General features: G+C 44.2%; 2 protein-coding genes across 3 annotated transcripts; one reads left to right on the top strand and one right to left on the bottom strand.

The window, feature by feature from the left end:
• Nucleotides 1-28,999: 28,999 nt before the first annotated feature.
• Nucleotides 29,000-42,154, top strand: LOC124038276 (zinc finger protein Pegasus-like). 2 transcript variants are annotated; one of them, XM_046353924.1, is made up of 4 exons: nucleotides 29,000-29,409; nucleotides 36,474-36,642; nucleotides 39,604-39,777; nucleotides 39,975-42,154. In XM_046353924.1, exons 2-4 carry the CDS (start codon nucleotides 36,510-36,512, stop codon nucleotides 40,940-40,942), a joined length of 1,275 nt encoding a protein of 424 aa, XP_046209880.1. In that variant the 5' UTR covers nucleotides 29,000-29,409; nucleotides 36,474-36,509; the 3' UTR covers nucleotides 40,943-42,154. The 2 variants fall into 2 exon arrangements, with proteins under 2 accessions (XP_046209880.1, XP_046209881.1); XM_046353925.1 differs by lacking the exon at nucleotides 29,000-29,409 and having other exon boundaries at nucleotides 34,614-36,642.
• A 122-nt stretch (nucleotides 42,155-42,276) lies between these two features.
• Nucleotides 42,277-50,592, bottom strand: LOC124038275 (CUB and zona pellucida-like domain-containing protein 1). Its single transcript, XM_046353923.1, has 19 exons — nucleotides 50,486-50,592; nucleotides 50,276-50,302; nucleotides 49,972-49,998; nucleotides 49,578-49,734; nucleotides 49,147-49,343; nucleotides 47,397-47,495; nucleotides 47,241-47,294; nucleotides 46,666-46,764; nucleotides 45,986-46,054; nucleotides 45,644-45,742; nucleotides 45,510-45,551; nucleotides 45,254-45,349; nucleotides 44,869-44,901; nucleotides 44,480-44,636; nucleotides 44,031-44,248; nucleotides 43,739-43,914; nucleotides 43,165-43,556; nucleotides 42,755-42,999; nucleotides 42,277-42,500 (listed from the first exon to the last, which is right to left on the bottom strand). The coding sequence occupies exons 1-19, from the start codon at nucleotides 50,544-50,546 to the stop codon at nucleotides 42,436-42,438; spliced, it is 2,313 nt and encodes a 770-aa protein (XP_046209879.1). The 5' UTR covers nucleotides 50,547-50,592; the 3' UTR covers nucleotides 42,277-42,435.
• Nucleotides 50,593-60,948: the final 10,356 nt, after the last annotated feature.

The following is a 60,948-nucleotide window of genomic DNA, read 5'->3' on the forward strand; positions in this document are numbered from 1 at the left end:
TACACAACATGCCTACCACTTTGAAGATGTAAAATATTTTGGGGGGGTGAAACAAACAAGAAATAAGACAAAAAACTGAACTTGAGCGTGCATAATTATTCACCCCCCAAAGTCAATACTTTGTAGAGCCACCTTTTGCAGCAATTAGAGCTGCAAGTCTCTTGGGGTACGTCTCTATAAGCTTGGCACATCTAGCCACTGGTATTTTTGCCCATTCTTCAAGGCAAGACTGCTCCAGCTCCTTCAAGTTGGATGGGTTTCCGCTAGTGTACAGCAAATGTTAAGTCATACCACAGATTCTCAACTGGATTGAGGTCTGGGCTTTGACTATGCCATTCCAAGATATTTAAATGTTTCCCTTTAAACCACTCGAGAGTTGCTTTAGCAGTATTCTTAGGGTCATTGTCATACTGGAAGGCGAACCTCCGTCCCAGTCTCAAATCTCTTGAAGACTGAAACAGGTTTCCCGCAAGAATTTCCCTGTATTTAGCGCCATCCATCATTCCTTCAATTCAGACCAGTTTCCCAGTCCCTGCCGATGAAAACATCCCCACAGCATAATGCTGCCACCACCATGCTTCACTGTGGGGATTGTTTCTCTAGGTGATGAGAGGTGTTGGGTTTGCGCCGGATATAACATTTTTATTGATGGCCAAAAAGCTACATTTTAGTCTCATCTGACCAGAGAACCTTCTTTCATGATTGGGGAGTCTCCCAGATTCCTTTTGGTGAGCACCAAACGTGTTTTCTTATTTTTTTCTTTAAGCAATGTTTTTTTTCTGGCCACTCTTCTGTAAAGCCCAGCTCTGTGGAGTGTATGGTTTAAAGTGGTCCTATGGACAGATACTCCCATCTCCACTGTGGAGCTTTGCAGCTCCTTCAGAGTTATCTTTGGTCTCTTTGTTGCCTCTCTGATTAATGCCCTCCTGGCCTGCTCCGTGAGATTTGGTGGGTGGCCCTCTCTTGGCGGGTTTGTTGTGGTGCCATAATATTACATTTTTTAATAATGGATTTAATGGTGCTCTGTGGGATGTTCAAAGTTCCAGATATTTTTTAGAACCCAACTCTGATCTGTACTTCTCCACAACTGTGTCAATGACCTGTTTGGAGAGCTCCTTGGTCGTCATGGTGCCACCTGCTTGGTGGTGCCCCTTTCTTAGTGGTGTTGCAGACTCTGGGGCCTTTCAGACCAGGTCTATATATACTGAGATCATGTGACAGATCATGTGACACTTAAATAAATTCCACCTGTGTGCAATCTAACTAATTATGTGACTTCTGAAGGTAAATTGGTTGCACCAGATCTTATTTAGGGGCTTCATACCAAAGGGGGTGAATACATATGCATGCACCACTTTTCCGTTTTAATTTTAATTATATTTTCTGAAACAAATACTTTTTAAAATTTCACTTCACCAATTGGGACTATTTTGTGTATGTCCATTACATGAAATAAAATTTAAAAAATCCATTAAAATTACAGGTTGTAATGCAACAAAATAGGAAAAACCCCAAGGGGGATGAACACTTTTTCAAGGCACGGTACAGAGATGACCAGTTTGCAGAGGAGTATAGAGTGCAGTGATGTGTCCTATAAGGTGCATTGGTGGCAAATCTGATGGCCGAATGGTAAAGAACATCTCACCGCTCGAGGGCACCCTTACCTGCAATCTATAAATTGGTTCCTGTAATCAAGCATGGGTAGGATGGTCATCTGAATCAGGGTTAATTTGACAGCTGGGGTGAAAGAGGAGCGATAACAATAGAGGAAACCAAGTCTAGATTTAACCTTTGCCTGCAGATTTGATATGTGCTGAGGGTAGGTCAGTGTACCATCTAGCCATACTCCCAAGTACTTGTATGATGTGACTACCTCAACCTCTAAACCCTCAGAGGTAGTAATCCCACCGGTGGGGAAAGGGGCATTCTTCTTACCAAACCACATTACCTTTGTTTTGGAAGTGTTCAGAACAAGGTTAAAGGCAGAGAAAGCTTGTTGGACACCAAGAAAGCTTTGTTTGACACAAAATCCATATAAGACTGTATCATCTGCACATAAATTAATGAGAGAGCTTCCTACTGCCTGAGCTATGTTGTTGATGTAAATTGAGAAGAGCGTGGGACCTAGGATCGAGAATTGGGGTACTCCCTTGGTGACAGGCGGTGGCTGAGACAGCAGATGTCCTGAATTTATACACTGCACTCTTTGAGAGAGGTAGTTAGCAAACCAGGCAAAAGACCCATCAGAGACACCAATACTCCTTATCTGGCCCACAGGAATGGAATGGTCTATCGTATCAAAAGCTTTGGCCAAGTCAATAAAAATAGCAGCACAAAATTGCTTAGAATCAAGGGCAATGGTGACATCATTTAGGACCTTTTAAGGTTGCAGTGACACATCCATAACCTGAGCGGAAACCAGATTGCATACCATAGAGCAGGGGTGTCAAAGTCAAATGGACGGAGGGCCAAATAAAAAATTTAGCTACAAGCCGAGGGCCGGACTGTTCGAATGTTCATTGAAAAATTTTTAAATGACGCATATAGTCTAGTGAACCTAATTGAACCTACTGAAAACCTAACAAATATATTCCAATATGATCAGATAAATAAAGCAATATTTTCTTATGGCTCTGTCAGTAATCTTTAATTTTCAACAGACACAAAAGACAAATTTCCTTTATATAAAAATCCCCATAACATGAACATTAAATGAAAGAAACCGGTATTCAAGGCACCATCAGTAGCCTATATTTTCTATTTTAGCAAAAGTGGGCTAAATTTACTTCAAAGAAAAAAACAATAATAGCAATTTTCTATCATCCACTCAACTGAAATATTTTTAAAATATAATTGGATTGAAATACAATAAAATAAAGTGCAAAAATCTAGTAATCAAAAACAACACTTTGTTTAAGGAGAAGTAACATGCAGTGAAAACAAATATTAAACTTGAACTTTTAAACTTGAACTGAGTAAAAACTCTAAATATGTGATTGCACAGTAATGTTCACTTGTTTGAGGTTGAGGGTGATACTTGGTGGTGTCCCATCTTTTCCACAAGTTCATCAATGTTCGGGGTAAGGCTCTGAGCTGAGGAAATCCTCAGAATTGAGTGGAGGTGTTCAGCAGTAAGTCGACTTCTGTGTGATGTTTTGTTCAAGTTCATCAAAGAAAACAGTTGTTCACACAGGTATGTGCTGCCAAACATAGACAACGTTTGAGCAGCCTGGATGCGCAGCTGGGGCATTGTGTCGGGAGGAAACGGGCGAACTCCGCAGCACCCACTGCCGCATATTTTGCCCTCAGTGCATCATTGCATTGGAGGTCAATCAACTCCATTTGGAGGTTTGGTGGTGAGCTTTCCACGTCAACAGCAAATGGGTTACCGAGCAGTTCCAACCTGCTTTTTTGTGCTTCAAAGTCAGCAAATCGGCGTCGAAAGTCAGCGGCAAGCATACCTATTTTATCAGCCAACTGTGCGCTCGGGAACGCACTGGTAGAGAGCTTCTCTTTCATGGTCTGGCAGCTGGGAAAGTGGCTCAAATTTTCTTTCCGCATCTGCGTCTCCCACAGAGTCAGTTTGGTTTTAAATGCCTTCACTGTACTGTACATATCAGAGATGACACGATCCCGACCCTGCAGCTGCAAGTTCATTGCATTCAGATGACTCGTAATGTCACACAGAAAAGCCATTTCACACAGAAACATTTCGTCTCGGAGTTGTGTTGTGTCTTTCCCTTTGCTGTCCAAGAACAGACAAATCTCCTCACGAAGCTCGAAACATCTTTGAAGCACCTTTCCCTGGCTTAGCCATCGCACCTCTGTGTGATAAGGCAAATCACCATGCTCCGTTTCTAACTCCGTCAGAAATGCCTTGAACTGGCGGTGATTCAAACCTTTGGCTCTGATAAAGTTAACTGTGCGCGTGATGATGCTCATTACATGCTCCATTTTCAAGGCTTTACCGCACAACGCTTCCTGGTGTATGATACAATGATAAGCTGTCAGCTCACCTGTCGCGTTTTCCTCTTGCATCTTTTCCCGTATCTTCGTCACCAGTCCGCTCCTGTGTCCACACATCGCAGGTGCTCCGTCGGTTGTCAAACCCACGAGTTTTTCCCAAGGCAGCTCCATCTCATTTACACATCTTGACACCTCTTCATACAAATCATGCCCCGTAGTTGTGCCATGCATAGGACGTAAAGCCAAAAACTCCTCTGTCACGCTTAGGCTGGAGTCCACTCCGCGGATGAAAATTGACAACTGGGCAATGTCAGAAATGTCGGTGCTCTCATCCACAGCCAAGGAATATGCAATGAAATCTTTTCCCTTTTTCACAAGCTGCTCTTTTAGATTGATGGACAACTGGTCTACTCTCTCGGCAATGGTGTTTCTGCTCAGACTCACATTTAAAAAGAGTTGCCTTTTTTCTGGGCAAACTTCGTCACAAACTTTAATCATGCAGTTTTTGATGAAATCCCCCTCCGTAAATGGCCGGGCTGATTTAGCGATCTCTTCTGCCAAAATAAAACTGGCCTTGACAGCAGCCTGGCCTTGTGATTTGGCTTTTTTGAACAGAGCCTGTCGAGATTTGAGGCCTCGTTTTAATTCCTCTGCCTTTTGTAGCCTTTGTTCCATGTCCATATTCTTGTTTTTGTCCGCGTGTTTCGTTTCAGGGAGGCGAGCAGGCCAGAGGTGGATGAACGCAGTGCCCTTGTTTGGGCCCTACACCCAAACAAGGGCACTGCGTTCATCCACCTCTGGCCTGCTCGCCTCCCTACCACTGAGGAAGTACAGCTCCCGCTCAGCCCAGTCAAAACTGTTCGCTGCCCTGGCCCCCCCAATGGTGGAACAAACTCCCTCACGACGCCAGGACAGCGGAGTCAATCACCACCTTCCGGAGACACCTGAAACCCCACCTCTTTAAGGAATACCTAGGATAGGTTAAGTAATCCCTCTCACCCCACCCCCCCTAAGTTTTAGATGCACTATTGTTAAGTGACTGTCCCACTGGATGTCATAAGGTGAATGCACCAATTTGTAAGTCGCTCTGGATAAGAGCGTCTGCTAAATGACTTAAATGTAATGTAAATGTAAATGTAAATGTCTCAGATTATACTCTTTCAGTACCGCCACACTTTCTCCACACAGAAGACACACAGGTTTTCCAGCTACCTCCGTGAACAAATACTCCGACTCCCACCTTGTTTGAAACCCCCGGTTCTCAGTGTCCACCTTCCGTTTTGCCATTTTTGATGGGTATCTGAAAGTTAATTTTACTGTGATGCTGACAACTGCTGTGCCAATAAATATTGAAATGAAGCAGCCTACTGCTCGGTGCGTCACCGTTGCATTGTGGGAAATGTAGTATTGGTGCGTGTAAAAGATCTGCGGGCTGCCGGCTTGCTGCGGTCTGCGGGCCGGTTCTAATAATAAATCAAGATCATCCCAGGGGCCGTAAAAAACCTTCTCGCGGGCCGGATGTGGCCCGCGGGCCTTGACTCTGACATATGTGCCATAGAGAATAGTATAGACATCACGAAAGCCAGTCAGTTGATTATTGACAAGTTCTTCCAACACATTTGATAAACAGGGCAAAATAGAACTTGTCGGATAAGTTAGGATCAGCTTGATCTCCCACTTAAAATACAGGACGCGGCGGCATGGCTGCCTTCCAAGCAATGGGAACCTCCCCTGAGAGGAAAGACAGGTTAATAAGGTCAGAGATAGTCTTGGCGATAATAGGGGCAGAAACCTTACAGAAGAAAGGGTCTAAAATCTGACCCAGATGGTTTTTTGGAGTCAAATTTAAGGAGCTCCTTTAGCACCTCAGACTCAGTAACTGCCTGCAGGGAGAAACTTTGTAGCGGTGCAGGGAAAAGGAGGGAGGAACATCAGGGACAGTCGCATTAGAGGTGGTGGGAGATGAGGAAATGATGGATGGGCAAGTAGGCATCGCTGAGTCAAATATGAATCCTGACTTAATGAAGTAGTGATTAAAGATCTCAGCCTTGTGCTCCTTGTCAGTAACAACCACATCATCAACATTAAGGGACATAGGCCACTGTGAGGAGGAGGGTTAATTCTCCAGGTCTTTATCCTTTTTCCAGAACTTCTTGGGGTTAGACCCACAGAGAGAGAACTGCTCCTTAAAGTAACTAACTTTGGCCTTCCGGGTAGCCTAAGTGCACTTGTTTCTAATTTGGGAGGCCAAACGTCTGTGTAACAAATAGAGAGTCAGAGTCCTGAGTGTGGGAACAAACATAGTATGTCCCATGGTTGGGTAAACAAGCAAGTTCATAGTCAACAAAGCAAGCAGGAGTCATTTTCTATTTATAAAAAAAAAAAACGTAACCAGGCAAATCAGTTAAGAACAAATTCTTATTAACAAAGATGGCCTACCGTCATGAGGCAAATAGCATAAAGCAACGGCTTGGGGCTAGCCATTGTATGTTCAGAGTTACTCGCCCCAACAGTGCGTGTGTGCTGGAGGCGAGCGAAAGCTCGGGAGAGAGGGGAAAGTGTGGTGGGCCTACCTGTACCGGACAGGGGGAGACAGGCCAGGGCAGACAGATTGCCAGGTGGAATTCAAGTGCAGCAGGAAACGGGAGTAGGTGTCACACCACCTTGGGAGAAGCTTTTTTTTCTGGAGTCAGAATCCATGTAGAAAATCCCAGCTAGCTAGTTAATGTAGCTAGCAAGTCTCTGCCCACCGTTTTTTTCCCACGTGGAAAAGGAAGTCATTAGCTAGATATCTCTTCCGTTTCAGTGAATGGTCTTTTACGACACCCAAACAAAGTTGTCATGTGGCTGTTGTATTTGGAGATTGCGAGGAGAATATCTTCTGATGTGATCAAAGCAACAATATTGTTTATTTTTGAGGTAATTTACAATTGAAGTGTCCTGGCTGCATATCAGTTCAAATTAGAGATGAATCCATGGGGTACTGTATTGTAATGACGTCTGCACAGATGGAGGGGGCTTAAAAGGCCTCTGCTTTTGGGTGGGGGAGGCTGTGAAACTCTCCTGCCATTGTTGGGCTCAAGGGCTTTGACACCTCTCACTTCACACATCAGTGCTAATTTATCTGATCTGTTCTGTCCTAGCAAGCTTGGTACCCTTAACTTAGCAGTCAGTCCTTATAAAGTAAAATATAACATAGTAATTAATTTTTCTTCTTGGCTTTAAAATTAGCTTCAGACTAGACATTACTCACTCACTTCCAGGTGGATAGTGTTTTCAGGTTTCTGCTTATTTTGCTGGTTGTTGGTTTGCCAGAGCATTTGCTATATAGACCTTGAAAAAGGGTAATATCTCTGACTAGTCCCGGCCCGAACAGCCCTTCCAAAATGATGGTGATGATGATATGTTCCTTGATTGGTTTCTAGACTGTTTTGCAAACCTTATGCCACATGGCTTTGTAACTACTACCTAGACTATGGATAACACACGCAAAGTACTTAAGTAAAAAATAATTTGAAGACCTACTTAAGTCATTTTTATTTGGGGGGGGGGGGTCTTTACTTTACTATTTTTTTTTTGCCAACTTTTACTTCACTACATTCCAAAAGACAATAATGTACTTTTTACTCCATACATTTCCCTTACACCCAAAAAGTACATGTTACATTTTGACAATGGTCCAATTCACACACTTATCAAGAGAACATCCCTGGTCATCCCCTGCCGCTGATCTGACAGACCCACTAAACACAAATGCTGTGTTTCGAAATTATTTCTGTATGTTGGTGTGCCCATGGCTATCTGTCAATAAAAAATAGATACAATTGTGCCATCTGGTTTGCTTAATATAAGGAATATGAAATAATTTGTACTGTTACTTTTGATACTTAAGTACATTTTAGCAATTCCATTTACTTTTGATACTTACGTAAATTATATTTAAAACCAAATACTTTTAGACTTACTCAAGTAGTATTTTACTGGGTGACTTTCACTTTTACTTGAGTCATTTTCTATTAAGATATCATTACTTTTACTCAAGTATGACAATCAAGTACTTTTTCACCACTGAAGACACGGCACAATGTCAGAGAAGAGTCAGGTCAAAGTAATAATGGGACACTGCTGTATCACATTCTCCATTTAGAGACTACGTTTCTGAGCACCTTCACCCCAGTTGTTCAATAAAGTTAAAGATATTCAGCAGCACATGATCTTGGTAGTAACGGTCAGTGTAACCTGACGATCACGTGTCCCTCTTTTTCTTTTAATGGCCTTGCCCGTTTGAACAAACCATTAAACTACTAAATGTCACTGAGATTGCCTGGATTTAAGCATTGCATTTAACTTGTTAAGCAATTGGTGGCCCCTCGATGAACCGGGAAGCCTTAATTGGGATTTTGCAGGTATTGATTGGTGAGTGATGGGGTGAGGCCTGAGTTAAAGCATGATTAGGAGAAAGGTGTCTGCACCAGGTTACAGCCAATGGACTGAGCTGGGATCTCAATGTCATTCAGAAGGTTGAGGAGGCTTTAAACATGCATTGGTACGATGGGGACCCTACTTAGTGAAGGAAAAACGTAGCACTTCCTATGTAAAAATGACATGTTGTCCAGTCCATGTTAAGTTAATCTATTGTACTCGACCTTAGCTTTGGCCTGCTTATGGATGCTGTGGTGTGGGTCTGAGGTGGATGTATTGTGGATTTGTATAGTTGTGGCCTTGTTCTCTACTGACAAGGCTTGTGGTGGATGTTGCAGTCCTGAGATCATCTGGGGCTCTCACTCAGACTCAAAGACATTTCAAGTATTTGTGGTAGTTCTATGAGGTTACTATGTGGCGTCATATTATAAATAATAAAAACACTTTTCAAAAACAGGACATTCCACCCCTTTATCTCTATGTTCTCTCCTTCTCTCCCTTTATCACCTCCTCTTTCCCTTTATCGTTTCTCCACAGAGATGATGACCTCTATTGGTTTCTGATGGACACAGTCAGAGTGATGTAGCTGTATTTCACCATTATGAGCAACTCTGACAGAATTGTGCAGGCTCCTATAGGCTTCCCGTCCTCCTCCTCCAAAACGGCCAGAATCACCACTGAGCCCTGGATTTTACACACCCTCACCCAACCTGCCTCAACGTGTCATTACAACCCAGTAATCTGATATGGGCAAAAGAAAGGTTCTTATCAGTGTCAGGCTGAGATATAGATATGGGCAGAGTAACAAATGGCCAAATGCACAGGCAGCAGAGCAGCCCATCAATAAAGCAATTTCTAGTGTCATAACAGCTGCGCTTTTCCTAAAGCCAACCTTTCAAAAACTTTTCCCTCTGCAAATTGCTGCAGCCCCACTATTAGAGTCCTGCCTTGTGAATTTAATGGATTCCGTACAAATAATATTCCACCATAATGGAAAAGGTTGAAGTCACTGAAGACAGATGAAGTCATAAACACGTATAATTGAGAATCAAAGACCGATAAATTTTAAACTGCTATCCATTTTCTCTTTTAAGATGATGATCTATGTCGTGGTTGTGGCTCGAAAATGGAAGAGATTATGGGGGGAAATTATAACAATAAATTTTCTAAACATACACCTTGATTATGCTTCGATTTTTTTGTTTGGGGGGGGGGTTGGAGGAAGCTGGGATTGCTGAAAGCTTGCTGGCTAAATGACACCATAAAATAGGTTCCCTGCTCTTTTGTCTCTCGAGCACAGGCATGCCTGAAGGTGTGATTTTCTCCCTCTAAATGGGGGAAATGAATTGTGTAATTTATTGCAAACTCTAGCACAGTGAGATTAGATCAGCATATCCCATCAAAGGAACAATAATCAATCAGCTTCTAGTTAACAGCTTGAAACACATAAACCACAGTACCTAATGGCTTTCCAATCTAACAGATTGATAGACTTATCCGCTCCTAAGGGATGAATTAAGAAAATCGGGTCATTTCACAAAGGCACTGGCACTTTTGACAGGACCTTTTTCCCCCCTGCTCCCAGGCTTACTCCCCATCTGTAGTTTTAAACATAGAGATATGGGTAAATGAAAGGTGCTAGGAGTACATTTTTGAGACAGCACTCCAGGCCTGATTTGTTATTCAGATGAGCCGCGACTGAAAGTGTGTCAGATGTGGGGAATGGTTTCAATTTAATGGGCTGATTATCGCGGGTGATTTGGAACTGTGAAATCGAGGGAGCTATTCAAAGCCACTTAACAATATCTAAATGTGACCCAAGCGACCTATTCAACCGAGTGTGTAGTAAAAAAAAATAGGCCCCATTTGGTTCAGTTCTCTTTAGTCACACCAAGGATTCGTGTATTGATCGAGTGAAAAATCTGCCAGAAGACTGAATACTTCAAAATAGCAAACATTGTATGGAGCACTTAGCAAGCATGTAATTAGCCTTTTAGTCATTGTGAAGAACTTCTTGAGTCTTAGTAACTAGCTCATTATGCACAGTCAATTTGGTAACACTAGTGCACACTTTCTCATCTTGCTACAATGTAAATGCACCACCCATTTCAAAATCTGACCAAAGTTAACTGACATAAAGACGTTCATAGTCATCTACTACAGTGATTGTCTATGCAGGCCTTGACATAGAAAACCAATGAGACATGTACTCAATGAAACTATGTACCGAGGGCTAGATTCACTGGGCTAGATTATCTCTCTGTGACACTGCATAATGAAAGAGTATTTAGGATGTGATCACTTGGAGGATGGAAAGTGTTATTTTAGACAGAGCTGAGTAGTAGGGCCAGGACCGGAGTAGGTACCCACTCGAGACACTGACTCAGCAAACTGGATGCAGTCTATCACAGTGCCATCCGTTTTGTCACCAAAGCCCCATATACCACCCGCCACTGCAACCTGTATGCTCTAATCGGCTGGCCCTCGCTACATATTCGCCGCCAGACCCACTGGCTCCAGGTCATCTATAAGTATTTGCTAGGTAAAGTTCCACCTTATCTCAGCTCACTGGTCACGATAACAACACTCAACCGTAGCACACGCTCCAGCAGGTATATCTCACTGGTCATCCCCAAAGCCAACACCCCCTTTGGCCGCCTTTCCTTCCAGTTCTCTGCTGCCAATGAGTGGAACGAATTGCAAAAATCGCTGAAGCTGGAGACTTATATTTCCCTCACTAACTTTAAACATCAGCTATCCGAGCAGCTAACCGATCGCTGAAGCTGTACATAGCCCATCTGTAAATAGTCCATCCAATCTACCTACCTCATCGCCATATTGTTTTTATTTACTTTTCTGCTCTTTTGCACACCAGTATTTCTACTTGCACATCATCATTTGCACATCTATCACTCCAGTGTTTATTTGCTAAATTGAAATTACTTGCTACTATGGCCTATGTATTGCCTTACCTCCTCACGCCATTTGCACACACTGTCTATAGACTTTCTTTTTTTTCGATTGTGTTATTGACTGTACGCTTGTTTATTCCATGTGTAACTCATTTAACATTACATTACATTTAAGTCATTTAGCAGACGCTCTTATCCAGAGCGACTTACAAATTGGTGCAATCACCTTATGACATCCAGTGGGACAGTCACTTAACAATAGTGCATCTAAAACTAGGGGGGGTGGGGTGAGAGGGATTACTTAACCTATCCTAGGTATTCCTTAAAGAGGTGGGGTTTCAGGTGTCTCCGGAAGGTGGTGATTGACTCCGCTGTCCTGGCGTCGTGAGGGAGTTTGTTCCACCATTGGGGGGCCAGGGCAGCGAACAGTTTTGACTGGGCTGAGCGGGAGCTGTACTTCCTCAGTGGTAGGGAGGCGAGCAGGCCAGAGGTGGATGAACGCAGTGCCCTTGTTTGGGTGTAGGGCCTGATCAGAGCCTGGAGGTACTGAGGTGCCGTTCCCCTCACAGCTCCGTAGGCAAGCACCATGGTCTTGTAGCGGATGCGAGCTTCAACTGGAAGCCAGTGGAGAGAACGGAGGAGCGGGGTGACGTGAGAGAACTTGGGAAGGTTGAACACCAGACGGGCTGCGGCGTTCTGGATGAGTTGAAGGGGTTTAATGGCACAGGCAGGGAGCCCAGCCAACAGCGAGTTGCAGTAATCCAGACGGGAGATGACAAGTGCCTGGATTAGGACCTGCGCCGCTTCCTGTGTGAGGCAGGGTCGTACTCTGCGGATGTTGTAGAGCATGAACCTACAGGAACGGGCCACCACCTTGATGTTAGTTGAGAACGACAGGGTGTTGTCCAGGATCACGCCAAGGTTCTTGGCGCTCTGGGAGGAGGACACAATGGAGTTGTCAACCGTGATGGCGAGATCATGGAACGGGCAGTCCTTCCCCGGGAGGAAGAGCAGCTCCGTCTTGCCGAGGTTCAGCTTGAGGTGGTGATCCGTCATCCACACTGATATGTCTGCCAGACATGCAGAGATGCGATTCGCCACCTGGTCATCAGAAGGGGGAAAGGAGAAGATCAATTGTGTGTCGTCTGCATAGCAATGATAAGAGAGACCATGTGAGGTTATGACAGAGCCAAGTGACTTGGTGTATAGCGAGAATAGGAGAGGGCCAAGAACAGAGCCCTGGGGGACACCAGTGGTGAGAGCGCGTGGTGAGGAGACAGATTCTCGCCACGCCACCTGGTAGGAGCGACCTGTCAGGTAGGACGCAATCCAAGCGTGGGCCGCGCCGGAGATGCCCAACTCGGAGAGGGTGGAGAGGAGGATCTGATGGTTCACAGTATCGAAGGCAGCCGATAGATCTAGAAGGATGAGAGCAGAGGAGAGAGAGTTAGCTTTAGCAGTGCGGAGCGCCTCCGTGATACAGAGGAGAGCAGTCTCAGTTGAATGACTAGTCTTGAAACCTGACTGATTTGGATCAAGAAGGTCATTCAGAGAGAGATAGCGGGAGAGCTGGCCAAGGACGGCACGTTCAAGAGTTTTGGAGAGAAAAGAAAGAAGGGATACTGGTCTGTAATTGTTGACATCGGAGGGATCGAGTGTAGGTTTTTTCAGAAGGGGTGCAACTCTCGCTCTCTTGAAGACGGAAGGGACGTAGCCAACGGTCAGGGATGAGTTGATGAGCGAGGTGAGGTAAGGGAGAAGGTCTCCGGAAATGGTCTGGAGAAGAGAGGAGGGGATAGGGTCAAGCGGGCAGGTTGTTGGGCGGCCGGCCGTCACAAGACGCGAGATTTCATCTGGAGAGAGAGGGGAGAAAGAGGTCAGAGCACAGGGTAGGGCAGTGTGAGCAGAACCAGCGGTGTCGTTTGACTTAGCAAACGAGGATCGGATGTCGTCGACCTTCTTTTCAAAGTGGTTGACGAAGTCATCTGCAGAGAGGGAGGAGGGGGGAGGGGGCGGAGGATTCAGGAGGGAGGAGAAGGTGGCAAAGAGCTTCCTAGGGTTGGAGGCAGAAGCTTGGAATTTAGCGTGGTAGAAAGTGGCTTTAGCAGCAGAGACAGAGGAGGAAAATGTAGAGAGGAGGGAGTGAAAGGATGCCAGGTCCGCAGGGAGGCGAGTTTTCCTCCATTTCCGCTCGGCTGCCCGGAGCCCTGTTCTGTGAGCTCGCAATGAGTCATCGAGCCACGGAGCGGGAGGGGAGGACCGAGCCGGCCTGGAGGATAGGGGACATAGAGAGTCAAGGGATGCAGAGAGGGAGGAGAGGAGGGTTGAGGAGGCAGAATCAGGAGATAGGTGGGAGAAGGTTTGAGCGGAGGGAAGAGATGATAGGATGGAAGAGGAGAGAGTAGCGGGGGAGAGAGAGCGAAGGTTGGGACGGCGCGATACCATCCGAGTAGGGGCAGTGTGGGAGGTGTTGGATGAGAGCGAGAGGGAAAAGGATACAAGGCAGTGGTCGGAGACTTGGAGGGGAGTTGCAATGAGGTTAGTGGAAGAACAGCATCTAGTAAAGATGAGGTCGAGCGTATTGCCTGCCTTGTGAGTAGGGGGGGAAGGTGAGAGGGTGAGGTCAAAAGAGGAGAGGAGTGGAAAGAAGGAGGCAGAGAGGAAAGAGTCAAAGGTAGACGTGGGGAGGTTAAAGTCTCTGTGTTGTTGTTTGTGTCGCACTGCTTTGCTTAATCTTGGCCAGGTCGCAGTTGTAAATGAGAACTTGTTCTCAACTAGCCTACCTGTTTAAATAAAGGTGAAATAAAAAAATAAAAATTCACTACAAAGAAAGGCTTAGGCCTTGCTGAGGCTGTGGCACATAACAGACACGCACTGCACTCCACGTTAAAATGGAACCAGGTTTTCTTATCTGCTCTAATTCGAGAAGTGTTGGGGTCAATTACATTTGATCACAACTCTATGACACTCATACTTACACTACATGACCAAAAGTATGTGGACACCTGTTCATCAAACATCTCATTCCAAAATCATGGGCATTAATATGGAGTTGGTCCCCCCTTTGCTGTTATAACAGGATCCACTCTTCTGGGAAACTTTCCACTAGATGTTGGAACATTGCTGCGGGGACTTGCTTCCATTCAGCCACAAGCATTAGCGAGGTCGGGCACTGATCTTGGGAGATTAGGCTCGCAGTCGGCGTTCGAATTCATCCCAAAGGTGTTCGATGGGTTTGAGGTCAGGGCTCTGTGCAGGTCAGTCAAGTTTTTCCAAAATGATCTCGACAAACATTTCTGTATAAACCTCACTTTGTGTACGGGGGCATTGTCATGCTGAAAGAGGAAAGGGCCTTCCCTAAACTGTTGCTACAAAGTTGGAAACACAGAACTGTCTAGAATGTCATTGCATGCTGTAGCATTAAGATTTCCCTTCACTGGAACTAAGGGGGGCCTAGCACGAATTATGAAAAACAGCCCCAGACCATCATTCCATCTCCACCAAACTTTACAGTGGGCACAATTTAAATTATTTTTAAATAATAAAAAATAAATAATTATTTAACCTTTATTTAACTAGGCAAGTCAGTTAAGAACAAATTCCTATTTACAATGACTGCCTACACTGGCCAAATCTGGACGACACTGGGCCAATTGTGCACAGCCTTATGGGACTCCCAATTACGGCCGGTTATGACAAAGCCTGAATTCCAACCTGGGTGTCTATAGTGAGGACTCAAGCATTGAGATGCAGTGCCTTAGATCACTGCGCCACTCGGGAGCCCTATGCATTCGGACAGGTAGTGTTCTCCTGGCATCCGCCAAACCCAGACTCGTTAGATGGTGGAGCGTGATTCATCACTCCAGAGAACATAGTTCCACTGCTCCAGAGTCCAATGGTGGCGAGCTTTACACCACTCCAGCCGACGCTTGGCATTGTTCATTGTGATCTTAGAATTGTGTGTGGCTGCTTGGCCATGGAAGCCCCGAAGAACAGTTCTTGTGCTGACGCTGCTTCCAGAGGCAGTTTGGTACTCGGTAGTGAGTGTTGCAACCGAGGACAGATGATTTTTACACGTTATGTGCTTCAGCACTCTGCAGGTCCCATTCTGTGAGCTTGACGGCCTACCATTTCTGAGCCATTGTTGCTCATAGATGTTTCTACTTCACAATAACTGCACTCACTGTTGACCGGAGCAGCTCTAGCAGGGCAGAAATTTGACGAACTGGCTTGATGGAAAGGTGGCATGCTATGACGGAGCTCTTCAGTAAGGCCATTTTACTGACAGTGTTTGTCTATGGAGATTGCATGGCCATCTGCTAAATTTTATAGCCGAATCCGCTAATTTGAAGGGGTATCCACTTACTTTTGTATAAATAGTGTTTATAGGGAGTACCAGTACCAATTCGATGTGTAGGTACTAGAGGTCGATCGATTAATCGGAATGGCCGATTACTTGAGGCCGATTTCTAGTTTTCATAACAATCAGTAATCGGCATTTTTAGACACCGATCATGGTGGATTACATTACATTGCACTCCACGAGGAGACTGTGTGGCAGGCTGACTACCTGTTATGAGAGTGCAGCAAGGAGCCAAGGTAAGGTGCTAGCTAGCATTAAACGTATCTTATAAAAAACAGTCAATCTTAACATAATCACTAGTTAACTACACGTGGTTGATGATATTACTAGTTTATCTAGCTTGTCCTGCATTGCATACAATCGATACGGTGCCTGTTAAAAAAACACCGTTGTTGCACCAATGTGTACCTAACCTTAAACATCAACGCCTTTCTTAAAATCAATTCACAAGTATATATTTTTAAACCTGCATATTTAGTTAATAACATTAATTTCTTTTAACTAGGGAAATTGTGTCACTTCTCTTGCGTTCGGTGCAACAGAGTCAGGGTATATACAGCAGTTTGGGCTGCCTGGCTCGTTGCGAGCTGTGTGAAGACTATTTCTTCCTAACAAAGACAGGCAACTTTGCCAAACGGTGGATGATTTAACAAATCACATTTGCGAAAAAAGCACAATCGTTGCACGAATGTACCTAACCATAAACATCAATGCCTTTCTTAAAAAATCAATACACAGAAGTATATTTTTTAAACCTGCATATTTATTTAAAATAAATCCAGGTTAGCAGGCAATATTCAACTAGAGAAATTGTGTCACTTCTCTTGCGTTCATTGCACGCAGAATCAGGGTATATGCAACAGTTTGGGCCGCCTGGCTCGTTGCGAACTAGTTTGCCAGACTTTTACGTAATTATGACATAACATTGAAGGTTGTGCAATGTAACAGGAATATTTAGACTTATGGATACCACCTGTTAGATAAAATACGGAACGGTTCCGTATTTCACTGAAAGAATAATAATTTGGTTTTTGAAATGATAGTTTCCGTATTTTACCATATTAATGACCTAAAGCTCGTATTTCTGTGTGTTATTATGTTATAATTAAGTCTATGATGTGATAGAGCAGTCTGACTGAGCGGTGGTAGGCAGCAGCAGGCTCGTAAGCATTCATTCAAACAGCACTTAGTGCGTTTGTCAGCAGCTCTTCGCTGTGCTTCAAGCATTGAGCTGTTTATGACTTCCAGCCTATCAACTCCCGAGATTAGGCTGGTGTAACAGATGTGAAATTCTAGCTAGTTAGTGGGGTGCGCGCTAATAGCGTTTCAATTGGTGACGTCACTTGCTCTGAGACCTTGAAGTAGTTGTTCCCCCTTGCTCTGCAAGGGCCGGATCTGTTCCTGGTTTGAGCCCAGGTAGAGGCGAGTAGAGGGACGGAAGCTATACAGTTACACTGGCAATACTAAAGTGCCTATAAGAACATCCAATAGTCAAAGGTATATGAAATACAAATGGTATAGAGATAAATAGTCCTATAATTCCTATAATAACTACAACTAAAACTTCTTACCTGGGAATATTGAAGACTCATGTTAAAAGGAACCACCAGCTTTCATATATTCTCATGTTCTGAGCAAGGAACTTAAACGTTAGCTTTTTTTACATGGCACATATTGCACTTTTACTTTCTTCTCCAACACTTTGCTTTTGCATTATTTAAACCAAATTGAACATGTTTCATTATTTATTTGAGGCTAAATTGATTCTATTGCTGTTTTATATAAAGTTAATAATTAACTTAATAAAAGTGTTCATTCAGTATTGTTGTAAGTGTCATAATTACCGATTAATCTGTATCATAATCAGTTGACCTCTAGTAGGTACGAGGTCATTTAGGTAACTATGTACTGTACACATAGGTAGGGGTAACGTGACTAGGCAACAGGATATGTGTGAGTGTGTGTGTGTTTGGCGTCATTATGCCTGTGTGTGCATGTTATGTATGTGTGGGTGTATGATGTGTGTGTGTGTTTTGTGTTGTCAGGGTAAGTATGTGGGAGTGACTGTGTAGAGTCCAGTGTGTGCGCATAGAGTCAGTGCAAGAAAAATGTCAATGCAGGTAGTCCGGGTAGCCATTTGATTAGCTATTTAGCGGCCTTGTTTAGAAGTCTTATGGCTCGGGGGTAGAAGCTGTTTAGGGTTCTGCTGGTTCCAGACTTGGTGCATTAGTACTGCTTGCCGTGCATTAGCAGAGAGAACAATCTATGGCTTGGCTCGCTCGAGTCTTTGACAAGATTTTGGACCTTCCTCTGACACTACCTGGTATAGAGATCCATCACAAAGTCCTCGTGGTAGCGGAGAAAATTAACCATTTAATTGTAAGAAATAACTATTCTGTCTCAGAAGTACCATAAATCGACCAAACACACACACACACACACACCCACGCGCACAGGTATACACACAGTAAGGACAATTGAACGCTCCATGTTGGCCCCAGCGTAACTGTCCCTCTCTCCCTCGCCCTCTCAGTTCATTAATATAAATTTAAAAAATATTTGGGAAAAGGCACTATAAAAACTGAATAACTTCATGAGAAGGAAAAAGATGTGGTCTGTTTTAGGCTCCAAGGAGTGTGGGGGCGAAAACCATACATCCTGGTGCTTATCAATTTTCTGTTGTTTGTGTGCCTTTCACTTCCTCTCTCATTTATTTTCTCTTTCTTCTCTCTGAGTAGGTGTGCTATTATTGGCCTGTCTATTAACCAGTCAAAATGGAGCATTGATTATTTGTAAAAACACAAGTTCAAATAAGCATTGCACAAGAAGAACAGATGACGCCCTGCCTACCTGCACACACTTAGGAAAATGGGGGCAGTTATTGATCAATTGATTTTGTACGTCTTTCCCCCCTGGAAAGACCTTGACTGTAACGTTAACTCCTCTCTCCCTCCCACCACCATCACCATCACTAGCACCTAACTGTGTCCTCAATCTCCCCATGCCAGAGAGGAATCCATTCCCAGGCCCTAGAACGCAACTTTTCTGCCAGCAGTGTTATATATTTGGCTTTCCATTTCACTTTAATAGCGAAAACATTTGTAACATTATTTTACAACCCCCCGACACCATTAGAGAAGCCTGTTGTCATTTGGATTATTAATGAAAAACTATTTTGTGCTTACTTACATTTCCCGCTTATTTTCCCCCAGTGCGACCTGCAGCAGATTCGGTTTACTTCGAAAGCCTTAAAGCCATTTCTTTATGTCTATGGGTCACTCCTCTCGATTTAGTTGGCATTGAAATGCTGCTGTGGGGGAGAGCTGTGGAGAGGAAGACAGATAGATGGAGGTTGCAGTAAGAAGAAGGTAAGGGAGGGATGAAAAGGACACTTGGGACCATGGGAGCAGGACAGGAGCCACAGGATAGATAGAGTGAGAAAGTAGTGAGAGAGGGGGATGAAGGAAGGGTAGGATGAAGGCAATAAGAAAAATAAAGTAAAGAGGGGGTATTTTGAGAAGGCACAAAGAAGACAGGAGGATGGTCAACAGAGACCAAAGAGGGAAAGGTTATGAAGAAAAAGAATGTGAAATGAAGAAACAACTGACCAGAAAAGGAAGAGAAACAGGAAAATGATACAGAGAAATACAGCTACTATGACAAAATAAGAGCAGGACAACAGAGAGGGGTTTATACAATGGGGCACTGGAAATAATATGTCACATTTAAGATACAAAGATTACATGCTGAGGAAACACTGGGGTATATTTAAGATGACTTTCATATTCCAGTGACCAAAATGTTAAACTTGTCACTTTGACAGGATATTTGGTGTTTTATGAATGTATCATTGAAAAACTTTGGGTTTCATTCGTGTCCATATGAGAAAAAAACTGACAGCACAAACATATAAAAAATACAGATCCTCAGTCATGGCTTAACAATAGGGTCAGACAAAGCAGTCTATACACCCCCCTATAGAGGATGCATCCATCCTCATTATCCTATACTGTACATGGTGAATCTGAATGCCCCCCTCACACACACACTTGCTCAGGGTTTGGCTGTATTTTATGTGTTTATACAGTGACCATAGTAAATTATGGTGTGGCGTAGCAGGTTTGTCACTGTCACAGGTAAATTACGTAATTAATGAGTGTGTAGGGGAGCGGATAGGGGCCGGAGAGTTAGCTTTTAAACATCTCTCCAGCTCACTGGCTTTAGGGAGGCCCAGCTGGACATAGCCAGGGGATCGATCAAAGGTCAGGGGTCAGTCAAGCCTCCTATTAGGCCGGGCCGCTCCCATCATTGCCTGACTAACGATGCCTGCAGCAGCCTGGACTGGGGATGAGGCTGGGACTAGGGCTGGGGCTTGGACAGGGCTGAGTCTGGGACTAGGGCAGGGGCTGGGGCTGAGTCTGGGACTAGGGCAGGGGCTGAGGCTGGGGCATAGCCTAGGTTAGGGTTGGGGCTTGGTCATAGCGTTAGAACTAGTTATTCCAGGTTATGTGGTTGGTATGTAAAAAACTGCAAGGCCTATATGAATGTTGATGGTTTTTATATGGAAAGGTTTGATGTTTCAAAAATCAGAGCATGACAGCGTCTATAGGATAAGGCCCTTGGGCAAACTTCATGAGTCATTGGATAGAATAGAACAGAAACCAGCAGGGGAGCATGGGAAATCATTTCCAGTCAAGATTGGCTTTAATCAATACACTCAAAGGGCAGAGCCCTCATTAATCTACAACTTCCCCCACATTAGGAACACTGTCTAATTCAGACTACTCTTTCTTTACCTAGCCGGACTCAATGACCACTCCACTCAAACCATTTAGTGATCCCCACAAAACTGTTAATTTAAAGTGTAGTTATCTTCTACCAGGAGGGTAAGTGAATAGGACATACATTGCAGGCTACACTAACCATAACGGTAACCTGTTTCATGTTACTTCCATATGGTTATTTCCCTGAAGTAACACAACAACATATCAAACTCTAGAAATCAAGGTACACCCATTTTTTACATCTTAATTTATCAGTGAAACACAGACTTTGCCCATTATATATGACCAAGAAACTAGGATTTGTGCGATGAATCCATTTAATCCAAAAGGGAGAACATCAGCCTCCTTCTGTTCTGAGCAGTGTAGCCGACATGTTGCAAGCTGCTGCTTCACATGTTACCAGAAACCAGCAGAGCACTAGTGTTTAAGGATGTGCCAGTGGATACACTATATTATCCTCCTATGGACAGGCTAATCCGTTACAACCCTTCTTGCGGGTGCGAGTGAAATGCTCGTATTAGGGCAACTGTGCATTCAGAGGCATCATTCAGGACAATGATCTATAGCCAAGGAGTGACAAGCTAGAAAAATGCCCCCACTTTTCAGGCTGTACAAATGACGTTTGGCCACGATAACTCACAACTGGACACTTCATTTAACGTCAGGAGCGAGCTGGCCAGTCAAAAGCTATTATACCATCTTCTTTATTTGTGGCCTGTGGTTTTGGTAGTCAGGCTCTCAAATAAATACTGCTAAAATGCCACTTCAGTCCAAAATATTGTCAAATTCTTTCTCTGACTTGTCTGGATCCGGATGGCAACCTGTTTCTGATGTTAGAAACCTTTAAGAGTCATGTGGTCTGGCACCAGAACATCAGTCAGTCCCAAACAACATCACAAGTAATAGGATATGCAAAAGAATAGATGTGGCCAGTAGTGGTTCCCCGAGGCTCCGTCCTCACCAAAGCCCAATAGTCAAATGAATTGATTACGAACTTATCATTGAATAATCACTTGCCTATAAAAAAGAAATGGCTTTGAATATATTTCAATAATGACAGTCTTTCAAGAGTAACTGTACAATGTGTCACTGGTGACAGTCTATTTGATTGTTTTCAATATTTCATATTTCAGTCCTGTGAAGAATCAGACAGAGCCGAACTGGGCTATCACGGGTGAAGTGTAAATTATTCTAGTGGGGCCTTAAATGCCGTAATAAGGCAGTCACAGGAACATTCCGACTTCAGACTTCTTAAGGTGACACCGGCTTTATTGCGCGTCGCCTCATAAAGTCACATCAATGCTGTTCACCACTATTATAAAATGTCTGTTTAACATGCGTCTGTGTCGCTGTGTCTGTGATGGGTGTTATAGGTTTAAAGGCCTCAACAATTCCTGCTGAAACACAAAAGGAGCAGAAATATGAAGTCTCAGGATTACATGATACATAATATTTTATAAAGGATAAATTGCTGTGTGTTAAGATGAGACAAAAAATAAGCCCTTTCACTGTCATAGAAGTGTCACATTTCTCTTTTTGCTCATTACCCCTCCCAAAGCCTTGGCAGCCTTGGTCAATACAATGTTTGTCTGTCCACTGACTTGCTACATCTATTAGAAGATGAAAGTTTGTCTTTGGAGAAAAGACAATTTAGTAAAGACTGTGGTGAGAGAATTCTCTATAATCAAGGAAATTATTGAAGAAAATGGGGGTTTTGATGTGCTTATATTAAATCTAATCCGTCCTTTGTGCAGATATAGACTGCTCCAAACCTTACCAATCGGGGGCTTCACAGTAGCTTTGTGAAAGGCCACTTGTTTTGTTCTCTGTATAATTGGGGGGTGTCTCATTGCTGCGTTAAAAAAAGAAGCGGGTGGAGGGAGGGCCAGCCTTGTTTGCCAATGTAAAGTGTGATCCAGATAATAACATTCTCATTAAAGGCGGCAATTACATGAATTACAGTGGCGCGAGGCACGGCTGCAAGGAAATGAAGTGGTGAAGGAAAAGAAAAGCTTAATATATACCTCCTTTATCCTATTCCCCATCTCTCCAGCCTTTTTCAAATGTTCCACGCAGAGCGAGGGATCTCAAGAAAGGCATAGTCTCGCTACTAAAAGAATAAATCCTGTCAAAGTCCCCCTTCACCTTTCTGCCATAGTGACGGCTCTGGCTATCGTTACTATGGCTGCACTTGTCATGGATTAAAAAGCCTTTCTTTGAGGCTAATGTCCAATGCAGCTTTTACAAGAGCCCAACATATGACTGAAGTCTTAGAAAACTGCTTAGGGGCCTTCTCAAATTAAATCCCAATTTATTTCAGGAGGAGGGAATTACTTGTTTCATGTTCTATAAAACCACAAACAGAACATAAACCGGGCCGTTGTGAAGAGAAGGAAGTCTTTTCATCCAGCCCTTTTAAATGTGAATTAGGGCAAGTGGATAACTCTTCAACCTCCTCAAAGGCAGGTGTTGTCCATAGGCCTGTTTCACCCTGCCTATATGTGACAGACAGTAGACAAATTCAAAACAGAAACACAATTTCACATAATTTGACCAAATATACTGATTTTGAATGTTTGTTTTTTTGCAAACTTATATGACTATTGTGCTTTATAAAACAATAATAATAATAATATATGCCATTTAGCAGACGCTTTTATCCAAAGCAACTTACAGTCATGTGTGCATACATTCTACGTATGGGTGGTCCCGGGAATCGAACCCACTACCCTGGCGTTACAAGCGCCATGCTCTACCAACTGAGCTACACTAAACTATGTCAATTAGCATGTTAAAACAAAAAAGTTGATAATTTACCTAATCAACTAATGAGTAGCAGTGGCCTGACACACAATGCTATACGCTGCGTTATCGGTTGTCGGCATACAGTTCATTCAATAAACTATACGTGTTCCTGGAGCATATGAAGTTATTCCCATTTAGTTTTCCAATGTTACTTTTCCAAAGTGCCTGGCCTAAGTATTAATGGCTGTAAAAGTCAACTTAGGCAACAGTGTAGACCTGCTCTAAGCCTCATTAATACACAATGACCTTTACTATACAGCCTACACTACATCATAGTGGGCATATCATTCATTTGAAATGATCATGAATTTGGCTAATCATTCTCAATGTGAATAACTTTAGTAGGCCATGTGCAGTGCTAGGCCTAGTGGGCCTCTGTATATATAGCCTGCCTACCACTCTGCAAACTGGGCATGAAGGTGACTATTTCTCTAAACTAGTCCAAAATACACTTCTTACTTTAATTTTCAGGAATAAGTTTATGAAAGTGCGACAATACGGGCTTGCACTCATTGTAGAAATACTGCTGTAATGCATTCCTGGTAGTTTATTGATTATTATCTTGCGCTGTCACGTATAATTTAAGTTAGATTGTTGGTGGAAGAAGGTGAGGACCAAAGCGCAGCACGTGTTCATGTTATTTATTAAATACACTGAATGACAAAAAACAACAAAGAGCGTGAACGACACGAAACAGTCCTGTAAGGTGAAAAAAACAGGAAACAACTACCCACAAACACAGGTGGGAACAGGCTACCTAAGTATGGTTCCCAATCAGAGACAACGATTGACAGCTGCCTCTGATTGGGAATCATACCAGGCCAAACACATAGAAATACAACACACAGAACAAAACAGAGTGAAAAACATAGAATGCCCACCCCAACTCACACCCTGACCAAACCAAAATAGAGAGATAAAAAAGGAACTAAGGTCAGGACGTGACATTCACATTTGTAGCTTGTGTCAATGTGCCTAGTGCTTCTTTAAATTCATGCTTGGAACAAGTTATTAAAAAGTTTAATTTCACAAAAAAAACACGGTTCAGTTTATAACATTTCTTCCTCAATTTACCAATTTTAGAGTCTGTGTGTTTGTCTCGAGAGCATGTGCCTGTCTCATGCACTACTTTACCTGTGTAATGCACTCACATTTTTTAGGTTAACATTTTTCAACTTAATATTCATAATCTCCAGCACCACTCCAACATCAACATTCAGTATGTGAAAATGGCACATTTCTATGTTTTGTAGTAAAAAAAAAAGATATGTGAAGATATCACATATCAAAGATAGAAATATGTGTTTCCAATGATATTACCAACCAATTTAGTAGACAAATTGTAGGCAATGCCTACTCACAATTGGTCAAAATCACACAATGCATATCGATGACGTCATTGGAAACACTGGTCCTTAGTGATGTGGACACTGAGGAACATTGAGCTCTCGACCCGCTCCACTACAGCCCCGTTGATGTGAATGGAGCGGGTCGTGGAGCGGGTCGAGAGCTCAAAGTTCCTCAGTGTCCACATCACTAAGGACCAGTCATGGTCCAAACACAACAACACAGTCGTGAAGAGGGCAGGACTACGCCTCTTCCCCCTCAGGAGGCTGAAAAGATTTGGAATGGGCCCTCAAATCCTCACAAAGTTATACAGCTGGACCATTGAGAGCATCTTGACTGGATGCATCACCGGTTGGTATGGCAACTGTTTGGCATCCGACCATAAGGCACTACAGGTGGTACTGTGTACGGCCCAGTACATCACTGGGGTCGAGCTCCCTGCCATCCAGGACCTCTATTCCAGGTGTTGTCAGAGGAAGGCCCTAAAAGTTGTCAAAGACTCCAGCTACCCAAGCAATAGACTGTTCTCTCTGATACCGCACGGCAACAGGTACCAGAGTGCCAAGTCTGGGAACTAAAAGGCTCCTAAACAGCTTCTACCACCAAGCCATGAGACTGCTGAACAGTTAATCAAATGGCTACCCTGACTATTTGCATTGACACCCTTCTTTTGCAATGACTCTCCTGCACTGGCTCTATGCAAACTCACTAGACTCTGCCCAGTCACTCACGTACACACAAATGCATATTGATGCCACACACATACTGTACACACACTCACACATATACAGTACACAATTTCATACTCTTTCACACTCTTCACATACACTAATGCTACTCTGTTTATTATCTATCCTGATTGTCTAGTCACTTTTACCCTTACCTACATACAGTTGAAGTCGGAAGTTTACATACACCTTAGCCAAATACATTTAAACTCAGTTTTTCACAATTCCTGACATTTAATCCCAGTAAAAATGCATTGTTTTAGGTCAGTTAGGATCACCACTCTATTTTAAGAATGTGAAATGTCATGATAATAGTAGAGAGAATGAGAATTTATTTCAGCTTTAATTTCTTTCATCGCATTTCCAGTGGGTCAGAAGTTACATACATTCAATTAATATTTGGTAGCATTGCCCTTAAATTGTTTAACTTGGATCAAACGTTTCAGGTAGCCTTCCACAAGGTTCCCACAATAAGTTGCGGGAATTTCGGCCCATTCCTCCTGACAGAGCTGGTGTATTTGAGTCAGGTTTGTAGGCCTCCTTGCTCGCACACGCTTTTACAGTTCTGCCCACAAATTCTCTATAGGATTGAGGTCAGGGCTTTGTGATGGCCACTCCAATACCTTGACGTTGTTGTCCTTAAGCCATTTTGCCACAACTTTGGAAGTATGCTTGAGGTCATTGTCCATTTGGAAGACCCATTTGCGACCAAGTTTTAACTTCCTGACTGATGTCTTGAGATGGAGCTTCAATATATCCACATAATTTTCCACCTTATGATGCCATCTATTTTGTGAAGTGCACCAGTACCTCCTGCAGAAAAGCACACTCACAACATGATGCTGCCACCCCGTGCTTCATGGTTGGGATGGTGTTCTTCGGGTTGCAAGCCTCCCCCTTTTTCATTCAAACATAACGATGGTCATTATGGCCAAACAGTTCCATTTTTCTTTCATCAGACCAGAGGCCATTTCTCCCCAAAAGTATGATATTTGTCCACATGTGCAGTTGCAAACTGTATTCTGGCATTTTTATGGTGGTTTTGGAGCAGTGGCTTCTTCCTTACTGAGCGGCCTTTCAGGTTATGTTGATATAGGACTCGTTTTACTGTGGATATAGATACTTTTGTACCTGTTTCCTCCAGCATCTTCACAAGGTCCTTTGCTGTTGTTCTGGGATTGATTTGCACTTTTCACACAAGTACATTCATCTCTAGGAGACAGAATGCGTCTCCTTCCTGAGCGGTATGACAGCTGTGTGGTCCCATGGTGTTTATACTTGCGTACTATTGTTTGTACAGATGAACGTGGTACCTTCAGATGTTTGGAAATTGCTCCCAAGGATGAACCAGACATGTGGAGGTCTACATTTTTTTCTGAGGTCTTGGCTGATTTTTTGGGATTTCCCCATGATGTCAAGCAAACAGGTACTGAGTTTGAAGGTAGGCCTTGAAAAACATCCACAAGTACACCTCCAATTGACTCAAATGAAGTCAATTAGCCTATCCGAAGCTTCTAAAGCCATGGCATCAATTTCTGGAATTTTCCAAGTTGTTTAAAGGCACAGTCAACTTAGTGTAGGTAAACTTCTGACCCACTGGAATTGTGATACAGTGAATTATAAGTGAAATTATCTGTCTGTAAACAGTTGTTGAAAACATTACTTCTGTCATGCACAAAGTAGATGTTCTAACCGACTTGCCAAAACTATAGTTCGTTATTAAGAAATTTGTGGAGTGGTTGAAAAACATGTTTTAATGACTCCAACCTAAGTGTATGTAAACTTCCGACTTCAACCGTATATTACCTCAACCCCTGCACATTGATTCGGTACTGTTACTCCATGTTTCTAGCTTCGTTATTGTTAGTTTATTGTGTTACTATTTCCTTGTTTTATTTGGTACATTTTTCTTACTTATTAACGGTGCATTGTTGGGAAAGGGCCCGTAAGTAAGCATTTCACAGTAAAGTCTACACCTGTTGTATTCGGCACGCGACAAATACAATTTTGGATCTTTTTAGTACTGTCTTCTTGTCAACTGGAAAACCTTTTTGAAATGACCATTTCTTTTGACTTTGAATTACTGGACTGTGTATTTATAAATATCGTCATCACTTTTACACTGTGGGACTACAACACGGACTAAAATAAAAACAATTTTTGATCACACTACTCAGTCTGTTGTCCAATTTAAGTGCTGCCAGCCCAACTAACTATACTGTCAGGTCTTCTTTCTAATAAGGCCTATCTGCAAAAACAATCCATGTGGAAGGCTTACAAAAACTAAAATATTTCGGCCTGAAAAAATGAAACCCCCCTAAACACACAAAAATGTGCTTTGTCTTTTCCAACTGACAAATTATTGTCAGTGTGTGTAAATGATTTAAAGGCATCTGCCCCATTGGAAACCTGAGCATAATTAAATTGCAATAAAATAACATTAGTGTTGACAAGCTATTAGGTGATGTTATTGACTGCTCTCTGGGTTTAATTCAGTGAGCTGGACTGTCATGTCTGCCTTAGGCCCCAGCCCCTAGTCCCCTGGGACTGCAATTGTCAGCTGACATGAAGAAGCCTTGTTATCTTGGCAGTGAAACTCTGTGCAGGTCTATTAGCAGACTTATCATGTAGACATTTTGAATCTTAATAAACCTGATGTCAACAATTGCCTTCACCAATATTTAGAGTGGAAGTTTATTTCAAATTATGACCTTGTGTTCATGTTTATATTATGAGTGGATGGGTGCATGCTGGACACTGCTAATTTATGGACAAAATACACCATCTAGTGTACAGAAACTGAACTGGAATAAAAACAATAATTGCACTGACTGGATGTTCTCATCCACTGTATTTCTAAATCTGCTCATGATAGTGCTGCTAGAGACAGACTTCAGATTTCATTGTAAAGATTTTATTCTGAGTGGTCCTTGGTTCAACTTGAACAGTTCACGCCGCCATGCCTCGCTGTTAGACCGTGTACATTACTTGCTGTACTGCTCTTGTAACATCACAAGGCAATGTGGCACTGAAAAGGATACAATGGCCTCACTCAAACTGCTAGTTTATCACCCTCTTCTCAATGCTTCTCAATGGTTTTCCTACAACTTGACACAAATGGGGAAATATGATCTTCTCCAAATGTCTTAACTGTTCAATTATTGATAGTGATGAAACATAAATGAGTCAATCTAGCTATTTAAAGTAATGAAATTGCTGTTGCTCAAATGTAGCACTTTGTAATTAAAGGTCTATGTTTGGAAGTGTGAGCGGTTTAATCGCCTAATGTTATGGGTACAAAATAGTCAACATTTTATATTTAGTGGACACTGACAAATTAAAGCAACAGTTTCCACAATTCAATTAAATAATAATGCAATGAATGCAGCAGAATGCAATGTTAAGCCTGTCAAAATTGGGTTAATTACAGGTGACTATTATTTGGCACTGACAGCAAAACAAAGTTTGGAAAGATGTATGTACCATCTAGTTGATTAGTGCAGTCTGCTTGTATTTAATAAGATCTTGAGAAATAATTAAACTCACCCTGCTGTACTACCACAGAGTTTTAAAAGTATCTTTGGTGGGCTACAACCACTGAGGTACACAGTATGTGAGCTACTACAGCAGTTTTTTCCTAGGAACTGTTCTTCGCGCAATTATTGCACCTTGAGGCGGGATGAATTTCGCGGGTGCACTGGGTGAACTCTCACCTCCACAAATTGCTTCATTGTTTTGATTCAGATAACGTCGCTAGCTCTATATTGCACATTTATGTGATTAGAGACCAACCGACTGATTCTGTAGCACGCTTAGCTATTCGCCATAGGAACTCGATGCAGCCGTAGTTGAGTGATGCCTATGTAAACGGAACAGTTGTTTAGGTCGAAAGACAGTAGCCAGCTGGCTAACCTGAAGTTAGCAACAACAACATGAACGCTATTTCAACGGAACTGATCAGTCACTTGGACACTTGTCGTCACCGGTCAATTACTGAGTTTGCCACGAATAATCGTCTGTCTTTCACTAGCTGGCTAGAGACATATTAATACTTGCTAACAATTTGTTGACATTTTGAAAAGGTAAGTTGATTCGCTAGCTAGTAAGCTAGCTCCTTGGTTACCTGGCCAGCTGAGTGTTCCAGCAATCAATGGTGGAATCGATGTTCTGTCGATGACATTGGCTAGCTAAAAGGACCTGCTAAAGTTTACATTTAGCAACATTTTTTGGTCATTTAGCAGACTTACTTACAGTTATTGCATTCATCTTAAGATACTTAGCTACTGGTAGGTGGGACAATCACAGGCATAGAAAGTACAGAGCAAGATGGGAGAGGAAGTTAAGTGCAAGTGTTGGTTCAGGAAATGTTTTTTTGGACGGGAGGTTTGAAGTGAGGAGGTGGATTATTTAATAAGATACTATTTGAAGAGGTTTTCTGGTGCTTTCGGGAGATGGACAGGACACTGCTGTCCTAGTTTCAGGGTAGGGCTGGGCGATATGGCCTAAACATTTTCTTTTTAAACTTAACGATGTATCTAGATTTTCCGTTTTTGACTTCTCAAAATAAGTATTGTACAATTAAAGGTCACATATACTGCATTTCAAACAGTCAGCAATAATCTAATGAATTCAGGATTTGTGAAGTTATACCCAGGCCAAATATAATCCATAACCATTAATCATTTAATTATTTTATCAAAATAGTTTAACCTGCTATTTTCTTGTTGTTGCAATAATCACTGAACTGGCATTGGAGTCTGTCTATGAAAATGACATTTTTTATTACAAATTCAACTATAACCATGCATAATGCACATTCAACTTCTTGTAACAGACATTAGGGACAGCAGTGGTTAGAGCAAATCACATGTTATTTGTCACATGCGCCGAATACAACAGATGTAGACATGACAGTGAAATGCTTACTTACAAGCCCTTAACCAACAATGCTTTAAGAAAAAGTGTTAAATAAGAGATCAGTAGAAAATATAAAAGTAACAAATAATTAAACAGCAACTGTAAAATAACAAGCAAGGCTATATACAAGGTGTACCGGTTCTGAGTCAATGTGCAGGGGCACAGGTTCGTTGAGGTAATATGTACAGTCATGGCCAAAAGTTTTGAGAATGACACACACATTAATTTCCACAAAGTTTGCTACTTCAGTGTCTTTAGATATTTTTGTCAGATGTTACTATGGATTACTGAAGTATAATTACAAGCATTTCATAAGTTTCATTGACAATTACGTGAAGTCGATGCAAATAGTCAATATTTGCAGTGTTGACCGTTCTTTTTCAAGACCTCTGCAATCCCCCTGCGTGCTGTCAATTAGCTTCTGGGTCACATCCTGACTGATGGCAGCCCATTATTGGGGTGGCAGGGTAGCCTAGTGGTTAGAGCATTGGACTAGTAACCGAAAGGTTGCAAGTTCAAATCCCTGAGCTGACAAGGTACAAAATCTGTCGTTCTGCCCCTGAGCAGGCAGTTAACCCACTGTTCCTAGGCCGTCATTGAAAATAAGAATTTGTTCTTAACTGACTTTCCTAGTAAAATAATGGTAAAATAAAAAAAATTGCATAATCAATGCTTGGAATTTGTCAGAATTTGTCAGTTTTTGTATGTGCACCCGCCTCTTGAGGATTGACCACAAGTTCTCAATGGGATTAAGATCTGGGGAGTTTCGTGGCCATGGACCCAAAATATCTATCTTTTGTTCCTTGAGCCACTTAGTTATCACTTTTGTCTTATGGCAAGGTGCTCCATCATGCTGGAAAAGGCATTGTTCATCACCAAACTGTTCCTGGATTTTTGGGAGAAGTTGCTCTCGGAGGATGTAATGGTACCACTCTTTATTCATGTCTGTGTTCATAGGCAAAATTGTGAGTGAGCCACTCCCTTGGCTGAGAAGCAACCCCACACATGAATGGTCTCCGGATGCTTTACTGTTGGCATGACACAGGACTGATGGTAGCGCTCACCTTGTCTTCTCCGGACAAGCTTTTTTTCCGGATGCCCCAAACAATTGGAAAGGGGATTCAGAGAAAATGACTTTACCCCAGTCCTCAGCAGTCCAATCCCTGTACCCTTTGCAGAATATCAGTCTGTCCCTAATGTTTTCCTGGAGAGAAGTGGCTTCTTTGCTGCCCTTCTTTACACCAGGCCATCCTCCTAAAGTCTTCGCCTCACTGTGCGTGCAGATGCACTCACACCTGCCTGCTGCCATTCCTGAGCAAGCTCTGTACTGTTGGTGCCCCGATCCCACAGCTAAATCAACTTTAGGAGATGGTCCTGGCGCTTGCTGGACTTTTTTTGGGCACCCTGAAGCCTTCCTCACAATAATTGAACCGCTCTCCTTGAAGTTCTTTATGATCTGATAAATGGTTGATTTAGGTGCAATCTTACTGGCAGCAATATCCTTGCCTGTGAAGCCCTTTTTGTGCAAAGCAATGATGACCGCAAGTGTTTCCTTGCAGGTAACCATGATTGACAGGGGAAGAACAATGATTCCAAGCATCACCTTCCTTTTGAAGCTTCCAGTCTGTTATTCGAACTCAGTCAGCATGACAGAGTGATCTCCATCCTTGTCCTCGTCAACACTCACACCTGTGTTAACGAGAGAATCACTGACATGTTGTCAGCTGGTCCTTTTGTGACAGGGCTGAAATGCATTGGAAATGTTTTTTGGGGGATTCAGTTCATTTGCATGGCAAAGAGGGACTTTGCAATTAATTGCAATTCATGTGAACACTCTTTATAACATTCTGGAGTATATGCAAAATTGCCATCATACAAACTTTCACTTTGTGAAAATTAATATTTGTCATTCTCAACTTTTGGCCACGACTGTACATGTAGGTAGAGGTAAGAGACAGGGGAGGGCTTGGTGTAAACCATAGAGAAAGAGGGGAAGCAAGAGGTTTCACTCTTGCTAAAATCCTTTTGCAAACAACTGCCGTTTTGACTACTACCCCAAAACGTTAGAGCGTATGGAGTCTTCATCTACTTCTCTACTATTCATATCTGTTTGCGGAACCAAAATATTCACTACGGATCTTACTGTTCAGCTGCATTACCATTTTCCTCCAACTTTCCCTACTTCTCTGTTTGTCAAATCCGAAAACAGATTAGGAATAGCATCTACCAATCTGTAGATAGAGCTGTTTTAGTAACCCATCATCTGCACTCTTAATAGCTGCGGTAAATCATGTCAGAAGCTAGCAGATTAATTATTTGCAGTATTTGGTTAATATTAAAGCACAAACTTACTGTGCGTTAGCATGTTTCTCACACTTTCTTTAGCCAAAAGGCAGCAGTGTTGCCATTCAATGCTAGTTTTCCTGTCTCTTAAAATAAGGTTGGGCTGTACCCCTCTGATTGGAAAGAGCAGATTTGGAATAGTTTCTACCAATAGAAAGTTACTGCTGTTTGCCAGAGTGCTGGTCATAAAAAAAAGCTAGCTAGCTCATGGATGCAAATAGTGTTCTTCCCTAAAAACATAGCAAAACAACATCTGTTCTGACCACAACCACACAACTTCTGACCACAACCACACAACTCTGACCACATGTAGTGAACACAACCACACAACCTTTTACCGCAACCACACTACTGCTGACGACATCTAGTAATCACAGCCACACAACTTCTGACCACTCATCAAGTGACCACAACCACACAACTGCTGACCTCTCATCTACTGACCACAACCACACAACTGCTGACCACAACCACACAACTGCTGACCACAACCGCACAACTGCTGACGACATCTAGTAATCACAGCCACACAACTTCTAACCACTCATCAAGTGACCACAACCACACAACTGCTGACCTCTCATCTACTGACCACAACCACACAACTGCTGACCACAACCACACAACTGCTGACCACAACCGCACAACTGCTGACCACAACCACACAATGGCTTACCACATCTATTGACCACAACCACATAACCGCTTACCACATCTAATGATCACAAAACACAACTACTGACCACATCCACACAACTTCTGACCACAACCGCACAACTTTTTACCGCAACCACACTACTGCTGACGACATCTAGTGACCACAACCACACAACTACTGACCACATCTAGTGACCACAACCACACAACTACTGATCAATCAACTGCTGACCACAACTACTGACCACATCTTCTGACCACAGCCACACATCTTCTGACCACAGCCACACATCTTCTGACCACTCATCTAGTGACCACAACTTACCGCAACCACACAACTGCTGACCACAACTTACCGCAACCACACAACTGATGATCAATCAACTGCTGACCACAACCACACAACTTCTGACCACAGCGACACATCTTCTGACCACTCATCTAGTGACCACAACTTACCGCAACCACACAACTGCTGACCACATCTAGTGACCACAACCAGACATCTAGTTACTACAACCACACAGCTTCTGACCTCATCTACTGACCACAACCACACAACCTCTGACTACAACTACTGACACACGGAACCACACAACTTCTGACTACATCTAGTAATCACAACTTCTGACCACAATCACAAAGCTGCTTACCACAACTACTGACAGAAACCACACAACAACTGACCACAACAACTGACCACAACCACACAACTCCTGACCACACAACTCCTGATCACAACCACACAATTCCTAATCACAACTACACAACTCCTGACCACAACCACAACTACTGACCACTCATCTATTGACCACAACCACACAACTGCTGACCACAACTGCTGACCACAACCACACAACTGCTGACCACAACTGCTGACCACAACCACACAACTGCTGTCCACATCCACACAACTGCTGACCACAACTGCTGACTACAACCACACAACTTCTGACCACATCTTGTGACCACAACCACACAACTTCTGACCACAATCACAAAGCTGCTTACCACAACTACTGACAACAACAGACCACGGCCACACAACTTCTGACCACATATAGTGAACACAACCACATAACTATGGACGACAACCACACAACTTCTGACCACAACCACACAACTGCTGACCACAACTACTGATCACAATCACAAAGCTGCTTACCACAGCTACTGACAGCAACTACTGACCACAACCACACAACTACTGACCACAACTGCTGACCACAACCACACAACTGCTGACCACAACTGCTGACCACAACCACACAACTGCTGACCACAACTGCTGACCACAACCACACAACTGCTGACCACAACTGCTGACTACAACCACACAACTGCTGACCACAACTGCTGACCACAACCACACAACTGCTGACCACAACTGCTGACTACAACCACACAACTGCTGACCACAACACTGCTGACTACAACCACACAACTTCTGACCACATCTTGTGACCACAACCACACAACTTCTGACCACAATCACAAAGCTGCTTACCACAACTACTGACAACAATGGACCACGGCCACACAACCTCTGACCACATATAGTGAACACAACCACATAACTATGGACGACAACCACACAACTTCTGACCACAACCACACAACTCCTGACCACAACTACTGACCACTCATCTAGTGACCACAACCACACAACTTCTGATCACAATCACAAAGCTGCTTACCACAGCTACTGACAGCAACTACTGACCACAACCACACAACTTCTGACCACATCTAGTGAACACAACCACACATCTACAGACCACAACCACACATCTACAGACCACAACCACACAACTGACCATATAACTACCATGTTGTCTCACCAACTTTTGACCACAACTACTGACCGCTACTACCGACTATCAATGGGAATTTAAAAGGATTTCACTATTAAAATAATATAATTGAAATTCAACTTTTTAAACTTATTTCACTACCACAAAAATACGAAAGAGCTTTAGCAAGCCCCACAACTTTTAAAGTTACAATCTCGTTGTATACAGGTTCACACAGCATAGAAGAGCAAAGGAGATGAGACCGATTTACAGGCATTTAGAATATTGTGCAAAAACATACATTCTAATTCATTATATATCGCCCAACCATACTTGAGGGGGAAGCTGGTTCCACCATTGGGGAGCCAGGACAGAGAAGAGCTTGAACTGGGATGAGTGGGAGCTACCCTCCTGGGAGAGCCAAGAGACTAGAAGTGGTAGAACGGAGTGCTCGGGTTGGGGTGTAGGGTTTGAGCATAGCCTGAAGGTAGGGAGGGGCAGTTCCTCTTGCTGCTCCTTAGGAAACCACCATGGCCTTGTAGTGGATGCGAGCTTTGACTGGAAGCCAGTGGAGTGTGCGGAGGAGTGGGGTGATGTGAGAACATGAGAAGCTTGAAAACCAGGCAAGCTGCAACATTCTGGAAAAGTTGCAGGGGTTTGATGGCACAAGCGGGGAGCCCAGCCAAAAGCGAGTTGCAATAGTCCAGACGGGAGATGACAATTGCTTGGATTAGGACCTGCACAGCTTCCTCTGTGAGGTAGGGCCGTACTCTACAGATGTTGCAGAGCATGAACTTGCAGGAGCGAGTCGCTACTTTGATGTTTGCAGAGAATGACACAGTGTTGTCCAGGGTCACGCCAAGGTTCTTTGCACTCTGGGAGGGTGACACTGTGGACTTGTCAAATGTGATGGAGAGGTCTTTGAGCAGGCATATCTTCCCCTGAGGAAGAGCAACTCCATCTTGTTGAGCTTGAGGTGGTGGGCCAAAGAGCCATCGTCAGGAAATGAGTTTATCAAGGTGTCAAGCTCATTGAGGAACCCGCCAAGGGCAACTAGTGGGCGATAGATGACAAGCTTGAGTGGACAAGTGACAGTGACCTCATTGAATTAAAATGAGTAGATGGACAGGTGAGAGAGGGAAAGGAGAGAGTATCTCTAGTTAGGAGAAATGAGTAGCCTTGTGCCACCACTCCAACTACCAGATGCTCTTGGACTATGAGAGAGAAATAGTCAGATGAAGAGAGAGCAACTGGAGTAGCAGTGTTCTCTAGGGTGATCCATGTCTTGTCAAAAAGTTTACGACCTGAAGGGCAGCATAGACTGAAATTAACCCTGCGTTCTAAATCACAAGTTATGTCAATGTATTGTCATGTTGTTTTTCGCTTATCTGTCTGCCAATTGACACTGTCATCATCATGTGCTGTTATGGATACAGTTGATTTATTGCACCTGAAAGCATCTCTACCTTCCAATGGGCGAGGAAAAGCCAGAGACGTTGGACTTTGTCAAAGACTTCCAAGAGTATCTCAGCCAGCAGACTCAACATGTGAACATGATCTCGGGCTCCGTCAGTGGAGTCAAAGAGATGGACGACCTACCAGCAGGTAAGCCTAGCCCAGTTTAGACCCGAGGGAAACTCGGGTCTGGTTTGAACTTTTACCCACCTTGCAAGTTATTTGCCGACCGTTCCTGTTTGCTACACCTTTCCCGCTTCCTAAACTATATCCGTCATTTGTAGACTGTTCTGATTAGGAGGTCGTCGTTTGCATTGCGGAGCGGTGTCCAGGAAATAATTTAAATCCAATTGTTAGATGCTACTACCCCCGACAAATCAAAACCAAACATGGATTCCATGTTGTGTTCTCACCTGTCTTTCACTCCTGTTCTGTTTACCTATTCCGGCTTGCAATATGGGCACCATGCTGCCCTAGACGTAGCTTGAAGACCCCATGTTGAATTGTACGTTGGGCAGAAATTTGCATTTGCATCATGAAAGTTTCCTTTCACGACTTCTACAAGCCAGAATGTTGAATGAAATAATTTTTCAACTTACTTTACCAGTTGTCCATGTGGTTGGTCCTTTTTATAGGTAGGAATGTGAAACAATATATCCACAGGCATGTATAATTCAACTTTTCAAAGTGCTGGTAGTGCGTTGAGATTTCTATCACATGAAGCATGCGCTTAAGAGGAAAATACATGTACGAAGTGCATGCATACTTGGTGTGCGCGCTTTTATATGGTTCTGCGCATGCTTCAGGTGATAAATCTGAAAGAACTGCCAGCGCTTTGAAAAATGTATTTAATTATATTTTCCTGTTGATATGTTGTCTCACAACCTGCAAAAGGACCAACTGCACAAACAACCGGTAAAGTAAGTTCAAATATACTTTTTTTTTTTCAACATTCTGGTTTGTAGAGCTTGTGAGAGGAAATGTATGGCATTAATCTCAGACTGTGAACCAGAGGTAACACAGTCTGATTGTCTGGCAACCCCAGACCGGAAGCAGAGGAAATGTGTGTGTGCAAAGTGAGAACGAAATAACATTTCCATATTTAATAGTTTATTGTTCACTGCTTGGCGACGCAAACGGTGCACTCCAATCAGTAGCTCCGGATGTTGGACACATGCTGTTAAGCAGGTACAGCCATTTGACTATGAGTTCTCTCGAACGCAGTCGCTATGGAATGCCCTTAGACCTCATTTCAATTAAATAATTAATAAGAGGTCTAATATTGGGCTACAGGTAGGCCTTACTATGGCATCAACACAAACCACCATTTTTGACTGTCAACTGACTCTTGCCCTTGTCCTCTGAGTAAAATATCTGATTCAAATAGTTTTATCCAGACTGTTTCATGCATGATTCTGTTATCATTCTAAAAACCATTAATGCAAGTGGAGTGTAATGATTAGAAAGTGTGTGCCCTCAGGCCTGGAGGGAAGCAAAAGTTATTCCCCTACCTAAGAACAGTAAAGCCCCCTTTACTGGCTCAAATAGCCGACCAATAACCCCGTTACCAACCCGCAGTAAACTTTTGGAAAAAATTGTGTTTGACCAGATACAATACTATTTTACAGTAAACAAATTGACAACAGACTTTCAGCACGCTTATAGGGAAGGAAAGTCAACAAGCACAGCACTTACACAAATGACTGATTGGCTGAGAGAAATTGATGATGAAAAGATTGGGGGAACTGTTTTGTTAGATTTCGATAATGTCAAAAGCTGCATTGATCAAAGTCTGCTGCTTGCAAAACTTATGTGTTATGGCTTTACACACCCTGCTATATTGTGGATAAAGAGTTACCTGTCTAACAGAACACAGATGGTGTTCATTTATTGGACCCCCCCCCCCAAAAAACAGGTAGAATCAGGAATTCCCCAGGGTAGCTGTCTAGACCCCTTACTTTTTTCTATCTTTACTAACGAGTAAAGCCAGTGTGTCTATGTATGCGGATGACTCAACACTATACATGTCAGCTACTACAGCAACTGAATGACTGCAACAGTTAACATAGAGCTACAGTTAGTTTCAGAATGGGTGGCAAGGAATAACTTAGTCCTAAATAAAAGCATTGTATTTGGGACAAATCATTCACTAAACCCTAAACCTCAACTGAATCGTGTAGTGAATAATGTGGAAATTGAGCAAGTTGAGGTGACTAAAGTAACCCTGGAATGTAAACTGTCATGGTCAAAATGTATTGATACAACAGTAGCTAGGATGGGGAGAAGTCTGTCCACAATACAGTGCTGCTCTGCATTCTTAACAGCACTATCAACAAGGCAGGTCCTATAGGACATAATTTTGTCGCACCTGGACTACTGTTCTGTCGTGTGGTCAGGTGCCACAAAGAGAGACTTAGGAAAATTGCAAATGTTTCAGAACAGGGCAGCACGGCTGGCCCTTGATGTATACAGAGAGGTAACATTAACAATATGCATGTCAATCTCTCCTGGTTCAAAGTGGAGGAGAGATTGACTTTGTCACTAATTGTACTTGTGAGATGTGACATGTTGAATGCACCGAGCTGTCTGTTTGAACTACTGGCACACAGCTCGGGTACCCATGCATACCCCATAAGACATGCCACCAGAGGTCTCTTCAGAGTCCCCAAGTCTAAAACAGACAATATGAGGTGCAGAGTACTACTTAGAGCCATGACTACATGGAACTCTATTCCACATCAAGTAACTCATGGAAGCAGTAAAATGTGATGTAAAAAACAGATAGAAATACACCTTTTGGAACAACGAGGACTGTGAAGCAACACAAACATAGGCACAGACACATGTATACAAACACACAATAACATACACACTATACACACATACACATGGATTTTGTGTTGTAGATATGTGCTAGTAGAGTAGGGGCCTGAGGGCACACACTTAATATGTTGTGAATGTATTGTAATGTTTTAATAAATATATACCTACCTTAATTTTGCTGGATCCATGGAAGAGCTGCCTTGGCAGCAGCAAATGGGGATCCATAATAAATACAAATATAGATATTTCTCTTGAACCTGTGTTGTGATTATTCCTGTACCTGTGCAGATTGCAGTCAGAATGGATTAGACCACCCCTCAGTGGATATGTCCCTTGATGACGGCTCAGGGATGCTGGTGGATGGCTTCGAGAGAACATATGACGGCAAACTCAAGTGTCGTTACTGTAACTATGCTACCAGAGGCACAGCACGACTCATTGAACATATCCGCATTCACACTGGTGAGCTGGAATAGAACTGATAACACCATGCAGATGCTACCAGATGAAGATCACTCGCTGAGCATTTTCTCTTATAGAAAGCTTTCACCCTTTTCTTTTCATTAGGCCTAGTTAGTTAGTTATCAGACAAAAAGCAAAAAACATGACATTTAACATTTCCTAAGACTTTATTCTTCCTCTTCCCTCTGATCAAACAGGAGAGAAACCCCACAGATGCCACCTGTGTCCTTTTGCCTCTGCCTATGAGCGCCACCTAGAGGCCCACATGCGCTCCCACACAGGAGAAAAGCCTTACAAGTGTGAGCTGTGCTCCTTCCGATGCAGCGACCGCAGCAACCTTTCACACCACCGGCGCCGCCGCCACAAGCTCTTACCCATGAAAGGTGCTCGCTCTTCTCTCTCCCACAAGAAGATGCTGAGCGTCCTGCAGAAGAAGACCAGCCTGGGCTATGGTCGCCGGCTCCTCATCAACTTCAGCCCCCCCTCCATGGTGATGCACAAGGCTGAGCACCTGGACGACTACTCCCACGAACTGCCCCACCTGCGCCAGGAGACCTACGACGACCAGGGAGCTGGTGGAGATGGAAGCTCCAGGGACAATCACCACCATCACCACCACAACCTGGTCATGGAAAACCCCCTCAACCAGCTCTCCACCCTGGCTGGTCAACTGGCCAACCTGCCCTCTGAAGCTGAGGGCGAGACCCAACAGCCTCCCATATCTCCAGGTGCAGAGTCCTGTGTGGACGAGAAGCCCTTCCTCATCCAGCAGCCTCTCCCAGCCACCGCGTCTGCTGCTGCGTCAGCCAGCACTGCCCATGCTGCCTCCTCCCCCATCACCCCAGAGCCCAGGCCCCCACCACACAGCAACTGCAGCCCCGGGGCAGGTCCCTGCAGCGAGCACAGCGGGCGCACCAGTACCCCCAGCATCACCAATAGCCAGCCCAGCACACCAGTCCCGGGCCTGCCCTCGTTGCATCAAGACCCCCAGATGCTGCACCACTGCCAGCACTGTGACATCTACTTCCCTGACAACATCCTGTACACCATCCACATGGGCTGCCACGGCTACGAGAACCCCTTCCAGTGCAACATCTGTGGCCACAAGTGCAGGAGCAAATATGACTTTGCCTGTCATTTTGCCAGGGGGCAGCATAAGCAGTGACTTGTCACCGGGTCAGTGACGAAGGACTGGACATGATTGAAGGTGTTTTTATTTAATTCCATAATGGTGATTTGTATTTATTGCTTTTGATCTTTCTGAAATTGGACATGATATGTAGCCTTTGCAAATTCTGTATAGTGAATTTGATTTTACAGGAAAGAAAACAACATTTGACAGTGCCCATGTGTATGTAATGTGTAGGGATGGAGTGGTTTAGAGGTACAACTCACTTGACCGGTTTGATCGTTAAACATTCCTTATGTGTTTTTTTTAACATGAACACCATTTTTAGCCTTACGAACATACTGTAGTTATAGATGCTAACATTTTTATGAGTGCTCGTTTATCGGCTTTAACCGTAGCCCACTAAACCATTTCAGAGTGCAACGACGGCACCATTCCTGCCTCCCAACAGTGCCTACCATATTCACAATCACTTTACATTTGTACATTTGACATCTTTTGTTTTTGTTCTGTTTGTTTTCTTTAGATGCGGGTGTTATGTTGTCGTTTGATGGATTTGTAAACAGTGCCCTTCCTTCCTTAACCATCAGCTTTTTGCTAATTGGGTGTCGTGGAAGATAAAGCCTAACCTTATACATCGTGTTCTATTGTGACATTTAAATGGAATATGTCATTGTGAGATCCAATACCTCTACTGTCAAAGCATTATCACCGTATATTTTCTCTTTTGTCAATCCCGTTCAGTCCAGAATTGCTAAGTAGCACCAGAGATGCCATGTTTTAGCATACATGCCATGCCTTGTGGATTTCTCCTGTCCTTCTATAATCAAGGCATTGCATATTAGGGATCTGTGCTTTCTTAGATATTTATTGAGCATTGTAATCTACATTTCCCGGTCGGTTAGGTGTTGTGTCAATGAAGTTGAAATGATACTGTGATAAGTGAAGATTACTGCCTTAGCAGGGTTGTTTTGTATTGGATACTGTTGTGTCTGCATAGCAACATTTGTGGAGAACATGGTTACTGTTTCTAGGACTAATTGAATGTCACCATGCTTAGAGGCGTCCAATGATTGAGGGGTTACGTAAAGGGGAAGAACTTGTAAGGGAGTTTGTTTAATGTGTTGTATCTTGATAGAGCAGGTGAATGTAGAAGTGTTTTGGCGATCATCATGTCCCCTTGGATGACATTGTTTTATGTGAGAGGAATATTAACACATTTCTAAGTAAAGTGTTTTCTAACAGATATTTTCTGTCCTTTGTCCTTTTTCTTGGTATCTATGAATTGACATTCAGTCAGAATTCAAAAGTTCACACATTGGATCTATTTCAACGCTAGCACATGGAATGAGATGTTCAGACACCAATAATTGTCTGTTGAATGCTTTTAATCATTTAGCCAAAGTAGGAGAGATACAAGATTATAGTGTACAGTAGCACTGAATATTGGCTACTTTAATGCCTCAGGTGAAATTCATCAGAATTATAGTATTAATGATTTAGAGTAGTTGAGGCTCGTCAGCTTAGTCTTAAGGTTCCACCTTAGCCTGGATCTCCTCCTTCTCAGCCACTTTCTCATCTGGCTTCTCCAGATCTGGGGAGGGAAAAGAAAGACCTGTTTTTGCATACATTTGTGTCTGCACAGTCTAAACCAGAGTGATAATATACATACCGGAACATTTTCAGAACAGTATTACAGAGTGCTCCACTGCTCCTAATTGTTTGAGTGTTTTCAACAGCCTAACGCAAACATTAGCAGCAAATTAGCCATACAAATTTGCGAACAGGTTAGGGTGTCCCACATCTGTCTAGAGAAATCATAACATCATAGCCCTACTAAGTGTTGACCTTTGAGCTGGATGGGGCCCAGGATCAGGGTGTGGCTCCCTTGGGAGGATCCCAGGTCCCTGGCTTTGCGCGTGCGGCAGCCTCGGCGGCAGCGGGAGTTGTAGTCAGAAGCTTGGCAGATGGTGACTTTACACTGCAGGTACACTGACTCATCGGCTCGCAGGAACTTGAAAGCCTGGAAGGTGAAGCGGGCGTAGCTACTGGTACCAGAGGTGTAGGAGTAGTAGGTGGGGTCCCTCCTACATCTGTGGGTGCATCAGGAACAAATGTTGTTTTTAATCAAGAGCCTATGAGTGTCCTTGAAGAATAAGCACCCCTTAAAAAAATGTATAAACACAGATTTTCCTTCTCAGCAATATCTCTTGGCCCTACAATTTCTGCAGGTCAGATCAGCAGTGCCTGTTTCTTACCCGTTGCGCACCAGGTCATATGATCTGGTTTGAAAGTCATGAGGTGAGGGAGAGGCCACACAGGTGTCCAGGAACAGATGTAGACTGCTGTCTGACCTCCTCAGGCGGACTTGGACGTACATGTTCTGGTTGAGGGTAATCTTGTATGGAGTCTGGGTTATCTCACTGTAGAAGTTGCTGTTTGTAAAGAAGGCCATGGTGCTATTGAATCTGCCTGTGCCTGTTATGGTACCGTTACCCTCATCGTTGGTCTTGTACATAACCTGGACCATGGTGTCCTGCTCCATGCGACACTCCACGTGCAGCAGAAAATGAGACTGCCGCGTAATCTCGCCTGAGTCGGACCGGTAGGCACGGACGGCGTTGATGTACTCTACTCTCCCTTTCTCAAACTGTTTAGAGCGTGAGATAAAAAAAAGTTATTGGGCAAGAAACAGAAAATGATTGGAAAATGTGAATGATAGTTGATGTGACTATATCCAGTGTTTGCAGCACTCTAGCTAGATCTCCATGTAGCTTTTTATATACCATTACGTAATCTGGTAATCACTTTGCGTTTGGTGAATTCATTTACCTTTCGCTGGGTACCACAGGTATTGATTGGGAAGCTGAACGCCACCTGGTAGCTGTTGACCTGAGGTCTACAATGCTGGTCGTTCAGGTACAGATTGTCACCATCGTAGCCCATTGAGAGCAGGTAGGATCTCTGGATCACTATGTTCATGTTGTCTGAGGAGCAGTCCACTCGACCTGAAACACCACAACATAAATAAAACCAACCCGGGGCTCCGGAGCTATAATATCAATGTCAGAATAAATAAATGTTTAGTGTTTGATTAACGTCACCAAATTATCAATCAGACTACCTTGGTTTGATGCGAGGGAGCTGCTGAACATGGCCCTGAAGCCCCTGCTGACCACTGATTGGTCAGAGCGAAAGAGAACTGTCATGTAGTTAGAGGTGGAGTGGTAGGCAGCCAAAGAGGTGTCGTTGTTGAAGTCACAGATTGTGCCTAGCATTTGAGATGTCACAGACGATCCATCGTACACAGAGATGTAATCACAAGAGCAGCAGTTCTCCAACCTGAACCAACAAAGAGCATACACTTATAGAATATGTCTAAATGTGAACTCGTAGTCAATACGGACGGTCCATTTCAAGATCTGTCTTCATGCACATTCAGAATGATAGAAATCCATCAGATAGTTGATCAAAGGGAAGTGTCAAGGTGAAGCATTTTAAAATATTTTACATTAAGATGCAACAAACCAGGGTAATCAAGGGAACCATTTCTGAAGAGGAATCTTAACTCACTCCAGGTCAGTAAATGACATAATGATCCTTTGGCCAGAGGGGGCCGATAGATGCCAGACACAGTAGGCGTTGTCATGGTAATATTCTGGATAGTATGGACTTGAGATGGACCCAGAGCCATGCAGGTTTCCTCCACAGGTGGGGTGAGTCCCTGAGACTGGGGAAGAGAAATTAAACTCAAAATCCATTTGGAATTCAAGAGTCAGACATCTTGTGACACCAAATGTGATTTCCTCTAGATAATCTTCAGGAAATCACATTTGTCATCAAGAAAGGTTCAGTTAGTTACGTTTGTGCAACACATTGATGTCTACTTGTATTGTTCTGTCATTCTACAGCCTATTAGATCAAATCCCTTTTTAAATGGATGATGTGGGAAATGTTAATACCTGTTGATTCTGGTGGGGTGGTGGGGCAGTACGCTATGTGAAGGAAAAAAATAAGAATTAACAATATCCAAACCAAACTGGGTAAATGCAATTGTGCTTAAAGCTCATACAGTCATTTAGGGAGTGTGTCTGGTATTCATTGTTGAAGATTTTTTTTAAAGCTAAACTTCAACTGCATTTTAACTGAATGTATGACTCAATATTATTTTCAGATTAGCTGGGACATATTTTGCATAGGTCTACTTAGAGTGGAAGGGCAACCCAAGTCTTGGCAACAGGGAATTGTATTTTTATCCAGAATTTCTCCACATATTTGCCATCTTTACAGTGTGCTCGTTCACAGATAATACCTGGACCCATCTGATCTACTGTATTGGACACGTACTGTTGTAGTCATAGCAACAGTTGCCATAGTATTGACAGGAGCTGGAGCAGGAACACCTTCCAAGATCGAAACCACAGTTGTACCTACAGGAAGCCTCTGCAGGAGGCAATAATAACACCACTTTACAATAACACCACTTCTTTGACAGAATCTTGAGAACATTAACAGCACAACGTTTTCTACACAGGTCACCAAACTAGATGATGCCAAAGCTGAGGGTTTTCAAATTTGGGTGTACGTTTTAGGAGAGAAATACCTGGGGTTGTACCAGGTTCGTATGTTGTTCTCTGGCAATAATCTGTGAGAAGGAAAGATAGGGATGGACATTAGCATAGACAATGTGAGCCTTCCCAAATACTAACAATCACAAACAACTCTTTAACATCATACCATTGTAGTCATGACAGCAATTGCCATCGTATCGACAGGATGAGGTGCAGGAGCAACCACCAGCATAAGAACCACAGCTGAATCTACAGGAACCCCAACCTAGTGTATTGGACAGACCTCATTTGTGACCAAAGTTCATGAACAGCATTTGATGATTGTTTTCTTATTATTAATATTGTCAGATTTTTTTTTACACAGATCAGCAAACTAGATGAAGTTAAATACCTGTGGCTGTGGACATAGACACCCCCCCCCCAAAAAAAAAAAAATTCGCCAAAATATGTTAATTTTGTTGAACTACACTAGTTGTAAAGTAAAATTCTAACACAGCTGAAGAAATACCTTCGGTTGTTGCAGGAGCTGGATCTGCAGCTGTGGTGAGGGAGTCTGTGGTTGTGCCATAGCATATCTCTATACAAGGTAGATAAAATGGCACAGAAGGGAACATTTTAATGGAGGACGAGTGTTACAATATCATTTTTACAATTATTTTCTGATTATCTGAGACTTTGCATACTTATTTTAGGATTGAAGAGCACACAAGTCTTGATGGTAGATATTTGTGTTCTTGTCTTGACTTCATCCACATTTTGTAGTGTGCTCTTTCTCAGACAATACCTGAACCCATCTGATCTATCTGGTCCTGTATGTCTCAGTTGGTATAGCATGGTGCTTGCATTGCTAGGGTTGTTTGTTTGCTTCCCCCAGGACCACACATACGTAAAATTTATGGATGCACGACTAAGTTGCTTTGGATAAAAATGTTTGCTAAAGTGCATATATTATTTGATTTATTAGGATCCCCATTAGCCGACGCCAATGGCGACAGCTAGCCTTACTGGTGACCGATACATTACGAAAAATACATTACAGACAAAAGAGTACAATTGACATACATTTTTTTAAATGAACATGTAGTGTGTGTGTCTTTTTGGAAACCAGGTTTTCAGTTCACTTGCGCAAAATAAGATGTAAAGGAGTTCTATGCACTCAATACAATATCTGTTCTATTGGACACGTACCATTGTAGTCATAGCAACAGTTGCCATAGTATTGACAGGAGCTGGAGCAGGAACAGCTTCCAAGAGTATAACCACAGTTGTACCTACAGGAAGGCTGAGCTGTAGGAGAGAAGGCAATTTTCAAACTAACTCTCAGTTGCTGTAACATTAATTCTGAGACCAAAGCTTTAAAACATGTACAACATGTTCAGGTCACCAATCTATATACTGGCAAAACTGAAGGTTGTACAGAAACCCGGCCTAAAACCCAAAACAGCAAGCAATGCAAGTGTAGAAGCATGGTGGCTAGGAAAAACTCCCTAGAAAGGACATAACCTAGGAAGAAACCTAGAGAGGAACCAGGCTATGGCGGGTGTCCAGTCCTTTTCTGGTTGTGCTGGGTGGAGATTATAATAGAACTTGGCCAAGATGTTCAAATGTTCATAGATGACCAGCAGGGTGAAATAATAATAATTGATGTTATGTTACATCTTCATCATGCTCTCCAAAAAGCTTTGAAATGGTACAAATTGTTTGTGAATTTTTTTGAAATACACTAGCTGTAAAGTAAAATTCTAACACAGCTGAAGAAATACCTGTTGGTCCTGCATCTGTGGTGCTGGGTTCTGCGGTTGTGTCATAGCAGATCTCTATACAAAGTAGATAAAATGGCACAGAAGGGAACATTTTAACAGGGGAGGAGCACACACTGTTACAATATTCTAAACTTGATCCTAACTCCCTGCTCTTACGTTGATAGTCCTGGCAACAGTTGCCCCTGTATTCACAGGGATATAAGCAGGAGCAGTTGCCAACCTGATAGCCACAGTTGTGTCTACAAGAACCTCCATCTACAAGAAAAACAAACAGATGAATCATAGTTCACTGATCATAATTCAGCAATGATACCAAGCCAACAAGCTGCTAAAATGATCAGCACATTTGTATGCATGTATCATTATTTGTTTAGTTAAAATGTTTGCATAATGTTTGAGTACAGGGAGGAAAATAATACCTACAGTGCAATCGGAAAGTATTCAGACCCCTTAACTTTTTTAAGCCTTATTCTAAAATGTATTAAATTGTTCATTTTTCCCCCATCAATCTACATACAATACCCCATAATGACAAAGCAAAAACAGGTTTAGACTTTTTTGCAAATGTATTCAAAATAAAACAGAAATAATTTACCCAAGTATTCAGATCCTTTACTCAGTCCTTTGTTGAAGCACAGCGATTACAGTCCCGAGTCTTCTTGGGTATAACGCTTCATGCTTGGCACACCTATATTTGGGGAGTTTCTTCCATTCTTCTCTGCAGATCCTCTCTAGCTCTATCAGGTTGGATGGGGAGTGTCAGTGCACAACTATTTTCAGGTCTCTCCAGAGATGTTCGCTCGGGTTCAAGTCCGGGCTCTGGCTGGACCACTCAAGGACATTCAGAGACTTGTTCCGAAGCCACTCTTGAGTAGGCTTGGCTGTGTGCTTAGGATCATTGTCCTGTTGGAAGGTGAACTTTAGCCCCTAGTCTAAGGTTCTGAGCACTCTGGAGCAGGTTGTCATCAAGAATGTCTCTGTACTTTTGTGCATTCATCTTTCCCTTGATCCTGACTAGCCTACCAATCCCTACCGCTGAAAAACATCCAACAGCATGATGCTGCCACCACTATGTTATACCGTAGGGATGGTGCCAGGTTTCCTCCAGAAGTGATGCTTGGCATTCAGGCCACTCTACCATAAAGGCCTGATTGGTAGAGTGTGGCAGAGATGGTTGTCCTTCTGAAAGGTTCTCCCATCTCCACAGAGGAACTCTGGAACTCTGTCAGAATGACCATCGGAGTTCTTGGTCACCTTCCTGACCAAGGCTCTTCTCCCCCGATTGCTCAGTTTGACTGTGCGGCCAGCTCTAGGAAGAGTCTTGGTGGTTCCAAACTTGTTCCATTTAAGAATGATGGAGGCCACTGTGTTCTTGGGGTCCTTCTGCTGCAGACATTTTTTGGTACTCTTCCCCAGACCTGTGCCTTGACACAATTCTGTCTTGGAGCACTACAGACAATTCCTTCGACCTCATGGCTTGGTTTTTGCTCTGACATGCACTGTCAACTGTGGGACCTTATATAGACAGGTGTGTGCCTTTCCAAATCATGTCCAATCAATTGAATTGACCACAGATGGACTCCGATCAAGTTATAGAAGCATCTCAAAGTAGATCAATGGAAACAGGAGGCACCTGAGCTCAATTTCGAGTCTCATAGCAAAGGGTCTGAATACTTAAGTAAATAATGTATTTCTGTTTTTTATTTTTAATACCTTTGCAAGGATTTCTAAAAAACAGTTTCACTTTGTCATTATGGGGTATTGAACATTTTTTAGTTAATCAATTTCAGAATAAGTCTGTAACGTAACAAAATGTGGAAAAAGGGAAGGAGTCTGAATGCTTTCAGAATGCACTGTATGCAGTTAATGTCTCTTTACATATATTTTCTTAATCTCAATTCCTTACCTACGACACGATACTCTGCTTGAAACCCCTTGTACGTTGAGGAGCTGTCACTTGTGAATCGCACAGTTATTGAACTTCCGGTGGAGTAAAAGGTTGACCTTTGTCCTCCACACAGCTTTCCCAGGAGTCGGTTGTAGGTGGAATAGCCATCGTACACGGAGATGGAATCATACCTACAGTTGAAGTCACCCTCAAGACTGTGGTCGGAGACAGGAAAGATGAATGGCGTACAATGGAGGTGGCTGCCTAATATACGCTGCTAACGTAGCACTTATTACCTCTGGTGACTGATCTGATTAGTGTCCTGGACTTGCTTTCACTTATCAAATCATTTTTTAGATAGGTGATCATTTGAAAGACCAAATTATGGATTTTGAGGGTTTTCTAACATATCCAAGTTTAAGAATAAACATGAACCAAAACCTACTTACTTGACATATGGGAATTCCAGCTGAACGATTTGGCTGCCCGCTGGGGTCTGAATGTTCCATGTACAGTAGGCATTGTTGGGGTAGTTTCTGGGGTAGTTGGGGCTGTTGAATTGGCCCTTTGATGCAGTCAGGTAGCCACCACATGGGGCACTGGTGCCTGAGCAAAACAACCAAAAAGTGACAACGTTAAGAATGAGAAGTTCAACAGAGACTGACTGGCAGTGTCGACTGACACAATAAAAAACAATGTTGATTCATTGGAATGTTGATACAGTGAAGTATTTTAACGAACAAGAGGAATAAACAAACATGGGTTAGTTCATCAAAATTATTGATAAACAGAGCAACATAAACACAGCTCAGAAATAGTAGCAAAATTCAGAGTTTGGAATACCTGATGGGTCAACTGTTCTCCAAGGTTCTGTAAACACAAATGTCATTAGGTTCCATGTAGTACTGTTACTACTGCACTGCACACCTAACATACATGCTAAGGTGCGGGAAGGTGTCAGATTAGTGAAAATAATGAAACCTTTGCAAACGTATGGTCATTGCACAATACATCTGACATTTGTATTGACCCTGAGGAGTACAGTCTTTCTTCATCTCATTAAGTCATTTCTAGAAATTGCTACAAAGCAAAAAGACAGGACTATATGTTATTTGGGGTAAGAAATCAGCTCATCAACAGAACTTACCTGCTGTGGTCCATGTGTCCCACTGACCTGCAATGAGAAAGTAAGAGTAATTGAATATGAACCTTTGCATAAGAGAGAGACACCAGAGGTGTTACAACAACCCTATAATCATACTCAAATGGAAGCCATTGTTACGAACAAACAACACTTACAATGAGAGATCGATACCAACAAAACATATATACAGTGCAGTATAAGTGAATACATTACCTTGAGTTCCATGTGAGACTATCACAGAGCAAAGAACAAGAAGAGTGGTAGCAATCTCCATGTTTCAGCTTCCCCTTGACGATGACACAGTCCCAAAACAGGACAGTTTATATACCTAAAGACAGGCCTTTAAACATCCTTATAGCGCCCATAAAATCCTGAATGCGAGAAATCCCTTATTACTCAATGTGTGTGAGAAATGACCCACCTGGGCTTGTGGTCATAAAGTAGCCAGTTCACACGGTGAACACATTAAAATGACTGTCCACAAACACAACAAGTGTTAATTTGAGCTACAGAGAGAGGGGGGGTTGTTTTATGGGGTTTGTTGAAGATATATAGCGCATATGAAATAATTCATTTTTTATGATAAGGTGACGCACCATTACCTAGAACAGGCTGATAGAGTCAGGATCATTCCCATGGACAAACAGATTCTTCATCAGTGTTGGGTTGTTGGTCTGTTTCACTATGACCCTTCCACGTGTTGACTGAACTACTACAGGCACGCAGTCATGAACAGCATAGTAGTCTGAAAGGTACAGTATAAGAAATGGTTCTAAACAAGAACTGAGCAAAGCAGGTAGTGATCATAAATGCTTTACTCTGTTTTCCTTAGTGGTGTGCAACTGTTAATATTAAAATACCAGATAAATAAGCATGCATGATTTGTTAGGCTCATAACATTCAAGAAACTATTGGTGAGTGTTTAGCTGGATCCATAAATTTGTCAGGGCTACCTCACCTTGTGTGTGCATCGAGGGTCTCCATTATGCTGGTTTTAATCCCTAATATGATTAAATGTAAAAAGAAAAAGTAGAGCATCTCTTTATTGGGCAGACCTCTCCCCATATTTACAACCATTGAATCAATATGTTTGACCATGACAGTTTACAATCTAAGGTAATACCAAGTAATTTAGTCTCCTCAACTTGCTCGACAGTCACGCCATTCATTACCAGATTCTAGAATTGGGGGAATGATTTGTACCAAATACAATGCTCTTACTTTTAGAGATGTTCAGAACCAGTTTATTACTGGCCACCCATTCTAAAACTGACACGTATGGGGTTGATTCATCAGCATATATACAGTGTAGACAGACAGGCCTTGTTTAATGCCAGTGGCAGGTCATTGGTAAAAATATAAAAGAGTAGAGGGCTAAGTGTACCGTACAATCACACTTTACACGTTTAACATTAGAGAAGCTTCCAATAAAGTAAACCTCGGTGTTCTATTAGATAGATGGCTCTGAATCCATGATATGGCAGAGGTTGAAAAGCTATAACACACATGTATTTTCAACAACAGGTTATGGTCAATAATATCAAAGGCTGCACTCACAATCTTCTTATTATCAATTTCTTTCAACCAATCATCAGTCATTTGTGTCAGTGCAGTACATGTTGAGAGCCCTTCTCTATAAGCATGCTGGACGTCTGTTGTTAATTTGTTTACAGAGAAATAGCATTGTATCTGGTCAAACACCATTTTTTCCCCTAAAGTTTGCTAAGAGTTGGGAGCAAGCTGATTGGTCAGCTGTTAGAACCAGTAAAGGGTGCTTTGCCATTATTGTGTAGCGGAACAACTTTGGCTTCCCTCCAGGTCTGAGGACAAACAGATTAAAGATATGACAAATAGGAGTGGTAATATAGTCTGCTACCATCCTCAGTAGCTTTCCATCTACGTTGTCAATACCAGGTGGTTTCTCATTACTGATGGACAACAATAATTTCTCCACGCCACCCACACTAACTTCACAAAATGTCACAACTCTTAATACAAAACTCCAAACAGATCATCAAAAAGGCTTTTTTGTATTTTTTTTAAACATTTATTTTACATTTTTACAATTGACCAAGTACAACACACAAAATCACACAGTAGCTTTTTCTCCAAACATAATGAGTGTTTCATCTTGAAATACCTTTCAAATAAAGTAATTGCCTTTCACAATGCAACACTCACAATACTTTTCATATGATTCACTCCTCATTTGTTCAAAAATACATTTGACCATCACTTAATCCAAGCATGGACCCCATCAAAGAGGTGAGGACAATACAGTGCCACTGACACGGCCTGCAACGGAAACATGCGGTCTCTCCTTCACTGCAGCCGAGGTGAGTAAGACATTTAAACGTGTTAACCCTCGCAAGGCTGCAGGCCCAGACGGCATCCCCAGCCGCGCCCTCAGAGCATGCGCAGACCAGCTGGCCGGTGTGTTTACGGACATATTCAATCAATCCCTATACCAGTCTGCTGTTCCCACATGCTTCAAGAGGGCCACCATTGTTCCTGTTCCCAAGAAAGCTAAGGTAACTGAGCTAAACGACTACCGCCCCGTAGCACTCACTTCCGTCATCATGAAGTGCTTTGAGAGACTAGTCAAGGACCATATCACCTCCACCCTACCTGACACCCTAGACCCACTCCAATTTGCTTACCGCCCAAATAGGTCCACAGACGATGCAATCTCAACCACACTGCACACTGCCCTAACCCACCTGGACAAGAGGAATACCTATGTGAGAATGCTGTTCATCGACTACAGCTCGGCATTCAACACCATAGTACCCTCCAAGCTCGTCATCAAGCTCGAGACCCTGGGTCTCGACCCCGCCCTGTGCAACTGGGTACTGGACTTCCTGACGGGCCACCCCCAGGTGGTGAGGGTAGGCAACAACATCTCCTCCCCGCTGATCCTCAACACGGGGGCCCCACAAGGGTGCGTTCTGAGCCCTCTCCTGTACTCCCTGTTCACCCACGACTGCATGGCCACGCACGCCTCCAACTCAATCATCAAGTTTGCGGACGACACAACAGTGGTAGGCTTGATTACCAACAACGACGAGATGGCCTACAGGGAGGAGGTGAGGACCCTCGGAGTGTGGTGTCAGGAAAATAACCTCACACTCAACGTCAACAAAACTAAGGAGATGATTGTGGACTTCAGGAAACAGCAGAGGGAACACCCCCCCTATCCACATCGATGGAACAGTAGTGGAGAGGGTAGCTAGTTTTAAGTTCCTCGGCATACACATCACAGACAAACTGAATTGGTCCACTCACACTGACAGCGTCGTGAAGAAGGCGCAGCAGCGCCTATTCAACCTCAGGAGGCTGAAGAAATTCGGCTTGTCACCAAAAGCACTCACAAACTTCTACAGATGCACAATCGAGAGCATCCTGGCGGGCTGTATCACCGCCTGGTACGGCAACTGCTCCGCCCTCAACCGTAAGGCTCTCCAGAGGGTAGTGAGGACTGCACAACGCATCACCGGGGGCAAACTACCTGCCCTCCAGGACACCTACACCACCCGTTGTTACAGGAAGGCCATAAAGATCATCAAGGACATCAACCACCCGAACCACTGCCTGTTCACCCCGCTATCATCCAGAAGGCGAGGTCAGTACAGGTGCATCAAAGCTGGGACCGAGACTGAAAAACAGCTTCTATCTCAAGGCCATCAGACTGTTAAACAGCCACCACTAACATTGAGTGGCTGCTGCCAACACACTGTCATTGACACTGACCCAACTCCAGCCATTTTAATAATGGGAATTGATGGGAAATGATGTAAATATATCACTAGCCACTTTAAACAATGCTACCTTATATAATGTTACTTACCCTACATTATTCATCTCATATGCATATGTATATACTGTACTCTACATCATCGACTGCATCCTTATGTAACACATGTATCACTAGCCACTTTAACTATGCCACTTTGTTTACTTTGTCTACACACTCATCTCATATGTATATACTGTACTCGATACCATCTACTGTATGCTGCTCTGTACCATCACTCATTCATATATCCTTATGTACATGTTCCTTATCCCCTTACACTGTGTATAAGACAGTAGTTTTGGAATTGTTAGTTAGATTACTTGTTGGTTATCACTGCATTGTCGGAACTAGAAGCACAAGCATTTCGCTACACTCGCATTTAACATCTGCTAACCATGTGTATGTGACAAATACAATTTGATTTGATTTGATTTGATTTGATTTGTAAGGTGGGCGTGGGCCCCCTCAAAGAGGTGGACATCGGAGAGAGGGAGGCAGACAGCAAGGAACTGTCTCATGAAGTCATGAAGTCGGGGCCATAATCATGACAGTGTGGTAAACAGAGGCCTTACCATTGCAGAGGCTGCCAGAGTAGTTCAAATAATGACAATCTGAAAAGATTGTGGTGTCAATTCGATCATGAGAACATTTCGCCAAAAGAATGTTATGTATGGGGTAAGTCTGCAGGATGTGCACTGTGCTTTACCATTACATGTACAGTAAATTACACATTGTAATGCATGTACATCTATTGACTGTACACTGTTATACCCTCAGAATTGACAGAAGACCCCATGGTGGTGGCCATGGCTGTGTTCTGACCGACCAGCAGGAGTGGACAGTGGTGGAAATGGTGAGGGTCAGGAATGACATATGGCTATCCGGAATTAATCAGGCCATTGAGGAGAATGATGACACCTTTGCCAATGTGGCATCCATCAGCCTACCAACAATCACTCGCTTGTTGAAGAGGCACCAGGCATCTATGAAACACATTTACCTGGTGCCTTTTGAGACAAACAATGACTGGGTGAAACAACTGCGGGCAGACTATGTTCAGGTACAGCACTATATACTGTATTTCTGTTACTATTTGATGCACATGCTACTTCACAATATCATATTGGAACTGTCCTGTAAAAATATTATTTTTAGAGAGTGATGGTGCTTGATGCTGCAGTGAACCATCACAAGTATGTCTTTGTTGATGAAGCAGGCTTCAACCTGGCCAAAACTTGGCGCCGTGGGCAGAACCTCATCTGCCAACAGGTGACCGTCCAAGTGCCTGGTCAACGTGGGGGAAACATCTCCATGTGCACAGCTATCTCTGAAGATGGTGTGGTAGGACCTATGCCATTACTTGGATCCTAAAACGCTGCACACATTGTGTTTCTCGATTAAATTGAGCAGGCCTGTCAAGGTGAAGGGGTCACCAATATCATTGTGTGGGAAAGTTTCAGGTTCCACCATGCAGAGGTGGGTCAGGCATGGTTTTGGGCCCATCCCTGATTTGTGACCATATACCTGCACCCATAGTCTCCTTTCCTCAACCCTATTGAGTGTCACCCTCCCTCTGGCCATGGATAAGGCATGCGATGACATCAACGCAGACCAGTGTCAAGCTTGGATTCGCCATGCCAAATGTTATTTCCAGCGTGCAGGGTAGCCTAGTGGTTAGAGCATGGACTAGTAACCGAAAGGTTGCAAGTTCGAATCCCCGAGCTGACAAGGTACAAATCTGTCATTCTGCCCCTGAACAGGCAGTTAACCCACTGTTCCTAGGCCGTCATTGAAAATAAGAATTTGTTCTTAACTGACTTGCCTAGTAAAATAAAGATAAAATAAAAAATGAGGACATTCACTGTGATGTGAATGAGAATTTATGGCCAAATTGTCACGAGTCCGACCGAGGGTGGTTCCCCTTCCCGGGCGGGTGGCGCTCGGCGGTCGTCATCACCGGCCTATTAGCTGCCACTGATTGTTTTTCCTCCCCATCCTTGTATGTTTAGTGGTAGCACCTGTTTATGTTTAATTAGTTTGTCTTTATTAGACAGCCGGCCCGCCTGGTTGTTGTGCGGGATTATTTCATTGTAAACCTTCGGCTCTGTTGTAGAGGTACGTGCTTAGTCGTGATTTTTTCTATTTGTACTTTTTCCCCTGTGTTTGGGAACGTTACTTTTGTGTGCACCCTGTGGTGTGTTGGTGCTAGTAAAGACGCACAGCATTGAACTCTGTCTCCTGCATTTGACTCCACACCCACGACACCCGGAGCATTACAGAATCCCGCACCTATCAGATTGATGGAGTCAGCAGGAGCAGCAGCCAACCCTCTCCCATCGATGGAGGAACGGGTTCTCCACCACACCACCGTCCTCCATCGGATCGGATCCGCGATGGATCAGGTGATGGTGAGAATGGAAAGATGGGAGAGGAGTGGTCTCCTCTCTCCACCTTCGGCACCCACGGTTCCGGACTCCCCATCTCCCGACTCCAGCACCCTCCGTCTGACGCTACCGAGGGCTTATGATGGAGCGGCAGCGGGTTGCCAGGGGTTTCTGCTTCAGCTGGAGCTATACCTGGTCACCATCAGACCCACTCCCTCAGGAGCAGAGAGGGTGAGTGTCCTCATCTCCTGCCTCACGGGTCGTGCTCTGGAGTGGGCGAACGCAGTCTGGAATGGCCCAGACTCAGCGCGGGAGCACTACACAGAGTTTTCCTGCCGCTTCCGTGCCGTGTTTGATCACCCTCTAGACGGCCGAGCGGTGGGAGAACGACTATTTAATCTCAGGCAGGAGAAGAGGAGCGCCCAGGATTACGCGCTGGAGTTCCGGACCTTGGCAGCCGGATCTGGGTGGAACGACAGGGCCCTTATGGACCACTACAGGTGTAGTCTCCGAGAGGACGTACGCCGGGAGTTAGCGTGTCGGGACACCACTCTGTCACTGGATCAGCTGATCGACATGTCCATTCGACTGGATAATCTGCTGGCTGCCCGTTGGCGTTCAGAGAGGGTTCTGTGCGTTCCACCACCCAGCCCCTCCGCTCCCATTCCCATGGAGTTGGGAGGGGCTACGCCGAGGGGTACCGGAGGAGGTGGCCTTCCCTGCACCAACTGTGGTCGGAGAGGGCACACGTCTGATCGGTGCTGGGGGGGTCCGTCTGGGAGTAGAGATGGCAGGCGGAACGCTTCTTGGTCACCCCAGGAGAGTCAGCATCAAACTCACCCAGAACCCCTTGTTGGCCATATGTTTGTCTTAATCTCTTTCCTTCACTTTTTTTCCCTCTTCCCAGCATAGGGCGCTAGTCGATTCAGGCGCAGCTGGGAACTTTATGGATCGCGGACTCGCCCTTAGGTTAGGGGTTCCGCTGGTGCCGATAGATTCTCCTTTCCCCGTGCACTCCCTAGATAGCCGGCCATTAGGGTCAGGGATGATCAGGGAGACCACAGTCCCACTGGACATGGTGACGCAGGGGAATCATAGGGAGCGTATCAGTTTTTTTAAATTATTGATTCGCCTGCGTTTCCAGTGGTGCTGGGGACTCCCTGGTTGGCCCGGCACAATCCTAAAATTTCATGGAGACAGGGGGTTCTCCAGGGGTGGTCAGAGGAGTGTTCTGGAAGGTGTTTGGGAGTTTCCATCGGTGCCACGTCGGTGGAGAGTCCAGACCAGGGTTCCACGGTGTGCATTCCCCCCCGAGTATGCCGATTTGGCAATCGCTTTCAGTAAAGTGAAAGCAACTAAATTACCACCTTATCGACCGGGAAGGGATTGTACGATAGATCTCCAGGTGGACGCTGCGCTTCCCAAGAGTCACGTGTACTCGCTGTCCCAGGAGGAAACGTTGGCAATGGAGACATATGTCACGGAGTCGCTGGGACAGGGGTACATTCGGCCCTCCATTTCACCCGTCTCCTCGAGTTTCTTTTTTGTGAGGAAAAAGGAGGGAGGTTTGCATCCGTGTATCGATTATAGAGGTCTAAACGCCATCACAGTGGGGTATAGTTACCCTCTACCTCTCATCGCTACGGCGGTGGAATCGTTCCACGGAGCGCAGTTCTTCACAAAACTGGACCTCAGGAGCGCGTATAGTCTGGTGCATATTCGGAAGGGAGACGAGTGGAAAATCGCATTTAGTACTACATCCTGCCACTATGAGTACCTCGTCATGCCGTATGGGTTAAAGAATGCTCCAGCCGTTTTCCAATCCTTTGTAGACGAGATTCTCAGGGACCTGTGCGGGCAGGGAGTGGTTGTTTATATCGATGACATTCTGATCTACTCGGCCACTCACACCGCGCATGTGTCTCTGGTGCGCAAAGTGCTTGGTAGACTGCTGGAGCATGACCTATACGTCAAGGCTGAGAAATGCGTGTTCTCTAAACGAGCCGTCTCTTTTCTGGGATATCGCATTTCCACCTCGGGGGTGGTGATGGAGGGTGACCGCATTAGGGCCGTGCGTAATTGGCCGACTCCAACCACGGTAAAGGAGGTGCAGCGGTTTTTGGGTTTTGCCAACTACTACAGGAGGTTTATCCGGGGTTTTGGCTAGGTAGCGGCTCCCATTACCTCACTGCTGAAGGGGGGGCCCGGTGCGGTTGCAGTGGTCAGCAGAGGCGGACAGAGCATTCAACAGGTTGAAGGCGCTGTTCACTGATGCGCCCGTGTTGGCGCATCCGGACCCCTCTCTAGCATTCATAGTGGAGGTGGACGCGTCCGAGGCTGGGGTGGGTGCCGTGCTATCACAGCGCTCGGGTACGCCACCAAAACTCCGCCCCTGCGCTTTCTTCTCAAGGAAGCTCAGCCCAGCGGAGCGTAACTATGATGTGGGGGACCGGGAGTTGCTAGCGGTGGTTAGAGCTCTGAAGGTGTGGAGACACTGGCTTGAGGGGGCTAAGCACCCTTTTCTCATCTGGACCGACCACCAGAATCTGGAGTATATTCGGGCAGCTAGGAGACTTAACCCACGTCAGGCAAGGTGGGCCATGTTCTTCACCCGGTTCCGGTTTACTTTGTCTTATAGATCGGGCTCCCAGAACGTGAAGGCAGACGCACTGTCCCGCCTTTATGACACCGAGGAGGGGTCCACCGAACCTACTCCCATCCTTCCCGCCTCTAAGCTGGTAGCCCCAGTGGTATGGGAGGTGGACTCGGACATCGAGCGGGCGTTACGGGCTGAACCCGCGCCTCCTCAGTGTCCAGCGGGGCGAAGGTACGTGCCGCTTGGTGTTCGGGACAAACTGATTCGGTGGGCTCACGTCCTACCCTCCTCGGGTCACCCTGGGGTGACGAGGACAGTGGGGAGCCTTCAGGGGAGGTATTGGTGGCCTACGTTGGTTAAGGACGTTAAGGGTTATGTCTCCTCTTGCTCAGTGTGCGCTCAGAGTAAGGCTCCTAGGCACCTTCCTAGAGGGAAGCTACAACCCCTCCCCGTTCCACAGCGGCCATGGTCACATCTGTCCATAGATTTCCTGACCGATCTCCCGCCGTCTCAGGGGAACACCGCGGTTCCTGCCGTCCTGCCGTCTCCTCCCGTTGCCCGGTATCCCTACAGCCCTGCAGACTGCGGAGGCATTATTTACCCATGTCTTTCGGCACTACGGGGTGCCGGAGGACATCGTTTCTGATCGGGGCCCCCAATTCACGTCTCGGGTATGGAGAGCGTTCATGGAACGCTTGGGGTCTCTGTCAGCCTGACCTCCGGTTATCACCCCGAGAGTAATGGGCAGGTGGAGAGATTGAACCAGGAGGTGGGTAGGTTTCTGCGGTCGTATTGCCAGGATCGGCCAGGGGAGTGGGCACGATACATTCCCTGGGCTGAAATGGCTCAGAACTCACTACGCCGCTCCTCTACTAACGTGTCCCCTTTTCAGTGTGTGTTGGGGTACCAGCCGGTCCTGGCACCATGGCATCCGAGCCAGACCGAGGCTCCTGCGGTGGAGGAATGGGTACAGCGCTCCAAGGAGACCTGGAGGGCCGTCCAGGAATCTCTACTACAAGCGAGTGGACGGCAGAAGAGGAGTGCTGACCGCCACCGCAGTGAGGCCCCGTGTTTGTGGACCGGGGGACAGGGTCTGGCTCTCGACCCGAAACCTACCTCTCCGCTTGCCCTGCCGGAAGCTGGGTCCGCAGTGTGTAGGGCCCTTTAAAGTCCTGAGGAGAATAAACGAGGTGTGTTATCGATTACAACTCCCTTCCTATTATCGTATTAACCCCTCGTTTCATGTGTCTCTCCTCAGGCCGGTGGTGTATTGCCTAATGCTGGTCCCCTGCAGGACAGTGAGGTACCGGAGGTCCCTCCCCCCTCTGGACATCGAGGGGACCCCGGCGTACACAGATCCGGGCCATTCTGGACTCAAGACGCCGGGTGAGGGGCCTGCAGTACCTCGTGGACTGGGAGGGGTACGGTCCGGAGGAGAGGTGCTGGGTACCGGTGGGGGACATCTTGGATCCATCCATGTTGAGGGAAGATTTCCATCGCCTCCATCCGGATCGCCCTGCACCTCGTCCTCCGGGGCAACCTCGAGGACCGGTGTCGGCGCTACTCTAAAAAAAAAAAATGCTGCGGGACACAGCCGGGCGCGTCAGAGAGATGGGGGCAGGGAACACTGTCACGAGTCCGACCGAGGGTGGTTCCCCTTCCCGGGCGGGTGGAGCTCAGCCAGCTCGTCATCACCGGCCTATTAGCTGCCACTGATTATTTTTCCTCCCCTCCTTGTATGTTTAGTGGTAGCACCTGTTTATGTTTAATTAGTTTGTCTTTATTAGACAGCGCTCAGATGGCCCGCCTGGTTGTTGTGCGGGATTATTTCATTGTAAACCTTCGGCTCTGTTGTAGAGAATGTACGTGCTTAGTCGTGATTTTTCTCTCAGAACATCAT

This window comes from Oncorhynchus gorbuscha, linkage group LG06, assembly GCF_021184085.1.
Source record: "Oncorhynchus gorbuscha isolate QuinsamMale2020 ecotype Even-year linkage group LG06, OgorEven_v1.0, whole genome shotgun sequence".
Lineage (NCBI taxonomy): Eukaryota > Metazoa > Chordata > Actinopteri > Salmoniformes > Salmonidae > Oncorhynchus > Oncorhynchus gorbuscha.

Coding starts and splice junctions, on each gene's coding strand:
- LOC124038276 (XM_046353924.1), top strand. CDS start 36,510: ATGGGCGAGGAAAAGCCAGAGACGTTGGACTTTGTCAAAGACTTCCAA. Junction 36,643..39,603: donor GATGGACGACCTACCAGCAG/GTAAGCCTAGCC, acceptor GTACCTGTGCAG/ATTGCAGTCAGAATGGATTA. Junction 39,778..39,974: donor ACATATCCGCATTCACACTG/GTGAGCTGGAAT, acceptor CTGATCAAACAG/GAGAGAAACCCCACAGATGC.
- LOC124038275 (XM_046353923.1), bottom strand. CDS start 50,546: ATGGAGATTGCTACCACTCTTCTTGTTCTTTGCTCTGTGATAGTCTCA. Junction 49,344..49,577: donor CTGGAATTCCCATATGTCAA/GTAAGTAGGTTT, acceptor CTCCGACCACAG/TCTTGAGGGTGACTTCAACT. Junction 43,915..44,030: donor CTCCCTCGCATCAAACCAAG/GTAGTCTGATTG, acceptor GTGGTGTTTCAG/GTCGAGTGGACTGCTCCTCA.